The sequence below is a fragment of the Zootoca vivipara genome, chromosome 12 (genome assembly GCF_965207765.1).
Source record: "Zootoca vivipara chromosome 12, rZooViv2.hap1.1, whole genome shotgun sequence".
NCBI classification, from domain to species: Eukaryota; Metazoa; Chordata; class Lepidosauria; order Squamata; family Lacertidae; genus Zootoca; species Zootoca vivipara.
In genome coordinates this window covers 41961029-42031342 of record NC_142595.1, presented here as the reverse complement: position 1 = coordinate 42031342, position 70314 = coordinate 41961029, and the positions used below count along the sequence as shown (strand labels likewise).

General features: G+C 42.3%; 5 protein-coding genes across 5 annotated transcripts in view; all 5 read right to left on the bottom strand.

Moving 5' to 3' along the window:
- Nucleotides 1-15835: 15835 nt before the first annotated feature.
- Nucleotides 15836-20115, bottom strand: LOC118095618 (vomeronasal type-2 receptor 26-like). The gene is made up of 4 exons (XM_088655324.1): nt 19261-20115; nt 18520-18747; nt 17576-17702; nt 15836-16737 (listed from the first exon to the last, which is right to left on the bottom strand). Exons 1-4 carry the CDS (start codon nt 20095-20097, stop codon nt 15836-15838), a joined length of 2094 nt encoding a protein of 697 aa, XP_088511450.1. The 5' UTR covers nt 20098-20115.
- Nucleotides 20116-26482: 6367 nt separating this feature from the next.
- LOC118095619 (vomeronasal type-2 receptor 26-like) lies at nt 26483-32352 on the bottom strand. The gene is made up of 4 exons (XM_060281279.2): nt 31498-32352; nt 29895-30122; nt 28193-28319; nt 26483-27384 (listed from the first exon to the last, which is right to left on the bottom strand). The coding sequence occupies exons 1-4, from the start codon at nt 32332-32334 to the stop codon at nt 26483-26485; spliced, it is 2094 nt and encodes a 697-aa protein (XP_060137262.2). The 5' UTR covers nt 32335-32352.
- Nucleotides 32353-46312: 13960 nt separating this feature from the next.
- On the bottom strand, nt 46313-51174 carry LOC148684029 (vomeronasal type-2 receptor 26-like). Its single transcript, XM_088654949.1, has 4 exons — nt 50320-51174; nt 49161-49388; nt 48524-48650; nt 46313-47214 (listed from the first exon to the last, which is right to left on the bottom strand). The coding sequence occupies exons 1-4, from the start codon at nt 51154-51156 to the stop codon at nt 46313-46315; spliced, it is 2094 nt and encodes a 697-aa protein (XP_088511075.1). The 5' UTR covers nt 51157-51174.
- Nucleotides 51175-57541: 6367 nt separating this feature from the next.
- LOC132592971 (vomeronasal type-2 receptor 26-like) lies at nt 57542-64063 on the bottom strand. Its single transcript, XM_088654950.1, has 4 exons — nt 63209-64063; nt 62516-62743; nt 60283-60409; nt 57542-58443 (listed from the first exon to the last, which is right to left on the bottom strand). Exons 1-4 carry the CDS (start codon nt 64043-64045, stop codon nt 57542-57544), a joined length of 2094 nt encoding a protein of 697 aa, XP_088511076.1. The 5' UTR covers nt 64046-64063.
- A 5651-nt stretch (nt 64064-69714) lies between these two features.
- LOC118095621 (olfactory receptor 4K3-like) overlaps nt 69715-70314 on the bottom strand; it is a 960-nt gene continuing 360 nt past the window's right edge. The window contains exon 1 of the mRNA XM_035136868.1: nt 69715-70314. This exon is cut by the window's right edge and continues 360 nt beyond it. Coding sequence (XP_034992759.1) covers nt 69715-70314 — 600 coding nt within the window.

Below are 70314 nucleotides of genomic sequence, written 5' to 3'. Positions count from 1 at the left end.
GGAGTGTCGTAATTCTTACACAAGCTCTTCAGGCAGCGCTGGTGGGGGTTCCTCAGTCAATGTTGCTGGAGAGGAGATGAAGCCACCATGGAAAACAATGCCACCAATGAGGAACTCTCCTGGCTGATGATACGTGTGAAGTGGATGGTGTGGATCTTGGAGCCTGCATTTTGCTATGTGAGCCTCACATACATTGTAAGAAATCAGTTCCAGCAGCAGGAACAGTAAAACCACCATTCTCAATTCAAAGGTAACTGATTGTTTTATGCAGAAACTATGATTTTTCTTGGCAACACTAGAATAGGTTTCTCCAAGATAAAAATTATCTCCTGAGAGAATACAATACAGGAGTATCCAAAAGCAGTCTTGCTGATCCCAGTCCCTATTTAAATAATTCTGGTTAAGTTGTAGTATCCTTTGTGTTATGTTGCCAGTGGCCAGAGCAAATACACAGGGATTTTTGAGGAGCAGCAGATTAATTATAGCCCTGTTAATAACTAAGCAGGAGTGTAGTTATTCATCTAGCGCTCAGGATTCCCTGTGGAATTGCAGAAGAAAAATGCTAGACTAAATATTCGGAACTGTTATTTTAATTTCCCTTTCATTAGATAATAATGCACCAGTGGAGTATGGGTGAAATGAGAACTTAGAAGCTCATAATAGAAGACTTTGTAGTCAATGGAGACTCTAAAATGTGGCCAGCATCTTGGAAGTTGGCTGAGTGAACCTGGATTCACACCAGCCATGTGACATGAGTGCAATGGCCGCTCATTGCTGTTCTGAGGGATGGCAGTTGTGTCCCCTTGCTCTCAGCCTCCGTCCCCAGTGGCCTGGGAATGCACGTTTGCCCACACCCCTAGGGGTAAATGCCACTCTAATTCTGGAGAGGTTGAGTTGGTGCCCCCTGCCCTCCTGTATGGCTCCTGTTATAGAGCCTTGTGAAAAATCTTTCTTGATTCTGTCAGCCTCTATGTGCTAGAACCTTAGGGAGAGAGAGGATTCTTGAAATCTCTCAGACCCCACACTTCATCCACACCTAGGTGAGGGTGGTCAGGATTCCCAAAATTGCTGAGCCTGATGTTTCAGCCTTTTGGTAGATTTTAATTCAGTGTCCAATTTCATTCAGCAACACTGATGTCTCTGGCTTCTTCTGCAAACTTCAGCATTTTTATTTCTTAATTATGTATTCTGATTCACTTCCACTAGGGCAGGGGTTGGGTGTGTGTGTGTGCCACTCCAGATGTTGATGGATTCCAAAAACTCCAATCCAAGCCAGTATGGAAGATGGTCAGCAATGATGAGGGCTGTAGTCAAGCAATATCTGGAGGGCTATAGGCTTCCCATCCCTGCTTTAGGGTGATTGAAAGCAGATAACAAGATATTATATATATATATATATATATATATATATATATATATATATATATATATATATATATATACTGTAAGCAGTCCATAGTGGCTGGGGAACTCCAGCCAGATGGGTGGTGTATAAATAATAAAATTATTACTATCCTTATTATTATTAGAATCATAGAATCATTGAATCGTAGAGTTGGAAGAGACCACAAGGGCCATCCAGTCCAACCCTCTGCTGAGCAGGAAACACCATCAAAGCATTCTTGACATATGCCTGTCAAGCCTCTGCTTAAAGATATCCAAAGAAGGAGACTCCACCACACTCCTTGGTAGCAAATTCCACTGCCAAACAGCTCTTACTGTCAGGAAGTTCTTCCTAATGTTTAGGTCCAATCTTCTTTCTTGAAACAGGTAGGTAGCCGTGTTGGTCTGAGTCGAAGCAAAAGATTCCTTCAGTAGCATGCACACGAAAGCTCATACCAAAATATAAACTTAGTTGGTCTTTAAGGTGCTACTGAAGGAATTTTTTTATTTTTCTTTCTTGAAGTTTGAATCCATTGCTCTGTGTCTGCTTCTCTGGAGCAGCAGAAAACAACCTTTCTCCCTCCTCTACATGACACCCTTTTATATATTTGAACATGGCTATCATATCACCCCTTAACCTTCTCTTCTCTAGGCTAAACATACCCAGCTCCCTAAGCCGTTCCTCATAAGGCATCATTTCCAGGCCTTTGACCATTTTCGTTGCCCTCTTCTGGACACGTTCCAGCTTGTCAGTATCCTTCTTGAACTGTGGTGCCCAGAACTGGACACAGTACTCCAGGTGAGGTCTGACCAGAGCAGAATATTATTATTACGAGCCCTACTTTTTCCATTCCTGTCTCTACTTGGATATCTGGATGTTCTTCAAGGGGAGCATAATCTTACACATACTCATTAATAAGCATTGTTAGCTTGCTGTAAATTAATATAGATTATCTACTCACAAATATTTGTTTTAAGGTTTAATGGGGCTTACTCCCAGATAAGTGAGTACCAGTTGGCAACCTAGGCTTTGATTTAGGGTTGAAATTTGGGGAAAGCAGTGGTTTTGTGCCATTAAGAGCTGTATAGAAGGAATAAATTGAGAGGTTAAGCTTGGCATCTAGAAAGCTGAGGTCCATTATGGACATACACATGCAACCTGCAGTCTCTCTGTCCTTTTTGATTCTACTTTCAATCTCATTAAGCTCTGCTTTAGTTGCATTCTCTATTCAGCATCATTATATCTAATCACTTTTATCTGCTCATCAAACATTTGCTGAAGTATGCCAACAGTCAGCAGAATGTCCAAAAATATACTTGCCATACTGTGTTTTTTAATAAGATTTTAAAAATCACCTTTATTAAATTTCATAAAACTTGACAATATAAAATCATAAAATCATAGTGTTATGTATAAATCTTGTTATACCATATATACTTATTCCCAGTCATGAAAAGAAAGAAAGTTACCTTCCAAGTCATTTCACACCGCTTACCTTATAAATACATTTTGAATTTGCGTTGCTTTCATTTGTTGTATCTGTCTTTGATTTTTGTTTTTATTTTGTTATTGTTTTCCAAATTTTTATTTTCCTCATGACTATCTAATTTAAACAGATAATCAACTCTGTTTTTATGCCAATTTTTTAAAAATATTCCTCTACAACTCCCCATTCCAATTTGGATTTCTGTTTAGAGGTGTTTCGAATTGCTGCCGTCATTCTCTCTAGATTCATGAATTCAATCATTTTTAATTGCCATTCTTGAATTGTGGGTAGATCTTTCTTCCTCCATTTCTGAGCAATCAATAGTCTTGCTGCTACACACGCATACAAGAATATGTTTCTCTTATTATCCGGTATATTATCTGGAATGATGCTCAGTAGTAGATACTCTGGTTTTTTTTCCAAAAGTCACCCTCAACATTTTTTTCATTTCTTCATAAATTTCATCCCACAATTTATGTATTTTTCCACAGCTCCACCAACAATGAAAATAATTTCCTCCTTTTTCACCACATTTCCAACAATTGTCTAAATCATTTTTATATATTTTGGCTAATTTATTCGGGGTCAGGTGCCATCTATAAACGAGTTTCAAGATGTTTTCTTTTATATTTGTGCTAGCCGTAAATCGCATCGAAACTTTCCATATACTCTCCCATTGTGCCGTGTAAATCGGTCTCCCTAGATCTTGAGCCCACTTTGTCATTACCTCTTTAACTACTTCATCTTTTAGCTCCCACTCTAACAGAAATTTGTATATTTTTGATAATGATTTCTCCTTATTTTCTATTAATAATTCTTGTAATTTTGACTTTCCAATTGTAAATCCTATTTTTTTATGTTCCTGGAAAAGGCTTTGTATCTGCATATATTGCAACCAGCTGTTGCAATATTTTTTAATTTCTTCATATGGTTTTAACTTCCATTGTCCATCCTCGCTCACCAAAATATCTTGATACGTCAACCATTTTCCTTTTTTCCACCTTCTCCCTAGGGCCGTCATCTCGAAAGGCGAGGCCCACCACGGTACCTTTGGTTCCACTAAATTTTTAAATTCCTGCCAGATCTTAAATATTGATTTTTTAATCACGTGGTTGCTAAACTGTTTATTTTTCCCTTTCTCTGTTTCTAATAAGTATGTATGCCAACCCCCTACATTTCTAAATCCTTCCACCTCTAATAGCTCTTCATCCTCTAATGTCAGCCAATCTTTGAGCCAGCACATACACGATGATGCGTAATAAAGCCTCAGATCTGGGACCCCCCACCCCCCTCTTTCTTTTACATCTGTGAGTAGTTTGTACTGGATCCTTGGTTTCTTGTCCAACCATATAAACTTACTTAAATCTCTCCTCCATTCCTCAAAAATCTTCCTTTTCCCCAATATGGGTAACATTTGGTACAAAAATAGGATTCTTGGTAGAATCGCCACCTTTATTGTTGCTATCCTGCCTGAGAAGGAGAGATTTAAGCCCCTCCATCTCTCCAAATCTTTCTTTATTTCCCTCCATAATTTTCCATAATTGTTTTCATATAAATCTATATTATTAATACTAATTGTAATACCTAAATATTTAAATTTGTTCACAATTTCCCAATTTGAAATTTGTTGCAATTTGCTCTTATCCATCTGTCCCATATTTTTCAACATCATTTTTGTCTTTTTTTCATTAATCTTTAATCCTGATATTCCTTCAAAAGAATTTAATATCTCCTCTAATTTTTTAATTGAATCCCTTGGTTCTTCTATCATTACAATCATATCATCAGCAAAAGCTTTTATCTTAAATTTTTTATCTTTTACTCTATTTCCTTCAATTTTCTCCTCTTTTTTGATATTCACCAATAAAAATTCTATTGATAATATGAATAACAAAGGGGATAAGGGGCAGCCCTGTCTTGTTCCCCTCTTTATTGCAAAATCCTCTAATACTTCTCCATTTAGAATCAATTTAGCCGTTTGATTATTATATATTGAATTAATTCCTCTCATAAATTTATCTTCGATTCCAATTGCTTTTAATGATCTTTTCATAAATTTCCAGGATAGAGAGTCAAAGGCTTTTTCTATATCCAGAAAAACAAAGGCTGCCTTTTTCCCCGGAGACCAATCCAAATATTCCAATAGATCCAGTACAACTCTCACATTCTTTGCCATTTTTCTTTCCGGTAGGAATCCTTGCTGATCTTGCCCTATAATCCTAATTAATATTTTTTTCAATCTAGTCGCTAAAATGTCCGTAAAAATTTTATAATTGACATTAAGTAACGAAATTGGCCTAAAATCCCCTACATGTCTTTCATCTTGCTCTCCTTTCGGGATTAATACTACATATCCTTCTTGCCATGACCTAGGTATGGTTCCCTTCTCTAAAATATCATTCATCACTTTTTGCAAAATTTCTCCTAATTCTTCTCTAAATACTTTATAATGCCGGCTCGACAAACCATCTGTCCCTGGTGACTTCCCCACTTTTAATTTGCTTATGGCTTCATATATCTCTTGTTTTGACACTGGTTTGTTTAGCATTTCTCTCTCCTCTTCTGTTATTTTATCTTTCCTCCTTTTTGAGAAATATTCCTCTAATTTCCCATTATCTATTATCTTTTCCTCATATAAATTCTTGTAATAATGATTAAAGCATTTCTGTATTTCCCCTTGCCTTCTCAATTTTTTCCCTTTATATTTTATTTCCGTAATTAATCTCTCTTTTTGTTTTTCCCTTAATTTCCATGCTAATAATTTTCCTACTTTGTCTCCCCACTCAAATGTTTTTTGTTTAATCCATCTTATTTTATTCTCAATTTCTTGTCCTACCAATGTGGATAATTCCTTTTGTAATACCTTCACTCTCATTCTCAAATTCTCATTTTTTGGGTTATCTGCCAATTCCCTTTTCTTTTCTTTAATTTCCCTTTGTAATTTTTCCATATTTCTTTCCCTTTCTTTTTTTACTCTACTTTTTTGTTGTATATACAATCCCCTTATAAAGGCTTTACCCGCATCCCATGCTGTCTTTAGCTCTACTTCTTCCGATATATTTTTCTCATAAAATTCCTTTAATAATTTTTTAACTTTCTTTATGAAATCTTCATCATTTAATATCCTTTCATCCATTCTCCACCTAGTGTTTTTTATATCTTTCCCTTTAATTTTCACCATTGTTGGATTGTGGTCTGTAATTGATTTGGCCAGAATTTCGGTTTTCCCCGTCATCTGTACCAATTTAGGTGAGAGCCATATCGTATCAATTCTGGAGGCTGATTTTTTTGCCCCCGAATAATAAGTAATTTTTTTCTCATTTGGATTTTCTTTTCTCCATACATCTTCTAAGTTGTAATTATGTACTAAATTTCAAAAAACTTCTGGCAATCTTCCCCCGTTCCCCCTCCCCCTCCCCGTTCTATCCACTTCCCTTTGCATGACACCATTAAAGTCTCCTAAGAGTACTATTTCTTCATCTGCTATATAATCCCCCATTTTCTTTCCCAGTTTCTTTAAAAATTCCTTTTTGCATCCATTAGGTGCATAAATATTTACAATACATACATTTCCTTTTGGTAAGTACAGACGCACCCCAACCATTCTCCCCTCTTCGTCCTGGAATAACTTCTCTGCCTTAATCCTTTGTTTGACATAAATTATTACTCCCTTTTTCTTCTTTTTGTTTGATGATATGAATTCATTTCCTATTCTCTTATTTATCAAAACCCTTTCATGATTTTGTGATACATGAGTTTCCTGGAAGCATACAACGTCCCAGTTACCTTTTTTAATTATATGTTCTATTTTATTTCTTTTTAATTTGTCGTTTAAACCATTCACTTTCCAAGATATAATATTTAAATCCATTGCTTTATTTAAATTCCGTTCCAATTAAATGATAATAAAATAGGGAGAAAATTTACAAAATTCAAAACCAAGATTAAAGAATTAAAGAAGGGGGGGGTGAAAGTAAACCAAATATATAATGTTTTCAAAATCTAAATTTTCCACCCCTCCACTTGAGAGCTCTGGTTGACAAGAGTGTGTCTGTACTTCTCGCTACCTCAACCCCTTCCAGGGAGAATGCAGGGATATTTTATTACAATTTCCTTATCTTATATTCTCCTCTTATTATTTTTCAAGAGGGAAGGAAGAAAGAAGAGGGGAGGAAGAAGAAACAAGAAAAGAAGATTTTTATCCAAAAGGAGAAAGGTCCCCCCTCCCCCTGTAAAAAAAAAAAAGAAAGGGAAAGAGAATCAGTCTCCCTATAAACAAGAAAATTATTTTATGTACAACAGTCTTCAGGAGCTTCCACCAGCTTGCAGGTCTTCATCTTCCTTGTCTTCCTCCAATTCTTTAAACAGTTCCTTTTTGTTTCTGTTGCAAAATCTTTCCGCCTCCTCCACCGATCTATAGGTCCTTTTCCTGCCTTTGAAAGTAAAAGTCAGTCCTTCAGGATACTCCCATATGTACCATATTCCATTTTTACTTAGGGCCTCTGTCACTGCTTTGTAGCCTTGCCTCTTAAGCCTAAATCTCCTCAGTATTTCTTTAAAAATGGCTACTGTTCTTCCTTCTATCGTCAGATTCTCATCCTTCTTCTTCTGTAAAAATTTTATCTTTGAGGAGCATTGAGTTCAAAAATATCATCACATCTCCCGGTCCCTTGAAGTTTTTTGTTCTGTCCGTTCTTACTCTATAAATCTTGTCTATGTCAAGCATCAAGTCCTCTTCTCTCACTTGCAACCATGTTGCCAATCCTTTAATCATTTTTTCTTCTATTTGCTCTCTTGCCGACTCCGGAACGCCTCTCATCCTTAAAACCAGCTCCTTCTGTTTCATCTCAAGGAGAGCAATCTGGTCCTCAAGTTCCTCTTGCTTCTTTTTCAGTCTTTGTGTCGTTTCATCTTCTTTCTCCTTTACTGTTCTCAAGTCTTTATTCCTTGCAACTATCTTTTTTATTGCTTCCTCTTGCTTTCCTATTTTCACATTTATATCTTTCACCGCTTTATCTAGTTCTTTATTTTTATTATGCAGCTCTTTCATCTGCCCAGTCAACTCTGCTATCATTTTGGTGTTTTCACCCACTTTAATTTCAACTGAGTCCACTTTAGTTTCAACTGAGTCCAATTTTTCGTTTAAAGTTTTATTCATTTCTATTATCAGTTCTTTTATGTCTGCCAGAGACTCGCTTTCATTTGAGTTTGGGTTTGACATTGATTGCCTTCTTGCTTGGTTCCCTGTCATTGCAGTGGAACTAGCTGAGTTCTCCTTGTATTTTCTTATGGGCATTTTATTTTCTCTGTTTTTTGAGGATAGATACTGTTATGTACTGAGCTGAATCCTAGAACAATAGGATTCAGAAACAGCGGGAGCTACCCAATCCAACTCCAGGTGGAAGTGAATCCGCAACCTGATTGGCCTGCTGGAGCAGCAAATCAGGCTGCAGGCAGAAGTCAATCCACAATATAATTGGCCCACAGGTGTAGCCCTGAAGTAGCCAATCACGCGAGGCCCATTGTGTAAATAATGTATATAAGCAGATGGATTTGGGAAAAGAGCCATTTCTTCTTCTCCTCTTCTCCTTGATGACTATGAGCTGAATAAAGAGCATGAAATTCACTCTCGACTCCGAGTACATTTCACTGGCGACGAAGGTGGGATCCTGCTGAGCTGACCGCCACCACGCACTGCACCGCAGCACCGCCACCTGCTGCACCGCTGCATCGCACCGTGCATCCAGGCTTCAGCTCCAGGACCCAAGGAACCCAGAATGGCAACCGACAGCAGCTTCTCGCCATTCAAACCAGCATCAGGAGACTGGGAAGGGTACGCTGCCCGTTTCAACTTCCTCCTGCAAGCGAAAGAAGTCACCAACGATGCCATGAAGAGGGCGACATTCTTCAGCGTCTGTGGAGAGGAGACGTTTGAAATCGCCCGGGCTCTCCTTGCACCTAGAGATGTCGCTACCGTCTCGTACAAAACAATAATGGAACGGCTGAAGGAGCACTTCTCACCGCAGCCCTCGGTGGTAGCTTGCCGAAATGCCTTCTACGCAAAGCGGCAAGCCCCGGGGGAAACCATAACTGGGTTTGTGACCTCCCTCCGCCAAGCCGCCCGGCTGTGCAACTTCTCAGAGTTGGAGAACATGCTTCGTGACCGCCTCGTCGGTGGCCTGAGGGACGAGATGTTGCAACGACGCCTCTACGCCAAAAAAGACCTCACGTTCCAGATTGCTCTGGAGGAAGCCCTGGCAACCGAAGCCGCCGAGAGGTCAACGCAAGAGGCACGACCGGCCCCGCCATCCCAACCGAGGGTCTACCACGAAGACCTCACCGACGAATCCGAATCTGACAGGGAGGAAGTACACCGAGTACAGCGGCGCACTCAAGCAGCACACACACCACAGCAGCCTCGACGAGAAGGAGGGAACTGTGCAAGCTGCGGGGAGAACCACGAGAGGAGGACCTGTCGTTTCCGCAACGCAGAGTGCAGGCAGTGCAGAAAATTGGGACACATCGCCCGGGTGTGTCGGGCTCGACTCACCCGTCGACAAGCATCAGATGACCGACCCAGGAGCCCCAGGTCACACGGCACCATGCGCCAAGGCAACTCGACGGAGATCACGGACTACCAGGTATTCCAGTTGCCCCATCCCAGCACAGAGAAAATTTATATAGAGGTACAGATAGAGGGAGCCCCATGCCGCATGGAGCTGGACACGGGTTCAACTCTATCCATAATCTCGGCCCGAACATTAAGGGAACTGTGCCCTAATGGGGGTCCCAAACTAAGGCCGGCCCCATTCACCCTCCGGGACTTCCAGAAACGTAAGGTCCCTACAATGGGGGTGGGGACCTTCAGGGTGCAATATCGAGGGCGAAAGCAACAATTGGACTTGCTGGTAGTTAAGGGCCCCTACGTTAGCTTACTGGGACTGGCATGGTTTGGACCTCTGGGGCTAGCCGTTACCGGGGTGAACCGCACTAGCTTACAAGTGGACGTGGACGCCATATGCAAAGAGTTTCCAGGGGTTTTTGATGGGGCATTGGGACGATATACAGGACCCCCCATTGCCCTACAGCTAGACCCCGCTGTACGACCCATCAGGCACAAGGCCCGCCGGGTCCCGTTCGCCCTGAAACCCCGCATAGACGAGGAATTGGACCGACTCGTGGAGCAAGGAGTGCTGGAGCCGGTGCCCAACGCCCCCTGGGAAACTCCAATTGTCACACCCGTCAAGCCTAACGGTTCGGTCCGCATCTGTGCAGACTACAAATGCACCATAAACAAGGCTCTCACGGCCCATGCATACCCAGTGCCAGTGGTCAGCCATGTCCTCGCCACCCTGGCTGGGTCAAAAATCTTTGGCAAACTGGACTTGGCCCAAGCGTATCAACAGTTGCCTGTGGACGAAGCCACAGCAGAGGCTCAGACGATTGTGACGCACAGAGGGGCATTCAGAGTAAAGCGGCTGCAATTTGGCGTTAGCGTGGCACCAGGCATATTCCAGAATCTAATGGACTCTCTCCTTAAAGGGATTCCTGGCGTCACCCCCTTCTTCGATGATGTACTGATCGCCGGGCCCACACCAGAGGAATTTGAGGACCGCCTCCGCTCCGTCCTGCACCGTTTCCAGACGGCGGGCCTCAAGGTGAAGCGGGAAAAGTGTTTACTGGGAGTGCCGCAGGTGGACTTTCTGGGATTTAAGGTGGACGCAGAAGGGGTCCATCCAACTGGTGACAAGGTACGGGCCATTTGTGAGGCCCCAGCGCCCAAGAGCAAGCCCGAACTTCAGTCATTCTTGGGACTATTGAACTTTTACCATGCCTTTCTTCCGCATAAGGCAGCGGTAGCGGAGCCCCTACACAGACTCCTAGATAAAAGGGCCCCTTGGGTGTGGGGCCAGCGACAAAGGGCCGCATTCCAGGCAGTCAAGGACTTGCTCGTCTCGAACTCGGTCTTGGCACACTTCGACGAGAGGCTGCCAGTGGTGCTGGCATGCGACGCCTCTCCATATGGCATCGGCGCTGTCCTGGGACACCAACTCCCGGATGGAAGAGAGGTGCCGGTGGCATACTTCTCCCAGACGCTTGCTGCAGCCGAACGAAACTACTCACAGATTGACAAGGAGGGTCTGGCAATCGTGAAGGGCGTAAAAAAATTCCATGATTTCTTGTACGGGCGGCCCTTTACCATAGTGACTGACCACAAGCCGTTGCTTGGCCTGTTTGCCCCCGAGAAGCAGACCCCCCAAGTGTTGTCTCCACGTGTCCTCAGGTGGTCAATTTTCCTTGCCGGCTACCAGTATGCACTAATCCACCACCCTGGGAAGGCGATGGGCCACGCAGATGCCCTCAGCAGGCTACCACTACCAGAAACAGGCCCCGACCCAGCGCCTGCGCAAGAGGTTATGACCCTGGAGCTGCTTCCCGACCGACCCATTCAGGCACAAGAAGTTGCGCACCATTCCACAAAAGATAGGGTCATCTCCCGGGTCCTGGACTGGGTGTGGCGAGGATGGCCCAGCAGCAGCCCCGGGCCAGAATTCGCTGGCTACACAAACCGCAAACATGAACTGTCGGCCCACAAGGGGTGCCTGTTATGGGGAAGCAGGGTTGTTGTTCCCCAGCCCCTCCGCAAAAGGGTCCTCACAGCCCTACACGAGACACACCCAGGGGTAGTGAGGATGAAGGCCCTTGCCAGGAGTTATGTGTGGTGGCCGGGGATTGACAGAGAGATAGAGGCCTGGGTCCAACACTGCCAGACCTGCCAAGAATCCCGCCCGGATCCCCCAAGGGCCCCAGTCCAGCCCTGGGAGTCCGCCCGACATCCATGGTCACGCTTGCACGTGGACTTCGCTGGACCCTTCCAGGGAAAAACATTCTTCATAGTGGTGGATTCCTACACCAAATGGCTGGAGGTCGCACTGGTACCGTCCACTTCTACGGCGGCAGCCATCCGGGTACTACGTAAGCTTTTTGCAACCCACGGGCTCCCTGACACCCTCGTCTCGGACAATGGAACCGCATTCACGTCAGAGGAGTTCCAGACCTTCACAGCGCAGAACGCCATCCGCCACATCCGCTCAGCACCATTCCACCCTGCCACCAATGGCCAAGCGGAGCGCATGGTGCGGACCACCAAGGACAGCCTCCGCCGCATGACACAAGGGGACTGGGAATACCGCCTTGCCGCATTTCTTCTAGCACAGCACAGCACCCCAAGCACAACGACGGGCCGGAGCCCAGCTGAACTACTAATGGGCCGGCGCCTTACAACTAGACTGGACCGACTTCACCCCGACAGAGCTCAGGATGAGGTAGTGGTGGGGAAAGGCAGGAACCCCCGGACATTTGTGGCCCAGGACGCAGTGTACGCAAAGAATTTTGGGGCAGGCCCAGCATGGGTACCCGCCACAGTCACCAAGGTGACCGGTCCCGTGTCGTACGAGGTACTAACGGAAGGGGGGCAATGTTGGCGCCGCCACTGCGACCAGCTACGGCGACGATTCCCAGGAGGAACCCGGGAGGAGAGCGGGACAGAGGGGTCCCAAGGGGACAGCAGGGCAGTGAGGCCTGTAGAGCGAGAGGGGTGGGCAGGGGAAGCAGAAGCAGAAGCAGTAGGCACAGAGGGGCGCCCCGAGGCTGGAAGGACACCGGAACCAGAGCCACAACCTAGTGGTTCAGTGGCGCCAGACCAGACAGCCCCGGCACAGCCAGCAGCCTCGGAACACGAGCCAGAACCAGAACCCCTGACCAAGGAACACCCCAGGCCACAACGCACACGGAGGCGGCCAGCAGACCTTGGGGACTACGAATGCAACTTCCCGGGCAGGACTGGAACTTAGAGGGGAGGGGTGTTATGTACTGAGCTGAATCCTAGAACAATAGGATTCAGAAACAGCGGGAGCTACCCAATCCAACTCCAGGTGGAAGTGAATCCGCAACCTGATTGGCCTGCTGGAGCAGCCAATCAGGCGGCGGGCAGAAGTGAATCTGCTACCTGATTGGCCTGTAGGAGCAGCAAATCAGGCTGCAGGCAGAAGTCAATCCACAATATAATTGGCCCACAGGTGTAGCCCTGAAGTAGCCAATCACACGAGGCCCATTGTGTAAATAATGTATATAAGCAGATGGTTTTGGGAAAAGAGCCATTTCTTCTTCTCCTCTTCTCCTTGATGACTATGAGCTGAATAAAGAGCATGAAATTCACTCTCGACTCCGAGTACATTTCAGATACTCAGGGTCCTAATTTTCCCCTTTCCTTTCCCTTTCTGGGAGTATCCTTCTGTGTGTTCAGTCTTTCATCACTCTTTCCTTATAACAGTCATGTCAAGAAAAAAAAGAAAGAAGTAGAAAAGGAGGGGGGTTGCTTTTGTAGGCTTTAAAAGTCTGTTAAGTTTGGATGTCTTGGCAGATTACCAGCTTGCAGCTTTCTTCCCTTTGTCACGTAGATACAGCAGCTGCAGCTGCTGTGTCTTTGATCTCCTTTCTCTCCTCGTCGCCTCCTCCTCCTCCCTTTTTTCCCCTCCTCCTCCTTCTCCTTGTCCTTCGTGCCAGAAAAGAACCTTTCAAAATGGCTTTTCAAACCTCCTGATCTCCATCTTGTAATGAGGGATAATGATCAATTGTTCAATTAAATTCTATATTTACTCTTGCGCCCGGTTTTTCCGTCTCTTTCAGTCTCTCTGGCTTCCCCCGGCGTGTTAAAAAGTGACCCGTTATTCAGCAAACAGCTCTTGTTCTGTCAGAGGGATCTTTCACAATTAAACAGCGATGCGTTTTGTGACTCCTTCGACTTAACCTCCCGCCCGCGGTCTTAAATTTAAAGTCTTTATATCAGATTTGTAACACTCACGGTCGGTGTATCGTTACGATGTTTCTTGTCGAAGAGCTCTGATGCTTGCTGGGAACGGAGTTTCTCGGGCGCCGATGCAGCAGACACTATGTAGCTTTTGGCGTTCGGCTCCTCTCCGCGACTTTCACCATTAGAAGGTGCCGCCGCTGAGTTATGCCAAAGTCACGCCGCTTTTCTCAACTTCAGTGAGGGACCCGTACCCTCACCTTTCTTTTAGAGGGGTTTTTAGGCGCCAACCCCCTCCAAAACGTACTTTGTCTGCTTTTAGAGCTCCAAGATTGCCGGAGCTCTTCTCTCCGCGATCCGTTCCCTAGCGCACCATTACCGGAAGTCATACTTGCCATACTGGATGTTTCTGACCTGATTAAGAATTCAGTCTCATTACATGTCACCATAAGATCTTCACAGTATCATCTCTTATCAAATTACACACATTCCATTCCCAAGGAGAATATATGAAGTGGCAAAGATACTTGTGTATTTTGGTAGCTCACACCAAATGTAAATTTCCATTGTCACTTGGAGAAAACACTTTCAGTTCTTCCAGTTGTACATTATAACCATCTCAGAGATAATTCAGAAATGGAAGCCCACCAGGGTTATTATGTGGTTTGGGGGCAAAATGTTGATTCCGTCACTCATAAGTTGATTAACCCTTTTCGGATTCCCAGGAGCAGGTTCTGGTTTCACAACATCACTAGAGATGGGACACTTCATCTCAAGCTCATGGGTTCAAGCTCCACATTGGGCAAAGGATTCCTGCTTTCCAGGCCATTAGACTATAAAACCTCTGGGGTATTTTCCAACTCTACAGTTCTGTGATTCTTGGAGTCCCAACATAGAAATTGGCTTTTTCAGAGCATCAGATGTTAACTCCCTGTGTACAAATTTCTCCAGAGTGTATTTGATAGGAAAGATTTATGTCTTGCTCTATTAGCTCTCTATATCTTTCCCACACCCTCATTAATGATCTGCTAATTATGTCATTATAAAATCCTTTATATACCTTTCCATTCCCATACCAAAGATATGTGTGCCACCCATATCTATTATAATGACCTATCAGATCTGAAGCCTCCTCCTTTTCCAGTTTTATCCAGTCCCTGATGCATACTAGACATGCAGCCGCATAGTACAATTTAAGGTCTGGGAGGGCAAAGCCTCCTCTTTCTTTTATATCTGTAAGTATTTTTATGTTTAATCATTGGCCTTTTGCCCTCCCAGACAAACTTAGAAATTTCTCTTTGCTATCTTTTGAAGCCATCATCTTTAACCATTATTGGGAGTGTCTGGAACAAAGAGAGCATTTTTGGTAGCACATTCATTTTAATCACCGCAATTCTTCCTAGTAGGGAAAGGTTCATTCTGCTCCATAGTTCTAAATTTCTTTTTATCTCTAACCACACTTTTTCATAATTATCTTTATGTACATTTATATTGTTTGTTGTTAGCCAAATTCCTAAACATTTGACTTATTATGGATTTCTATTTCAATGATTTCCTCTAATTCTTTTTTTCTCTTCTTCTTTTAAATTTTTTACTAATAATTTAGTTTTATTTTTGTTTAATTTAAATCCTGCTACCTCCCCAAAATTTTGCATTTTTCCTATTACCTTAGGGAGAGATTTCTTTGGATCTTCTACTGTAATTACTGAATTATCAGCAAATGCTTTAAGTTTAAATTCATTTTTTGCCAGTTTTTCTTCCTATTATCTCTTCATCTGATCTTATATTCCTTTCAAGTACTCCCAGAACCAAAATGAACAACAGAGGTGATAACGGACATACTTGCCTAGTTCCTTTTTGTATTTTACATTCATTCGTTATCACCTGATTTACAATTAATTTCGCTTTCTGTTCTGAATATGTTGCTTGCATTCCTTTTAAAAATTTATCTCCATGCTACAAGAGAATAATGTATGTGTAGAGGTATGATGGTTTTCTTCAAAGGAAATAAGTCAATTTTACAAATAAATTTTCAATTATGGAAATTTGGAGCGTAGAAAGATTTATATGAGGCAGCAACTGAACATGTATTTCCAAATATGCCATCATACAGAGAAAAAACGAAAATACAGCAAAGGACAGGTTTATTATTTCTTTAATTTTTCCTCCTTATTAGCTGTTCCCGATTGTTCAGCTCAGGCCTCAGAAGGATTATATAACATTTGGGGGCAAAGATGCAGCCCAGCAACCCACCACTGGAGGCTAAGATGGAGAAGATCTCCACAGCGACCATATATTTTCCCTTGGTGCTCAGGTAGGAAGGAATAAAAGACAACCAGACACTGCAGAAGACCAACATGCTGAAGGTGATGAACTTGGCTTCGTTGAAACTGTCTGGTAGCTTCTTGGCGAGGAAAGCCACAGCAAAACATACAGTGGCCAGGCAGCTTATGTAGATGAGGACACAATAAAACATGGCCACAGACCCCTCATTACATTCTAGTATAATTTCTTCTGTCACTGAGTGCATATCCACATCTGGGTATGGGGGAGAGGTTGCCAGCCACACAGTACATATCCCTGCTTGAACCATGGAGCAGGAAATGAGAATAGAGTGGCCTAGTCCTTTCCCCACCCATTTCCTCATCCTGGATTCTGGTTTTGTAGCCATGAAGGCCAAAACCACAGTTAAAGTTTTTGCCAGGACACAAGAAACAGCGGTTGAGAAGATTATGCCAAAAGCTGTTTGTCGGAGGAGGCAGGTCACCTTCTCTGGTCGGCCAATAAACAGCAATGCACAAAGGAAGCAGAGCAGGAGAGAGATGAGGAGAGTGTAGGTGAGGTTTCGGTTGTTTGCAATGACAATGGGTGTGTTGTGGTGTTTCATAAATGTACCAAGTACCAGAGCTGTGATCAGGGAAAGGGAAAGAGAGAAACAGGCTAAACTGATGCCCAATGGTTCTTCATAAGACAAGAAGCTGATATCCTTGGGCAGACATGCATCCTGATTCTTGCTTGGATAGTCTTTGTCCGGACATTGATAACAGTCATTCATATCTGGGGAGAAATAAAGAAATTAGCTCATATCATGTCAACTTGCTGAACTGTTTACTTTCTGTCTGAGAAGAAAAGAGCTCTCTTTAAATCAAAACACATATCTAGTACTGTCTGGGCCCCTGCAATGTGGTATTACTGAATTTAATTGGTTCAGAGATATGTGGCCCTGTAAGTGCCACAGCCAGGGCCATTGACATCTGAATGTTTATTCACACTAGCCTGGGTGTAGCCTGTGTAAGTCACAAGGGGTGGCAAGGCCCCATCTAGTTATGATTTGAACCACATACCGTCCAGTTACTCTCAATGCATAAAAAGGTAAAGGGACCCCTGACCATTAGGTCCAGTCGAGACCGACTCTGTGGTTGCACGCTCATCTCGCATTATTGGCTGAGGGAGCCGGCATACAGCTTCCAGGCCAGCATGACAAAGCCACTTCTGGTGAACCAGAGCAGCACATGGAAACACCGTTCACCTTCCCGCTGTAGCGGTTCCTATTTATCTACTTGCATTTTGACGTGCTTTCGAACTGCTAGGTTGGCAGGAGCTGGGACCGAGCAACGGGAGCTCACCCCGTCACCGGGATACGAACCTCTGACCTTCTGATCAGCAAGCCCTAGGCATGGTGGTTTAACCCACAGTGCCACCTGGGTCCCCTACTCTCAATGCATAGTCACTCTCATTTGATTAGCATATTTAGACTATCTGAAGGCAATGATCACAAAGAGGCAGGATCACACACAGTAGATTATCTATTTTGACATGTACTCAGCTGTCCTTACAACACCTTTCAATTATTAGTGCTGAGACTGGAGCTATTTAATCTATTAATTTATCCTACCATCCTGGTTTGCAATCTTCCCCTCTGCACATGGGATGCAATCGTAGCAGCAAGGTGGCTGTCCCTCCTTCACTTTCTTGCTGGATCCTGGAAGACATCTCTCAGTACATACAGAAAGAGGCTGAGTCTATTCCATAAATGAAATAGCAGAAGGGTCATCAGGAGAATAATGAGTATGGAAATCTTCATGTTCTTGGGCCCTTCTCTATGTTACTAAGCTGAGCCAGCAATTTGTGAAAAAGCTATATTTTTTCAGTAGTAGTAATTTTGGAGTAACATAAATTCTGGACAAATACATAAATTGAAATGAAGCTATCGAAGACCTATGATACCCCTTGGAATGCTGCAACACAAATCTCAGCACGTTAAGAAAATACATACTTTTGAATACATCTTTTGAGATAACTCTTTTTTAAAGATGTGTGTATCCACTCCTAATACTAATTCACTTGCTCTTCACACCTTTCCTCTCAGCTCTCTTCTTCACTTTCTCAATCTTCACCACTTCTCTTGCTTCCACCTCTTCCACTTGTGGCCTTAGAAGAATAGTGGTCTCCTGCCCCTGCTGCTGTCTGTTCTCACTTTCTTCCTCTGGTATTAATATACCTCCTTTCCTCAACCACCTGATTTCTCCACTTTACTTGGAAGAAAGACGAAATCCTGGGGCTTACCTATGCATCCTCTTTAGCTCGATTAAAAATCAGTTTTTTGTAAATGTAATTTGTAATAAAATATTAATAAATATAATGAAATAAAATATTTGCCTTTACTTCTTGAGTCATTTTTTTGCTGTAAGCTTTTGGCTCCTAATCTGGTACTTGGATGCATTGGTCATGTTCTACACAGTAACTTGCACTTTAAAAGACAGTAAATAGACATGCAGGTGAATGATCACCATTTGCAAGATTGAATCTCTTTGGAATTATCTAATAATGCGGTCCTACCTGATTAAACCAACTGTGCCATGTTATGGCATCTTCATCAATGATGAATAATTGATCTGGAGGAGACTGTGGATCTATCCTCCCAATGCTCACTCTGTGCAAACTTTGGTTGGGGAATATAATCCAATTGACAATATCCAAGCTAGAGGCTGCCTCTCCATTCTGATTGATGAAGACCACATCTCCGGCTGTATTGTTAAATGATATATTTCTCAGAAAGTGATGGAGCTAGATTGAAAACAGAAATGGCATTTGTTTGGAAAAGACTGCAGTTCGAATACAGGACTGAGGTATCTTTTTCCTGTGGGCAGGACTTAGAGCAAGTGGTGGGTGGTGATTAAGTCAGCTGTTAGTGGAGTCAGGTCCAAGGATGGAGAGACCACCAGTTTTCTCTCTTCCACATCTCTTTCTCCCTTTCCCCCCTTTTACAACCTTTCTTTCTATCCCCTGCCCCCTACTTCTTTTCCTCTCTCCCTGTGTCCCAGGAGACACAACAGGAGACCACAGGCTCTGAGGGAGCATTTGGTGTATATGGGATAGAGAGAATGCTGAACATCTCTCTTGACCATTACCACTGCTTCTTATCTCTTAATGCAGTGGCATCTCAGTGGCATCCAAAGTTCTCTCATAGAAGTGCTTTTTCGTTTCTGAGATGAATGAGCAAGCTGACAACATTTTCTAAATCCATACTTTTCGAGAGAATAACAGGTTTCTTCCATTTGAGGATGTTCAGCCTATTACCTGCCAAAACTGTTGATCCAGATTCTTCCCTCTCCCTCCGTACACCATTCCTCTGTGTCTGAGTCTGGATGTGAACATGGCATGTAAAGCATGGGCCATGGCGTAGACAGCATTATGGATGCTGTAACTGTGGCCTGTCATGCTCATTTCAAAAAATGATCCAGGAAGGCTCTCCAGCTTCTCTTCTCCGGTGCAAATATTCCCCTCCACCTTTTCTGAAGTCATATATGGGAATACACATCCAAAGGCCTGTTGCCAGAAGTCCTTGATAAAACCATCCCCATCTGTGCTGGAAGGGTTTCTGTGCAGAACATACTGATGAAATCCTGGTGGGTTTCTGAAGTGAATTTCAAAGGATATAGCACCATTGAATATTCCTGAATCCCAGTTCTTTTGAATGACAAATGAAGTGAACTCAACATGGGCTGTTGTTATCCATACTTTACTTTTTATATTGTATGTCATGGCATCAAGTTCTGATAGGTATGGAAGCCATCTAAAAGTTGCCATGGAATAAGATTCTCCATAGGCAACTACTGCATTAGCTGTGCTGCTAAAAATTTGATGGTTTATACTTTCCCCCTGTTGTAGAATGCCATTAATTTCAGAAATAAAACTTAAATTGGGTATTCTTTCTAGGAATGCAAAGCAGACACCACTCTTGGTAAATATTGGGGAAATAGTTTGCACAAATCTTTCTCCGTTGTCATTGTCCATTGCAATGACTCCAATCCATGTCCACTTGAAATGCAGAAGCAAAGAGAGAATTCCCTCATACTGAAGGGCTTCTGGGGCTGCCAACTGGTAGAAGGGAAGCCCTGGGCTTTTCTCATTCATCACTGGAGCAGAGCCATAAATGAGCTAAAAAGAAAATGGGGGAAGAGAAGAGACAAAGTAGAATTCTTTCAAAGTATTCATATACATTATGATGTGTTGAACTGTGTTAGTCAAATATGTCCTTTTGCCAATGTTCCGGTTTGTGTGCCTCTCTCTCAGTTCTATGAAAGACAAACATGCAGATGGGTGGGAACTGGGATTATCTACCATTTCTGGTTTTTAAACCTTTGATTTGTTGACTAGAGAGGGGACTGTGTCTGTTTTATATTATTTTTTGAATCTTCTTAAGACTTTGATAACTGGAGATGGGCATTGAGTCTACTTCACTTAAAAACAAACAATCATTTTTTATGTCATTGCAAAATTTGGCAGACTCTTGTACAATGGATAAAACTGAATGGGGGAACATACCATTCCCCAAACAGCAGATTACCTAGACATTATCTGGCTTTGTCAGAATTGCAACTTGGGTCAGATACACAGTTCTTCTCTGCAGCTTCGTCTTTTTTCTTCATGATGCACATGCCCCATCACACAGCAAAGCTGATTCTTCTCAAACATTATTTATGAACATTTATTTCATTTGTGAATCAGCTGCTAACTACTCTTACTGTTCTTCTGCAGAACTGAATTTTAATTTGCCATAACTTCTCTGTGTCTTTAATTATGTCGGGTGTGCTAAAAAGGAATAGTTATTGTACTGGCTCCTGCCTGTCAGCTTTTTTAGCTGTAAGCAATTCCCCCACTTCCCCAGCAGGTTATTTGACATGCCCTCCTCACTAAATCTTCCACTGGCACCTAAATTCTTACTGCTTTTATCCTGTAAGCAATTCCCCCTTTTCCTCAGCAGCTCAATTCAGATACCCTCCTAATTAAGCAGAAACTGATGCATAAGCAAAAACTGCCGGTGAGAGAGAAGCCCACTCTCCCATCAGTGGCCTTTGGTATATAAGTGATCTAAATGTGTGTCTAAGACAGGGGAGAGTTACATACAGTATTTTGTTCAGGTATTGCAACCTTCCCCTTTCTTCAGGTTTGTCTGTCTGTCTGTCTGTTTGCTTATATTACAATTATGTACCACCTTTATTTATCAAGGGTCTCAAGGTGGTGTACATGGTTCTCCTTCCAATTTCATCTTCACCCTGAACTGATGCTGAGGAACCTTCCTCTTTCTCTATGGAAAATAATAGAGGTATTGTACATAGGTGTCCTACCTGCGGAATCTTAAAGATATCCAAAACGGTTGCCACATAAAAGGAGATTTCAGAATCAAGTCCACCAATGACCCCAGTCAAATTATTTTCAACATCACATATATAATTAGGGACAAATTTCTTCACCATGGATAAAAGCAGCAGTGTGGCAAGATATGTGCTCCTTGCATTGATATAGCTGTCATATAAGTGGAAGCCCAAGGTGGTATTGGGTAAGATGTGAGGGTCTTCGTTGATCTCCTTGACTGCAAATGCCAAGGCCACGATGTGCTGGTAACCCTTAGGCACCACCCTAGAATGAGAGTTGAAAACGGTATCAGCAGGAACTTCAAAAGATTTATCCTTTTACACACCAACACAGTAGGTAATCCTATTTAGTTCAGTAGGGTTAAGTCTAAGTCTGTTCTACTATTGAATAGCTCTTATCTATAGGTTCTCTCTGATATTTAGTTGAAACCTTCTATCTTGTAACTTGAGGAAGCTAATGTGTGTCCTAACCTCTGGAACAAAAGAAAACAAGCATGTTCCATCTTCCTGGTGACAGCCCTTGAGATATTTGAAAATGGCCATCATACCTCCCCTCAGTTTCATCATAGCTAAACATAGCAAACTCCCTCAACCAGTCCGTATAAGGCTTGGTTTCCAGACCATCTTTGTTGCCCTCCTCTGCGCATGTTCCAACTTGCCAATATCCTTCTTGAATTGTGGTGATCAGAACTGGACCCAATACTTCAGGTGACCAAGGCAGAATAGAGCAGTACTATTACTTCCTTTGATCAGGACACTATACTTCTGCTGATGCAGACCCCTTGAACCTTTCCACGTGTACTACTGGGAAGCCAAGTGTCCCTCATTTTAGATTTGTGCATTTGTCCCTATTGAAATTCAAGTTGTTACTTTTGCTCCACTTTTCCAAACTTTTAAGAAAAATAATATCTAGAGCACGGGTTGCAAATGTGGGGCTCATGGGAGATCTTTCCTTATATATGTCTGAGGTCTTTTTCTGACACTTACAAAGTCTTTGGTCTCTCTGGTCTCCCTCTGCAGTGACCCCGTTTTCATGAGTCAGTGATGGTCATTGGAATTCACTAAAATCTATATTTTATAATACAGTAAGTACCTTTCAGTGCTGAAACAAACCTTAGCCTAAAATCAAAAAATGAAGCCATAAGAACATATCAGCTTCACAACAGGTTTTTAAAAATTCATTCTTGCTAACTTTCTAGTAGTTTAGATAAAGTCTATCAAAATGGGCTGTTCCAAAGGGCTCTCCCAGAAACACAAACATGGATATATTTCAATACATTTATATTCATTTCTCTATCCAGACATGGGAATTTCTCCTGTATTCTCTTAATTCACAAGAGATTCCTTCCTCTCTTTTTTTCCTTGCACCAGCGTAAGTTTTATTCAAATCTAAAGTGGATTTCCCCAGCTAAAAGGGGAAACGTTTGCAGCCTCAGCCATTATTCTGAAGCTGCAACTCTAGGTTTGATCATTCCTTTGATGTAATGAATGAGTGGCTTAGTTCTTACACAAGCTCTTCAGGCAGCGCTGGTGGGGGTTCCTCAGTCAATGTTGCTGGAGAGGTGAAGAAGCCCCCATGGGAAACAATGCCACCAATGAGAAACTCTCCTGGCTGATGATACATGTGAAGTGGACGGTGTGGATCTTGGAGCCAGCATTTCGCTAGGTGAGCCTCACATACATTGTAAGAAATCAGTTCCAGCAGCAAGAACAGTAAAACCACCATCCTTAATCCAAGGGCAACTGTTTGTTTTATGCAGAAAGTATGATTTTTCTTGGCAATACTAGAATAGGTTTATCTAAGATAAAGATCATCTCCTTTAAATTGTAGATTAATTTCCTGAGACGACACAATCCGGGAGTATCCAGAATCAGACTTGCTGATCCCAGACCCTATTTAAATTATTCAGGATAAGTTGTAGTATCCTTTGTGTTATGTTGCCAGTGGCCAGAGAAAATACACAGGGATTTTTGAGGAATAGCAGATTAATTATAGCCCTGTTAATAACGAAGCAAGCGTGTAGTTATTCATCTAGTGCTCGGGATTCCCTATGGAATTGCAGAAGAAAAATGCTGAAGAAAATATTCAGAACTGTTATTTTAATTTCCCTTCCATTAGACCAGCGGTGCATGGGTGAAATGAGAACTTAGAAGCTCATAATAGGAGACCTTGTAGTCAATGGAGACTCCAAAATGTAGCATGGTGTAGCCAGCATCCTGGAAGTTGGCTGAGTGAACCTGGATTCACACCAGCCATGTGACATGAGTGCAATGGCCGCTCATTGCTGTTCTGGGGGATGGCAGTTGTGTCCCCTTGCTCTCAGCCTCCTTCCCCAGTGGCCTGGGAATGCATGTTTGCTCACACGCCTAGGGGTAAATGCCCCTCTAATTCTGAAAAGGTTGAGTTGGTGCCCCCTGCCCTTCTGTATGGCTCCTTTTACAGAGCCTTGTGAAAAATCTCTCTTGATTCCTTCAGCCTCTGTGAGCTAGCACCTTAGGGAGAGAGAGGATTCTTGAAATCTCTCAGACCCCACACTTCATCCAAACCCAGGTGAGGGTGGTCAGGATTCCCAGAATTGCTGAGCCTGATGTTTCAGCCTTTTGTTCATAGCTGCCAAGTTTTCCCTTTTCTCGCGAGGAAGCCTATTCAGCATAAGGGAAAATCCCTTTAAAAAAGGGATAACTTGGCAGCTATGCTTTTGGTAGATTTTAATTCAGTGTCCAACTTCATTCAGCAACGCTGATGTCTCTGGCTTCTTCTGCAAACTTCAGCATTTTTATTTCTTAATTATGTATTCTGATTCACTTCCACTAGGGCAGGGGTTGGGTGTGTGTGTGTGCCACTCCAGATGTTGATGGATTCCAAAAACTCCAATCCAAGCCAGTATGGAAAATGGTCAGCAATGATGAGGGCTGTAGTCAAGCAATATCTGGAGGGCTATAGGCTTCCCATCCCTACTTCCTGTCTCTACTTGAATATTTGGATGTTCTTCAAGGGGAGAATAATCCTACCATATACACACTCATTAATAAGCATTTTAGCTTGCTGTAAATTGATATAGATATCTACTCATAAATATTTGTTTTAAGGTTTAATGGGGCTTACTCCCAGATAAGTGAGTACCAGTTGGCAACCTAGGCTTTGGTTTAGGGTTGAAATTGGGAGAAAGCATTGGCTTTGTGCCATTAAGAGCTGTATAGAAGGAATAATTCGGAGGTTAAGCTTGGCATCTAGAAAGCTGAGGTCTATTATGGACATATACATGCAACGTGCAGTCTCTCTGTCCTCTTTGATTCTGCTTTCTATCTCATTAAGCTCTGCTTTAGTTGCATTCTCTATTCAGCATCGTTAGATCTAATGACTTTTATCTGCTCATCAAACATTTGCTGAACATGTCCCATCTTCACCATAAGATCTTCACAGCATCATCTCTTATCAAGGAGGAAATATGAAGTGGCAAAGTTACTTGTTCATGGCAGCTCACACCAAATATAAATTTCCATGTAAATTTCCATTGTCACGTGGAGAAAACGCTTTCAGTTCTCTCAGTTGTACATTATAACCATCTCAGAGATAATTAAGAAATGGAAGCCCACCAGGGTTATTATGTGGTTTGGGGGCAAAATGTTGATTCCCTCACTCATAAGTTGATTAACCCTGTTAGGATTCCCAGGAGCAGCTTCTGGTTTCACAACGCTAGTAGAGATGGGACTCTTCATTTCAAGCTCATGGGTTCAAGCTCCACATTGGGCAAAGGATTCCTGCTTTCCAGGCCATTGGACTATAAAACCTCTGGGGTATTTTCCAACTCTACAATTCTGTGATTCTTGGAGTCTCAACATAGAAATTGGCTTTTTCAGAGCATCAGATGTTAACCCCCGTTTACAAATTTCTCCAGAGTGGATTTGATAGGAAAGATTTATATCTTGCTCTATTAGATCTCTATATCTTTCCCACACCCTCATTAATGATCTCCTAATTATGTGATTATTAAAAAAATCCTTTACATACCTTTCCTTTCCCATACCAAAGATATGCATGCCACCCATATCTATTATAATGACCTTCCAGATCTTAAGCTTCCTCTTTTTCCAATTTTATCCAAGTCCCTGATCCATACTAGACATGCAGCCTCATAGTACAATTTAAGGTCTGGGAGGGTGAAACCTCCTCTTTCTTTTATATCTGTAAGTATTTTATGTTTAATCCTTGGCCTTTTGCCCTCCCAGACAAACTTGGAAATTTCTCTTTGCCATTTTTTGAGGCCATCATCCTTACCCATTATTGGGACTGTCTGGAAAAGAGAGAGCATTTTTTGGTAGCACATTCATTTTAATCACCGCAATTCTTCCTAGTAGCGAAAGTTCATTCTGCTCCATGTTTCTAAATTTCCTTTTATCTCTAACCACACTTTTTCATAATTATCTTCATCTTTATACACATTTATATTGTTTGTTGTTAGCCAAATTCCTAAGCATTTCACTTTTTTATGGATTTCTATTTCAATGCTTTCCTCTAATTCTTCTTCTTCTTCTTCTTCTTCTTCTTCTTCTTCTTCTTCTTCTTCTTCTTCTTCTTCTTCTTCTTCTTCTTCTCTCTCTCTCTCTTACTAATAATTTAGTTTTATTTTTGTTTAATTTCAATCCTGCTAACTACCCAAATATTTGATTTTTTTCTATTACCTTAGGGAGAGATTTCTTTGGATCTTCTACCAAAAATACTGTATCATCAGCAAATGTTTTAAGTTTAAATTCATTTTTACCAGTTTTTATACCTATTATCTCTTCATCTGATCTTATATTCCTTGCAAGTACTCCCAGAACCAAAATGAACAACAGTGGTGATAACGGACATCCTTGCCAAGTTCCTTTTTGTATTTTACATTCATTCGTTATCACCTGATTTAAAATTAATTTCACTTTCTGTTCTGAATATGTTGCTTGTATTCCTTTTAAAAATTTATCTCCATTTGATGGTTTTCTTCAAAGGAAATAAGTGGATTCTATAAAGGAATTTTCAATTATGGAAATTTGGAGCATAGAAAGATTTATATAAGGCAGCAACTGAACATGCATTTCAAAATATTCCACTGTACACACAGAGAAAAACAAAAAATACAGCAAAGGACAGGTTTCTTATTTCTTTAATTTTTCTTCCTTATTAGCTGTTCCCTATTGTTCAGCTCAGGCCTCAGAAGGATTATATAACATTTGGGGGAAAAGATGCAAACCAGCAACCCAACACCGGAGGCTAAGATGGAGAAGATCTCCACAGCTACCATATATTTTCCTTTGGTGCTGAGGTAGGAAGGAATAAAGGACAGCCAAACACTGCAGAAGACCAACATGCTGAAAGTGATAAACTTGGCTTCATTGAAACTGTCTGGTAACTTCCTGGCAAGGAAAGCCACAGCAAAACTTACAGTTGCCAGGAAGCTCATGTAGATGAGGACACAGTAAAACATGGCCACAGACCCCTCATTACATTCTAGTATGATTTCTTCTGTCACTGAGTGCATGTCCACATCTGGGTATGGGGGAGAGGTTGCCAGCCACACAGTACATATCCCTGCTTGAACTATGGAGCAGGAAAGGAGAATGGAGTGACCTAGTCCTTTCCCCACCCATTTCCTCATCCTGGATTCTGGTTTGGTAGCCATGAAGGCCAAAACCACAGTTAAAGTTTTTGCCAGGACACAAGAAACAGCAGTTGAGAAGATGATACCAAAAGCTGTTTGTCGAAGGAGGCAGGTCACCTTCTCTGGTCGCCCAATGAAGAGCAATGCACAAAGGAAGCAGAGCAGAAGAGAGATGAGGAGAGCGTAGGTGAGGTTTCGGTTGTTTGCAATGACAATGGGTGTATCGTGGTGTTTTATAAATATACCAAGTACCAGAGCTGTGATCAAGGAAAGGGAAAGCGAGAAACAGGCTAAACTGATGCCCAATGGTTCTTCATAAGACAAGAAGCTGATATCCTTGGGTAGACATGCATCCCGGTTCTTGCTTGGATAGTGTTTGTCTGGGCATTTCTTACAGTCATTCATATCTGGAAAAAATAATGATTTGGACCTTAGTTCCTTTCACACCAGCTTTGTGAAAGGTTTATTTTCTGTCTGAGAAGAAAAGAGCTCAGCTCAAATAAAATGTAAGTGCAGTACTCTCTCATGTCGTTGAGAGCGATGTGGTTCTATAAGTGACACAGCTTGGGCCATTCCTCCTCATGATATTTGAATGTATCATTGCACTAGCTTTAGTGCAGCTTTTGTAAGTCAGAAGGCGTGACAAGAGCCCCTCTGGATGTTATTAGAACCATATACCATCTGCCTTTTCTCAAAGCATGGTTATTCTTATTTGACTAAGATATTCCACCTTATTCTCTAAATATTGACCCTGCATACCCCCATTGTACACTGAGAGCAAGCTCTGAGGGCCTTTGGTCAGTTCTCCCATTGCGAGAAGTGAGGTTACAGGGAACTAAGCACAGGGCCTTCTTGGTAGTGGCACCCACCTTGGGGAATGTACCCCCATCAGATGTCAAGGAAATAAACAACAACCTGATTTTTAGAAGACCCCTGAAGGCAGCCCTATATAGCGAAGCTATACTGTGAAGTTATACTGTGGTTGATGTTTTAATTTATTGGAAGCTTCTCAGAATAGTTGGGGAAAGTCAGTCAGATGGGAAGCATATGAATTATTATTAATACTACTACTACCACCAATAGCTAAAGGACAATGACCAGCAAGAGGCAGGGACACACACACACAATAGCTTATCTCTTTTTCTGAAACTTAACCTCAGCCATCCTTACATCTTTCAATCAAATGGATCCATTTAATCGAATCCTGTTCCTTACCATCCTGGTTTGCAATCTTCCCCTCTGGACATGGGATGCAATCATAGCAGCAAGGTGGCTGTCCCTCCTTCACTTTCTTGCTTGATCCTGGAAGACATCGCTCAGTACAGACAGAAGGAGGCTGAGTCTAATCCATAAATGGAAGAGCAGAAGAATCATCAAGAGACTAATGAGTTCAGAATATTTCGTATTCTTAGGCTCCACTCTATGTTTCTAAACTGACACAGAATGCCTATACCAAGAACAATTGCTACTTTTCTTTATAGTAGTAGTAATGTTTGACATGATGTGATATCTCCTCTATTGTTCTGGGATGTGCAGGCACACTTTGAAGTTACTCTAGTGTCCCTGTTAATCTTGTAATCTTGTTATAATTGTTACTTCTTTGTATGTTGTCCACTAGGTATACATCCCTAGAATTGATTTGGTGTTGGTGGCTACACCTATTCTTGGGCCCATCAGATGCTGTCTGGGGAAGAGTTCCTTATAGTTCCGAATACGGGGTTTTTGAGGAATGTGTTCTTCATGAGTTCTCATACAAATATATAATAAAAATTCTGGACAAATAGGTCAACATGATCATGCAAAAATCCACTGAATAGCTAACTGGTCTTTCAGATGTACAGCCTCTAGTGCAGGGGAAATGTATGCCAAGGCTGTGATTGGCTGAAAGAAAACATGCCCTCCTGTATCCAGGCCTTTTCATAGAAAAACCGGTATTTGACTTGGGCCTAATAACCCACATTCAGATGAAGATTGTGTGATGCAAAAACCAAATGTTTATGGATGAAGCGTGTGGTGGGGTCTGTGAAGGGTTGGGATTAGGGTGAGACAATCTAGCTTTCGCTATTTTGGTTTGCAATCAGATTACCCAGGGTGAGTTTACACTGTCAGCCTTGCTTAAGTGCTTTTTATAGTAAAAGGGTTCTTCTGTTTTGTAAACCCCCTTAATGAAATATTTTCTTTTTTTCCTTTTTCCAACAGAGGGCTCCCTTAAGATGTCTTCTAAAAGTTGTGTAGGTCTCTTATCTCCTTGACATCTGGAGGGAGGGTGTTCCACACACTTCTAGGGATTTGCATGGTGAATTGGCTTGTTTATTTATAAAATGCTTTATCCAAACCTTTAAGCCTGGGATTCCCAGTGTGGTACCATGGCAACCTCATAAAACTCATTGGTCCATGTCCAGGCCCTCTCCACTACCATTTTCAATGATTTTTGTTAATGTAATGATTATTGCATTTAAACTGAAGATGGTGCTGAAGTGACTGGAAAGTGGCATCTAGTGGCATCCTAGCTTTTTTCCAGAGTGTTTCTGGATCCCACATGGGGCACATAGGGAAGAAAGAGGGGGCAGACAAGCTAGAGGCATAAGGTACATAGAAGCCAGGGCTGGCCCTAGGGCAAGGCTGGGTGGTGTGGGGTGCCGCACGGTGCCCAATATGCTTAAGACGGCCCTGATAGAAGCAGTGGTGGGGCTTACCTGCCCCCCCCCCCAATATTTGATTCCAGTTGGTGAACCTGCTTTGGCCATCCTCTAATCAGTAACTTGCAGTTCAAAATAAAAAAATTCTTCGACTCAGACCAACACGGCTACCTACCTGTAACTTGCAGTTCAAAAGACAGTGATTAGACAGGCAGGTGGATAATTATTGCTTAAGCTATATTGAATCTCTTCGGAATCAGATAACAATGTGGTCCTACCTGGTTAAACCAACTGTGCCATGTTATGGCATTTTCATCAAGGGTTAATTTTTGGTCTGGAGGAGCTTGTGGATCTACCCTCCCAACTCTCACTCTGTGCAAACTTTGGTTTGTGAATATGATCCAATTGACAATATCCAAGCTTGATGCTGCCTCTCCATTCTGGTTGATGAAGACCACATCTCCAGCCGTATTGTTAAATGAGATACTTCTCAGAAAGTGATGGAGCTAGATTGAAAACAGAAAAGACAGGTGTTTAGAAAAGGCTACAGTCTAATACAAGGCTGAGCAACCTTTTTTCCTGTGTGCAGAGAATGCAGCAAAAGGTGGGTGGTGATTTAGGCAACTGAGTGGAGTCAGGTCCAAGCATGGAGAAAGCCAACCCATTTTCTTTCACAAACCTGCCTCTCTCTCTCAGTCTAACTTACAGCTCTTCTTCCCCACACTCCCTTTTCCATCTTTTCCTTTCTCCCTCTCCATGAGACTCCATGTTGTGCAGCCACCTCCTCTGAGGAAGGATTTGGTGGATATGGGCCTAGAGAGAATGCTAAACCTCTCTATTGACTATGACCACTGCTTCCTATTTGTGAATGCAGTGGCATCTCATTGGGCTGCAAAGATTCAATCCTACAAATGCTTTCTCCTCAAATACAGGGCAATATCCATGACCATCATTTCCCTTTCCTCTGGGGGTATATTGCCATTACATAGTCCAGATTTGCAAGCAGCACAATTTGTGGGGAATCATCTAGGATAACACCAAATCAATGCCTTCTCCTCTGTCAGCAGAATTAGAGATTCATTTCTGGACTCTGCCCAAATATTTGAACTCTGAGAGGAAAGACTAAGGTGACAGTATTTTGTGAACCCATGCATATTCAGCAGAATTGGGGGGGGGGGTGCCCAGTGCCATATAATATTTCCAAAATCAAACCATCAAAAGGATGTGCCAGAGGGAAGACTGTAGAGAGAGTTTTCTGGGCTATCAGCAACCGCCACCCCCTCCCGCGTTTCTCCAAGCGTCCTCCGGTGAGCATAGCTCTGTAAAAGGCATTCCCTTCTTCTCCAGCATGCTCCAGTGACATGTTTATTTACACTATATTACACAGACAAGGAATCATGGTGCTCTCTCTCTCATCCAGCTCCGAGAGAGAACAGGCAAAAGTGAAAGTACATCACATAATAGATAGAGATAGGACTATATCTGATTCTCACGCTTGCTCTCAGACAGACCGTGTCATTTGCACTAATCACAAAATGCAGTGAAATTGCTGGAAGTGTGGGAAAGAAGGCCACCTGCAGAAGAAATGCAGGAAGGGCCAGACTCCTAGGGGCTCTGGGGCAGGAGGGGCCAGTGGCAAGAATCGTGCCAAGCCTAGCTCTACCCAGGCATGTGCTTTGATCACAAAAAGCACCTCCCCAACTACCCAGAATGAAGCATCTTCGCACTAGTGCATCCCTTTCATTAAGGTAGGACATTGTCGGGGGGGGGGGGAGATAGGTCAACTGTTACGTCTTTGACTCACCTCCCCCCAATGTTGGGTACAACTCTGATTATGAGGACGCAACAGATTTTTCTCTGTTGAGGATATACAACCTTTACCTGCCAAAACTGTGGATTCGGATTCTTCCCTCTCCCTCCGTACACCATTCCTCTATGCCTGAGTCTGGATGTGGACATAGCATGTAAAGCATGGGCCATGGCGTACACAGCACTGTGGATGCTATAACTGTGGCCTGTCATGCTCATTTCAAAAAATGATCCAGGAAGGTTCTCCAGCTTCTCTTCTCCTGTGCAAATATTTCCTTCCACCTTGTCTGAAGTGATATCTGGGAATACACATCCAAAGGCCTGTTGCCAGAAGTCCCTGATAAAACCGTCCCCTTCTGTGGTGGAAGGGTTTCTGTGCACAACATACTGATGAAATCCTGGTAGGTTTCTGAAGTGAATTTCAAAGGCTATAGCGCCATGGAATATTTCTGAATCCCAGTTCCTTTGAAAGACAAATGAAGTGAAATCAACCTGGGATGTTATTATCCATACTTTACTTTTTACATTGTTGGTCAATTCATCATGTTTTGATAGGTATGGAAGCCATCTATAATTTGCCATGGAATAAGACTCTCCAGATGTCACCACTGCATTAGCTTTGCTGCTAAAAATTATATCTTTTATATTGGCTGCCTTTTCTAGCATGCCATACGTTTCAGAAATAAAAGTGAAATCGAGGATTCTTTCTATGAATGCAAAGCAGACACCACTTTCCATAAAGATTGGGGAAATAGTTTGCACAAATCTTTCTCCATTATCATTGTCTGTTACAATGACTCCAATCCACATCCACCTGAAATGTAGAAGCAAAGAGAGAATTCCCTCATACTGAAGGGCTTCTGGGGCTGCCATCTGGTAGAAGGGAAGCCCTGGGCTTTTATCATTCATCACTGGAGGCGAGCCATAAATGAGCTAAAAAGAAAATAGAGGGGGAAAAGAGACAAAGTAGAGCTCTTTCAAATATGCCCTTTGCCAATGTTTTGGGATTTGTGTGCTTCTTTCTCAGATATACAAAAGACAAACATGCGGTTGGGCTGAAAACTGGGATCATCTCCCATTTGTGGTTTTAAACCTTTGATTTGATGACTGGAGAGGGACACTGTGTCTGTTTTATTTTATTTATAAATATTGTGAACACTTTGATGACTAGAGCAGGGCATTGTCATTGTGTCTATTTTACTCTTTAGGGAAGCTTTTAATGTTTGACGGACTATTGTATTTTAATATTTTGTTGTAAGCTACCCAGAGTGGCTGGGGAAAACACAGACAGATTGGCGGGGTAGAAATAATAAATTGTTCTTCTTCTTATTATTATTTAAAAAGAAGCAATTGAATTTTATGTTATTGCAAAATTTGGCAGGATCTTATCTGACTATGTCAGAATTTAAAGCAATTTCCCATTTTGCCCAGCAACTCAATTCGGAAACATTCCTCACTAAGCAGAAATTGCTACATAACTAAAAACAGCTGGTGAGGTATCCAATCAGTGGCCTTTGGGATATCAGTGTTCTACATTTGTTTGTAATATAGGAGGGAGTGACGTGTATTTTTTCTGGTATTGCACCCTTTCCGCTTATTCAGGTTTATTTTGTTTATATTGTAATTATGTACCACCTTTATTTTCTAAGGGTTCTCCTTCCAATTTCATCTTCACCCTGAACTGATGCTGAGGATCCTGCCTCTTCCTCTATGCAAACTAATAGAAGTATTGTACATAGGTGTCCTACCTGTGGAATCTTATAGATATCCAAAACAGTAGCCACATAAAAGGAGACTTCAGAATCCAGTCCCCCAATGACCCCAGCCAGATTATTTTCAACATCACATATATAGTTGGGAACAAATTTCTCCACCATCGATAAAAGTAGCAGTGTGGCAAAGTATGTGCTCTTTGCATGGGTATAGCTGTCATATAAGTGAAAGCCCAAGGTGATATTGGGTAAGATGTGAGGGTCTTCGTTGATCTCCTTGACTGCAAATGCCAAGGTCACGATGGGCTGGTAACCCTTAGGCACCACCCTAGAATGAGAGTTGTAAACAGTATCAGAAGGAACTGATATATCCATTTACATATCAACACAGTAGTTAATCATATTGAGTTCAGTAGGGTTAACTTTCAGTCTGTTCTACTGTTGAACAGCCCTTGTAAATAGAAACAACTTCTTGATATTTAGTTGAAATCTCCTTTCTTGTAACTTGAATACCCTGATTTGGAGGAAGAGAAAACAAGCATCCTTCATCTTCCTGGAGACAGCCCTTGAGATATTTGAAACTGGCTATCATACCTCCCCTCAGTCTCATCATAGCTAAACATACCAAACTCCCTCAACCATTCTGCATAAGGCTTGGTATGCAGAACATCTTTGTTGTCCTCCTCTGCATATGGTCCAGCTTGCCAATATCCTTCTTGAATTGTGGTGATCAGAATTGGACCCAATACTCCATGTGACCAACGCAGAATAGAGCAGGGCTATTACTTCCTTTGATCAGGACACTATACTTCTGTTGATGCAGATCCCTGAACCTTTCCACATGTACTAATGGCAAGCCAAGTGCCCCTCATTTTAGATTTGTGCATTTGTCCCTATTGGAATTCATGTTGTTACTTTTGCCCCACTTTTCCAAACTTTTAAGATTAATACTATCTAGAGCAGGGGTTGCTAATGTGGGGTAATGGGAAGTTTTCCCTTACATGCCTAACGTCTTTTCCTGACTCTTACAAAGTTTCTGGTCTCTCTCGTCTCTCCCTGCAATGACTTCGCTTTCATGAGGCAGTGATGGTCAATGGAATTCACTGAATTCTATACTTCATAGTAAGTACCTTTCAGTACTGAAACAAACCTTACCCTAAGAATAAAAAATGAAACCATAAGAAACTTAAGCTTCAGAACAGGTTTTTTAAAATTCCTTCTTACTAACGCTCTAGTAGTTCAAATAAAGTCTTTCAAAATGGGCTGTTCAAAAGGGCTCTCCCAGACACACAAATATACATCCACTTCAATACATTTACCTGTATATTCATTTCCCTATCTAGAAATGGGAATTTATCTCATATTGTCTTAATTATCAAGAGATTCCTGAAATTTTTTGCACCAGCATAATTCCCATTCAAATCTAAAGTGGTTTCCCCCAGGTAAATTAGAAGAAGTTTGCAACTCTAGGTTTGATCATTCCTCCTCTCTAATAAATGAGTGACTTAGTTCTTACAAAAGCTCTTCAGGCAGCACTGGTGGGGGTTCCTCAGTGAATGTTGCTGGAGAGGAGAGGAAGTAACCATGGGAAACAATGCCACCGATGAGGAATTCTCCTGGCTGATGATACGTGTGAAGTGGACGGTGTGGATCTTGGAGCCTGCATTTTGCTAGGTGAGCCTCAGATACACAGTCAGAAATCAGTTCCAGTAGCAAGAACACGAAGAACACCATTCTCAATACAAAAGTACCTGTTTGTTCTCCATGTAATCCATGATTTCTCCGACAATATTATAATCAACTTCTCCAAGATAAGATCTGTCTCATTTGAATGGTACTTTATTTACCTGAGAGGATGCCATCTGGGAGTATGTAAGATCAGTCTTGTGTATCCCAGACCCTATTTAAATTAAAATTTAAAAAATCCTTCTTTAGCACCTTAGAGACCAACTATGTTTGTCACTGGTATGAGCTTTTGTGTGCACGCACAATTATTCTGGTTAATTTTTGTATCGTTTGTGTTCCTTTTGCACATGGCTACTGAAAGTCCACAGAGGTTTTTGAGGAGCAGTAGATTTAATTATAGCCCTGTTAATAACCAAGCTGGAATTTAGTTATTTACTCAATGCTTGGGGACCCCTGAGGAATTGCTGCAGAATATGTGTTTGTCACATATCCAGAACAGTTGTGTTTAATTTCCTTTCAGTGGATAATAAGAAGCCAATGGTGTATTGGTGAAGTTTGAAGTTCATAATAGAAGACCTTCTAAGCAATGGAGACACCAAAATATAGTACAGTGGTACCTCTACTTACGAATAACTCTACTTATGAATGTTTCTACTTATGAATGGAGCTCTGTCCGCCATATTGGATGCGGTTTAGATAGGGTTGCTTCGACTTACAATTTTTTTCTCCCAATGCATTCCTATGGGATTCGACTTACAATTTTTTTCGACTTACAAATGTGTGTTCGGAACGCATTGAATTCGTAAGTAGAGGTACCACTGTACTGTGTTTTCAGCATCTTGAAATTTGGCTGAGTGGACCTGGATTCACATCAACCATGTGGCATGAGTATAATGGCTGCTCACCACTTTTCCAGGGGGTGACAGTTGCGTTCCCTCACTCAGCCTCCTTTCCCTATGGCCTAGGCACACACATTTACTGGCCTTAGGAGGGTGTGGTGATCACCAGGGTCCCCGGATGTTTAGCGGTCTATTGATCCCTGTGCCACCACAGTACTCGCTGCCACCAACCAGGTACTCCCTGGTAATCACTGAGTCCAGTCAGGGTTTAGAAAGTGAACACAAAGCTCCAGTTTATTTCTCACACATTAACAAGCTTATGGTTTCTCAGGTAGTACTCTGTCAATACTCTTTAGTTCCTATACTGGCCTTTACCTTCCTATACCCTCAAGTTCACAATCAAATCAACCTCCACCCAGTTCCCAACCAAACTGGTCTAGGTTCTTATCCTATCCTCTCAGACCCTGACTATCTCTGACTCAGACTTGCTTTCTCTCTCACAGACTAAACCAACCCACAGACTCCACTTCTTAGTACTCTCCCTCTCTCTCTACCCTCTCTCCCAACCAACCCCCAGTGTTTTTTTTAATAACCTAGCTGACTCCGCCCACTGGGTTCTCATTGGGCAGACAGTTAACTCTTTCACTCTCATATTGGGATGACATAACTAGCATAATAGGGCCAACACCACAGAGGGGAATTCTCCTTGGCCAGTGGATCTCAAAAGGGAGGGGTCTTTCCAACCCCAAAGGCACCATAACTGGGCAACTCAGTGGTGCCTCCTGGAGGGCAGTGCCTTGCTGGCTGCGGCCATTGCCTGCTGTCTTGTCTGGCCTGGCAGTGAGGCTTAAAAGGGCAGCTCCAGGGACCCCTCGCAGCCCGGCTGGGTGAAGAGTGACACCCTCCCACCCTCCCTTATTATTTCCAATCACAATTCAGGTCAATTAATTATCATGCTTGTTGTAATAATAATAATAATAATAATAATAATAATAATAATAATAATAATAATTTTATTTGTAAAATTTGTTTGTAAAATGTATTTTCCTTTTCAGGTCATGATTGCTTTTCTCCTTAAGCATCATTCCATTTAACCACTTCATTTTTCTTTTATCTGCTGACCTTGCTATGGTTGCTAACAGTTGCCATATTCGGAGCAGGGAAGGAATTTGCCTATAGAGAAATTGGCTGCCCTTGAGGTTTTGCCTTCCTAATAGCAAAACGTCAAAACTTTTGGTGGTTAAGCCATTTGGGGGGATCGTAATCTTCAAGTATTGGGTGAAGTAGGCCATCACCCAGTACCGAACCAGTGATGTATTCTGGGTACCCCATTAACTCTACCTGCACCCAAAATTGCCTTGAGTCCTGGCTGGTTGGTCACCCCAGGTTGAGGGTTATGGAACTGTGTAAAGCCCTCACATTTGTGCCATTTTCTGCCCCTATTACCAAAATGACTTGACCTTCCACTTGTGCCTAAAGCTCTGTACAGCCTACAGCCTAGGACCTAGAAACCTGAATGATTGTCTAATGTTATTTTTAACTGTTTTAATAGGGTGAAGGATGGTTGATTAATAAATAAATATCCCTCCTGTAACCATCTGGCAATTGCAGATTCAGGGAACCTGTGGCTGTTTAAGTTAGAACACTCTCCCTGAATACAGAGAGGAAATTGTTTTTGAATAAAGGGAGCATGTTATTATGCATAACATACACTTTTTCTAAAATGTAATCTGTGCACAGCAATCAAAGTTTAATTTATAGGTTTTTTGTGTTGTTTCATATATTAAAAAATGAGATGATGTGTCCTCTTCCTCCAACCCCAACTCAGAACAGGAATTGATCCCGATGGATGCTGCTTGCATAGGAGCACCCTGAAACCAGCAGGATCAAATCCCCGCCCCCAAACCAGCTGCTAAGCAGAGGTTTCTGCAGGGAACACGGTGGTGAAATAGACCCTGGAAGCTTTTCCACCCACCACTCAATCTCTGAAAACTAGGGATCACTCTGCATATCCCACCCCATAATAGGGCAATCTGTGCTTGTCTTTCCTGAACTTGCTGCAAGTTTCATATGTTGGAGATGCGAGAAAGAAAAGGGATCATATTGTTGAAATGTTGTTTATTGGTGTAATGTGTGTGTTTATTATATGTATATTGTTTGTATATTGCCCATATATGTTTTTAAACAATAAAGGAATTCAAAGGATGAACCTGGGTTATACAATCAGGAAAAATCTGACTGTTAGCAGTACAGAACAATAAACCATAAATGAATACTCGAATATTCCATGGCCTGCAATAGTACAGTTTCATAGATCCTATCATACTGAAAGCTGTGAAACAAACTATCATTGAGAATTAAGGCAGGATACAGATTTACTGGCATGTATATTTTGACAAGAATAGCTCTGAGTCTTCTTGTCAGCACATGCTACAGGAGAATAATGTATGTGTAAACGTATGATTGTTTGCTTCAAAGCAAAATAGTCAATTTTACAAAGGAATTTTCGACTATGGAAATTTGGAGTAAAAAAAAAATTATATGAGGAAGCAACTGAACATATATTTCCAAATTTTCCACTGTACACACAGAGAGAAGCGTAAAAGGACTGGTATATTATTTCTTTAAGTTTTTTTCCTTATTAGCTGTTCCCTATTGTTCAGCTCAGGCCTCAGAATGATTATATAACATTTGGGGGGAAAGATGCAGCCCAGCAACCCAACACTGGAAGCTAAGATGGAGAAGATCTCCACAGCGACCATGTATTTTCCCTTGGTGCTCAGGTAGGAAGGAATAAAGGACAGCCAAACACTGCAGAAGACCAACATGCTGAAAGTGATGAACTTGGCTTCGTTGAAACTGTCTGGTAGCTTCCTGGCGAGGAAAGCCACAGCAAAACATACAGTTGCCAGGAAGCTCATGTAGACGAGGACACAGTAAAACAATACCACAGACCCCTCATTACATTCTAGTATGATTTCTTCAGTCACTGAGTGCATGTCCACATCTGGGTATGGGGGAGAGGTTGCCAGCCACACAGTACATATCCCTGCTTGAACTATGGAGCAGGAAAGGAGAATGGAGTGGCCTAGTCCTTTCCCCACCCATTTCCTCATCCTGGATTTTGGTTTGGTAGCCATGAAGGCCAAAACCACCGTGAAGGTTTTTGTCAGGACACAAGAAACAGTGGTTGAGGAGATGATACCAAAAGCTGGTTGCCGGAGGAGGCATGCAACCTTCTCTGGTCAGCCAATGAAGAGCAATGCACAAAGGAAACAGCAGGAGAGAGATGAGGAGAGTGTAAGTGAGCTTTCGGTTGTTTGCAATGACAATGGGTGTATCATGGTGTTTCATAAAAGTACCAGAGCTGTGATCAAGGAAAGGGAAAGAGAGAAGCAGGCTAAACTGATGCCCAAAGAGTCTTCATAAGACAAGAAGCTGATATCCTTGGGTAGGCATGCATCAAGGTTCTTGCTTGGATAGTCTTTGTCTGGACATTTCTTACAGTCATTCATATCTGGAGTAGGACCTTAGTTCCTTTCACACCAGCTTGCTGAAAGGTTTATTTTCTGTCTGATAAGAGAAGAGCTCAGCTCAAATAAAATGTATGTCCAGTACTCTCTCATGTCGTTGAGAGCGATGTTGTCCTATAAGTGACACAGCCAGGGCCATTCCTCCTCGTGATATTTGAATGTATCATCGCACTAGCTTGAGTGCAGCTTGTGTAAGTCAGAAGGAGTGACAAGGGCCCCTCTGGATATTATTTGAACCACATACCACCTGGCTGTTCTCAATGCATGGTTATTTTCATTTGATTAATATCTTCAAACTATCTCTCTAAATATTGACCCTGTATAACTCCATTGTTCAGCCTCTACATTGAGATCAAGCCCTGAGGGCCTTTTGTCAGTTTTCCCATTGCGTGAAGTGAGGTTACAGGGAACTAGGCGCAGGGCCTTCTTGGTAGTGGCACCCACCTTGGGGAATGTACCCCCATCATATGGCAAGGAAAACAACAATCTGACTTTTAAAAGACACCTGAATGCAGCCCTATATAGCGAAGCCTTTAATGTTTGAAGTTATACTGTGGTTGATGTTGGAAGCTTGGGAAAGACAGTCAGATGGGCAGCATATGAATTATTGTTATTATTACTACTACTACTACCACCAATATCTAAAGGACAATGACCACCAAGAGGCAGAGACACAAAATATCTTATGTCTTCTTTTGAAACTTAACCTCAGCCAACCTTACATCTTTCAATCAAATGGATCCATTTAATCAAATCCTGTTCCTTACCATCCTGGTTTGAAATCTTCCCCTCCGCACATGGAATGCAATCGTAGCAGTAAGGTGGCTGTCCCTCCTTCACTTTCTTGCTTGATCCTGGAAGACATCTCTCAATACAGACAGAAAGAGGCTGAGTCTAATCCATAAATGGAAGAGCAGAAGAATCATCAAGAGAATAATGAGTTCAGAATGTTTCAGGTTCTTTGGCTCCACTCTATGTTTCTAAATTGATACGGAATGCCTCTACCAAGAGCAATTGCTACTTTTCTTTTTAGTAGTAGTAATGTTTGAAGTGATGTGATATCTCCTCTATTGCTCTGGTATGTGCAGGCACACTTTGAAGTTTCTCTAGTGTCCCTGTTAATTTTGTTATAATTGTTACTTCTTAGTATGTTGTCCAGTAGGTAGACAACTCTAGAACTGATTTGGTGCTGGTAGCTACACCTATTCTTGGGCCCATCAGATGTCGTCTGGGGAAGAATTTCTTAAAGTTCCAAATAAGGGATTTTTGAGGAATAAGTTCTTTATGAGTTTTCATACAAAAAAAAAAAAAATTCTGGACAAATACATGAATTGGAATGAAGCTATCCAAGAGATTTGAGACATTGATAATTTTAAGGGGGAAATATACTTTGGAATACATATTTTGAGATAACTCTTTTTTGAAGACTGATGCATCTATTCCTAATGCTCTGTCTCTTGCTCTTCACACCTATCCTCTCAGCCTCCTTTCCTTCACGTTCTCTATCTTGACCACTTCTTCTGCTTCCACCTCTTCCACTGGCCCACTTAGAAGACTAGTGGTCTCCTGCATCTGCTGCTCTCTGTTTTAACTTTTTTCCTCCTTTTCCCAACCACTTCATTTCTCCACTTTTCTCGCAAGAAAGGCAAAGTCATGAGGCTTATCAATTAATACATGGTCTTTCACTCAGTTCAAAACCAGTATTTAATATTTATAAAGAAATCCCAATCTCTTTGGTTTATTTCACACTAGTTTTCTTTATATACTTAGGAATCTGGTTGCAGTCTTTCAGAAGGGAAAAAAGAACCTATTTAATTACTCCAACTGACCACCTATGTGCACTGCCTGATGTAAGATTGTTTCAAGGTCAACATGATCATGCAAAAATCCACTGGATAGCTAATTGGTCTTTCAGATGTACAGCCTCTAGTGCTGGGGAAATGTATGCCAAGGCCGTGATTGGCTTAAAGAAAACATGCCCTCCTGTACTCTTCATAGAAAAACTGGTATTTGACTTGGGCCTAATAACCCACATTCAGATGAAGATTGTGTGATGCACAAACCAAATTTTTATGGATGAAGCTTGTGGTGGGGTCTGTGAAGGGTTGGGATTAGGGTGAGACAACCTAGCTTTCACTGTTTTGGTTTGCAATCAGATTACTGAGGGTGAGTTTACAATGTCAGCCTTGCTTAAGTGCTTTTTATAGTAAAAGGGTTCTTCTGTTTTGTAACCTCCTTAATGAAATATTTGCCTTTGGATCTAGTGGCATCCTTACTTTTCTCCAGAATGTTTCTGGATCCCACATGGAGCCCATAGAGAAGATAGAGGGAGCAGACAAGCTAGAGGCATAAGGTACGTACATAGAAGCATTGTGGGACTTTCCTGCCCCCCCCTTCAATATTTTATTCAAGTTGGTGATCCTGCTTTGGCCATCCACTAATCAGTAACTTGCAGTTCAAAAGCCAGTGATTAGACAGGCAGGTGGATAATTGTTGCTTAAGCTATATTGAATCTCTTCTGAATTTGATAACAATGTGGCCCTACCTAGTTAAACCAACTGTGTCATGTTATGGCATCTTCATCAAGGGTTAATTTTTCGTCTGGAGGAGCTTGTGGATCTATCCTCCCAACGCTCACTCTGTGCAAACTTTGGTTTGTGAATATGATCGAATTGACAATATCCAAGCTAGAGGCTGCCTCTCCATTCTGGTTGATGAAGACCACATCTCCTGCGTTATTGTTAAATGAGATACTTCTCAGAAAGTGATGGAGCTAGATTGAAAACAGAAAAGACAGGTGTTTAGAAAAGGCTACAGTCTAATACAGGGCTGAGCAACCTTTTTTCCTGTGTGCAGAGAATGCAGCAAAAGGTGGGTGGTGATTTAGGCAACTGTGAGAGGAGTCAGGTCCAAGCATGGAGAAAGCCAACCCATTTTCTTTCACAAACATGCATCTCTCTCAGTCTTTCTTACAGCTCTTCTTTCCCACACTCCCTTTTCCATCTTTTCCTTTATTCCTCTCCATGAGACGCAGTGTTGTGCAGCCACTTGCTCTGATGAAGGATTTGGTGGATATGGGCTTAGAGAGAATGCTGAACCTCTCTATTGACTTTGACCACTTCCTATCTGTGAATCTAGTGGCATCTCTTGAGCTGCAAAGATTCTCTCCTCCAAATGCTTTCTCCTCAAATCCAGGGCAGTATCCACTCAAAATAGGACACAACCATCATTTCCCTTTCCTCTGGGGGAGTATACTGTCTTTATGTAGTCCAGATCTGCAAGCAGCACAATATGTGGGAAATCATCTAGGATAACACCAAATCAATGCCTTCTCCTCTGTCAGGAGAATCATAGATTCATTTCTGGACTCTGCCCAAATGTTTGAACTCTGAGAGGAAAGACTAAGGTGACATGCGTATTCAACAGATGGGTGGGTGGGTGCCCCATGCCATATAACATTTCCAAAATCAGACCATTGAAAGGATGTGCTAGATCGAAGACTGTAGGGAGAGTTTTCTGGGCTATCAGCAACCCCCCCCCCCCGTTTCTCCAAGCGTCCTCCGGTGAGCATAGCTCTGGAAAAGGCATCCCCAGCGTGCTCCAGTAACATGTTTATTTCCACTATATTATTTCTGATGATTAAGCTGCATGAAAATAATACCCTTCATATAAGATTCACATAGCATGGCACACTTTCTAAAGGAATTCCAGTTCAAAGAGGGGTCAGACAATGATGTTTACCAGCTCCTTTTTTATTCAACATCTATGTTAATTCTTTGATCACATGCTGTCATGAAATCGATACTCATCCCCCCGTGCTTTCCAGTGGTAGAAAAGTACCAGTTCTAATGTATGCGGATGACGCTGTTCTCCTCTCTCAAACTAAAGTTGGTTTGAAACGAGCCTTAGGGAAATTCAGCGACCAATGTAACACTGAATTGTTAACAATTAAATTTGCCAAAACTAAAATTGTTCATTTTGACCTTTCCTTCAAGAAAAACAATTAGAGTATGAAGGGAAATGCCATAGAACAAACTAAGATCTTCCATTACTTAGGCATATCCTTCTCTTATAATGCCAAATTGTCAACACACCTGACTGAATCAGCTACTTCAGCAGGAAGAAGTGCAAATGCCATCCTTAGATTATTCAGAAGGAAAGGTGTGGGCTTCCTTCCTATGGCCCTTAAAGGTTTTCAGGCAAAATCTTTAGCCCAAGTCTTGTATGGCTCACAAATCGGACTTTCTGCCAATCTCAAGACCCTTGAAACAGTACAATCAAGGGACTTCCGGTCTACCACCAGCATTGTGCGGCGGGGTTTCCCTTGAGCTCTGAGGGACCTGGCTTTGAGAGGGGGGGGAGAGCTGCGAGAGTAAGCCCCCCCCCCCGAGAAAGCCACAGATTGAGCGTTCTGGGGAGGAAGAGCTCGGCAAAGCCCCAAGAGTGACTCCTTTACTCTTTTAAGAGCCCCGGAGTGAGTGGGGTGGTAGTCACGGGAGGCATTTTCGAGCGCCATCTTCACCCTCTTGAAGTGAAGCTCCGAGCGGCAGCGGAGAGCGGTGAATTTTTCAGAAAAAAGAAAAGAAAAAAGAATTGACATTGGGCACTGTGAGTAATAAGATTGAAAACTGGCTGCTTTATTTTAAAGAATTGGCCATGGCAGGAGACTCTAAAAACAGAAGTTGGTCTCCTACATTGATTACATTGTGACACAGTAACTTGACCCCTAGCTGGAAAGGTGAAAGGAAGCAATCAATTTACCAGGAAATGGACATTTAAAATGCTTCCCTGAAGCAGGCTTGGGAGAGAGAGGTGTGAATTGAATTAAATTGCCTGCAAGACTTTTTTAAAAAGTTAAAATAAGTCCCCCAGGAAGCTGGATATAGGTGCCTGGAGGGATCAGTGAATGGATTTTTAATTTTGCTGTTATCAAGATTGGATTATTTTATTGAGAATTGGATTTGATAATTTATAAGGAGATTTTGAAGAGGTGTTTAAGACTGTGGACCAGGGGTGGGGTGGGGGAGCTTCACTGGCGGATTGTCTCGGTATCTGGCTTTCACTCAGACAAAGATGTGGGAGGCAGGGAGATGCTGGGTGCAAAAGCACTTCGTCTCTCAGTAGCCCTCCAATGCCACCATTAAGAACAGCAGTTCCTCTTGTTTTTCTTTAAGAGATTAATTAGGATTAATGCACAGATGTGTTCTGGTAATGATGTGACAATATTAAGCACTGCCAAATCGAAACAGCTACAATGTAGTACAGATTCAAATTGGAAATATGACTTTATTCGAGCTAAAAGATGGTACATGTTTTGGTGGGAGTAAATCGCTTCATTAATCCTTTGTTACATAAATGATTCAGAAAACCCCCCAAGATTGCCCAAAAAATGTTCTTTACAGCAAGTGAAGAAAAAAGGAGATGGGAGTATAGATATGGATTGTAATGATAAACAGGAAAATATTAAAGTTTGGAATAATTATATAAAAAAACTTGGAGCCTCTGCGGAGTTAATTCTTACTTTCCTCCTGATTGAGGGGAGGACGGACTGGACTTTGGTGACTTTCTGGGATTCTGGCAGGACACCAGATCATTCTTCTATGACTAATTATAATAAATAGCTTTGTTTGGATATGGAGGGGAGAATTTGGAGGCTTCCAGGGCTTTGGCAGAACGCTAGGCGATTCCCTGCTTGAAATTGGTAGTATGGAATTTTACGGATGGATCAGAAGAATTGAGAAAAAAACAGAGAGATCTTTCCAGAGTAACTCTGAGTCAACAGAGCTGTAATCAGGAATAATTAATATGGACATAATATCTGATAAAGAAATAAAGAACTATGGATGAAAATTAAAACCTCACACAGGAAGAAAGGAAAACCTCACTTACAAATTTACAATTTACTAAATGTGTTAATACAAATTGAAGTCAATTATTGTAGCTGTGGTAGAAGAGATTTTGTCGAGAGTGGGTTGCATTTGGTTTGAGCAATAACCAGGAGGCAGAATTAAAGGGAATCAGACAGCATGTGGGAGGCCACATAAACTTTATAATTGGCTATGTAATTGATTAGTATTTGAATACCGGTAGTTATTTGGTGTTGATATAATATGGTTGATATAATATATTGGAGTATCGTAATTGAAAATTAATTTTAAAAATTGAACAAAAAAAGAGAGAATTAAGGCCAGATACAGATTTGCTTACATGTATACTTTGACAAGAATTGCTCTGAGTCTTCTTGTCAGCACATGCTCCAACAGAATAATGTATGTGTAAAGGTATTATTAAAGCAAATCTGTATCTGGCCTTAATTCTCTCTTTTTTTGTTCAATTTTTAAAATTAATTTTCAATGAGAGATTTTACTTTCTTGGGCTCCTTGATCACTGCAGATGGTGACAGCAGTCACGAAATTAAAAGACACCTGCTTCTTGGGGAAAAAGCAATGACAAACCTAGACAGCATCTTAAAAGCAGAGACATCACCTTGCCGACAAAGGTCCGTATAGTTAAAACTATGGTTTTCCCAGTAGTGATGTATGGAAGTGAGAGCTGGACCATAAAGAAGGCTGATCGCCGAAGAATTGAGGCTTTTTAATTATGGTCCTGGAGGAGACTCTTGAGAGTCCCATGGACTGCAAGAAGATCAAACCTATCCATTCTTAAGGAAATCAGCCCTGAGTGCTCACTGGAAGGACAGATCGTGAAGCTGAGGCTCCAATACTTTGGCCACCTCATGAGAAGAGAAGAATCCTTGGAAAAGACCCTGATGTTGTGAAAGACTGAGGGCACTAGGAGAAGGGGACGACAGAGGACGAGATGGTTGGACAGTGTTCTCGAAGCTACGAACATGAGTTTGACCAAACTGCGGGAGGCAGTGCAAGACAGGAGTGCCTGGCGTGCTATGGTCCATGGGGTCACGAAGAGTCAGACACGACTAAATGACTAAACAACAACAACAACAAAAGGTATTATTGTTTACCTCAAAGCAAACTATGGGAATCTGGACTCTAGAAAAAAATTATATAAGGCAGCAGCTGAATTCATATTTCCAAATACTCTAATGTAAACACAGAGAAAAACACAAAATACAGCAAATGACAGGTTTATCATTTCTTTAATTTTTCTTCCTTATTAGCTGTTCCCTATTGTTCAGCTCAGGCCTCAGAATGATTATATAACATTTTGGGGCAAAGATGCAAACTAGCAGCCCACCACCAGAGGCTAAGATGGAGAAGATCTCAACAGCGACCATATATTTTCCTTTGGTGCTCAGGTAGGAAGGAATAAAGGAGAGCCAAACACTGCAGAAGACCAACATGCTGAAAGTGATGAACTTGGCTTCGTTGAAACTGTCTGGTAGCTTCCTGGCGAGGAAAGCCACAGCAAAACTTATAGTTGCCAGGAAGCTCATGTAGATGAGGACACAGTAAAACATTGTCACAGACCCCTCATTACATTCTAGTATGATTACTTCTGTCATTGAGTGCATATCCACATCTGGGTATGGGGGAGAGGTTGCCAGCCACACAGTACATATCCCTGCTTGAACTATGGAGCAGGAAAGGAGAATGGAGTGGCCTAGTCCTTTCCCCACCCATTTCCTCATCCTGGATTCTGGTATTGTAGCCATGAAGGCCAAAACCACCGTGAAGGTTTTTGCCAGGACACAGGAAACAGCAGTTGAGAAGATGATGCCAAAAGCTGTTTGTCGGAGGAGGCAGGTCACCTTCTCTGGTCGGCCAATGAAGAGCAATGCACAAAGGAAGCAGAGCAGGAGAGAGATGAGGAGAGCGTAGGTGAGGTTTCGGTTGTTTGCAATGACAATGGGTGTATCGTGGTGTTTTATAAATGTACCAAGTACCAGAGCTGTGATCAAGGAAAGGGAAAGAGAGAAGCAGGCTAAACTGATGCCCAATGGTTCTTCATAAGACAAGAAGCTGATATCCTTGGGTAGACATGCATCCCGGTTCTTGCTTGGATAGTCTTTGTCTGGGCATTTCTTACAGTCATTCATATCTTGGGGAAAATAAATATTTTAGGTCATACATTTCAGCTTGCTTAAATGTTTACTTTCTGTCTGAGAAGAAAAGAGCTCCGCTTAAATCAAAATACATGTTTAGTACTGTCTGATGCTCTGTCATATGGTCTTGTTGCAATCTAAGCTTTCTCTTTCTCATGGATATGCCAATAAACCACATTAGAGCATGAGGGAAAACGTAGTCCAAAGTGTTTAATTCTGCACAGAGGTTTCAGCTGGGAATAGCTCCTTAAAACAACTGAACATCATAAAAAGAGTTTGAAAAAGTTTTATACATTTGGCACAAATTCCACACATTCCATTAAGTTTAAATTTCCTATCCAATTGAAATGCTTTGTTTCCCTCACCCCATTTCCTCTTAAGGCACTTTTTTAGATAGATTGATAGATGATAGATAGATAGATAGATAGATAGATAGATAGATAGATAGATATAGATAATCTTTATTGTTTGTTGTCTCCTCATGATTGGTCCAAGTTACAAAAAGTTTGAGCATGTGTATTGACTCCCAGTTTAAACAAAGGAGCTTCCTCATGGTTTGCTAAAATTTTATTGCAGGATTAGATTTCACCTCAGTATTGTATTTCACTCTAGTTACCGAGAATAGTCTAACCACAGTCCGAACATGCTCAGTTTGTCAAAATCTTATATGGTATGATCCTCTGTATTTAATTACTACAGTATTCTTGAATTTAATTGGTTCAGAGCTATGTGGTCTTGTAAGTGCCACAGCCAGGGCCATTGACATCTGAATATTCATTCACACTTGCCTGGGTGCAGCCTATGTAAATCAGAAGAAGTATCTAGGCCCCCTCTAGATATGCTCAGGACACAAGGTAGAAATGTGGAAAGAGAAAGGCATGCTTGGCAAATCCACGCCATGATCAACTCCCGCCTGGAAACCAATATCCCCACTGTGGAAGGACGTGTGGATCCAGAATTGGCCTCCAGTGTCACTTACAGACTCATTGTTAAAACCGTGTTTATGGAATACAATCTTACTCGGCTACGAGTGATCGAAGCAGAAGCAGAACCAGAACCAGAACCAGAACCAGAACCAGAAGCAGAAGAAATGCTTTGAACCACATACCACCCAACTACTCTCAATGCTTTCTCATTCTCATTTGATTAGTATATTTAGACTATCTGAAAGGCAATGATCACAAAGAGACTTTATCACACACACAGTATATAATCTCTTTTGAAAAGTAAACCCAGCCGTCCTTACAACACCTTTCAATTATTAGTGTTGAGTCTGCATCTATTTAATCTATTAATTTCTCCTACCATCCTGGTTTGCAATCTTCCCCTCTGCACATGGGATGCAATCATAGCAGCAAGGTGGCTGTCCCTCCTTCACTTTCTTGCTTGATCCTGGAAGACATCTCTCAGTACAGACAGAAAGAGGCCGAGTCTATTCCGTAAACGAAAGAGCAGAAGGATCAGCAAGAGGACAAAGAGTTTGGCAATCTTCATGTTCCTGGGCCCCTCTCTATGTTACTAAGCTGGGTCAGCAATTCAGCAATTTGTAGAATGGCTATATATTTTTAGTAGTAGTAATGTTTGAAGTGATGTCATACTCCCTCTATTGTTCTGAGATGTGTAGGTGTTGTTCCCCACTTTTTAGCAAGAAAGGAAAAATCTTGGCACTTATCTATCCTCTTTTCCTCAGTTAAAAACCAGTATTTTATAATTGTTAAGAAATATTTATAAAATATTTATAAATATAATAAAATACATTTGCCTTTATTCCTTGAATGGCTTCTAGCAGTAAGCTTTTGGCTCTTAATCTGGTACTTGGATGCATTGGTCATAATCTACACAGTAACTTGCAGTTTAAAAGACAGTGAATAGACATGCAGGTGAATGCTCATTGCTTAGGCAATACTGATTTCTTTGGAATTATCAAATAATGCGGTCCTACCTGATTAAACCAACTGTGCCATGTTATGGCATCTTCATCAAGGATGAATAATTGATCTGGAGGAGCCTGCGGATCTATCCTCCCAACTCTCACTCTGTGCAAACTTTGGTTGGGGAATATAATCCAATTGACAATATCCAAGCTAGATGATGCCTCTCCATTCGGGTTGATGAAGACCACATCTCTGGCCGTATTGTTAAATGAGAGACTTCTCAGAAAGTGATGGAGCTAGATTCAATCATTCAATCTGTTTATTTCAGCTTTAAGCTCATAAACATACAAAAACAAACAAGGGGGCTCACAATTGGTTTACAATTAATAAGAATAAAATAGCTTAAAAGATATACAGAATTAGGAATAAAAATATTATAAAAAGAATTTCAGGTTACATATAGCAATCCATTACATCTCTTTATAGGACAAAACAGAAGTTAATTTTTTTTGCCAATTGTAAGGTTTCAAACGGATCTGTATCTTGCAGAAAAAAGGCAAGGTGTGAATCTGCCGGATACCCAGGCAAATTTTGGACTAATGGATTTTCCCGGACAGCACTATAGAGAGCGCATAGAAACACTATGTGCTGGAGGGTTTCAATCCAACAATTATCGCAAGAACAAAAAACAGAGACTCGGCCCTTGGGATGAAGCAAGATTGAAAACACAAAAGGCAATTGTTTGGAAAAAGCGGAAGTTCTAATACAGGAAGGGGTATCTTTTCTCCTGTGGGCAGGACCTACAGCAAGTGGTGGGTGGTGATTAAGTCAGCAGTTAGTGGAGTCAGGTCCAAGGATGGAGAGACCACCAATTTTCTCTCTCCCACATCTGTCTCTCCCTCTCCCCTTTTTTACAACCTTTCTTTCTATCCCCACCCCCCACTTCTTTTCCTCTCTCCCTCTTCATCCCAGGAGACGCAACAGGAGACCACCTGCTCTGAGGGAGGATTTGGTGTATATGGGATAGAGAGAATGCTGAACATCTCTCTTGACCATTACCACTGCTTCTTATCTGTGAATGCAGTGGCATCTCAGTGGTATCCAAACTTCTCTCATAAAAGTGCTTTTTCTTTTCTGAGATGAATGGCCAAGCTGACAACATTTTGGAAATCCATACTTTGTGAGGGAATAACAGGTCTCTTCCAATTAAGGATGTTCAGCCTTTACCTGCCAAAACTGTTGATCCAGATTCTTCCCTCTCCCTCCGTACACCATTCCTCTGTGTCTGAGTCTGAATGTGAACATGGCATGTAAAGCATGGGCCATGGCGTAGACAGCATTGTGGATGCTGTAACTGTGGCCTGTCATGCTCATTTCAAAAAGTGATCCAGGAAGGCTCTCCAGCTTCTCTTCTCCGGTGCAAATATCCCCCTCGACCTTGTGTGAAGTGATATCTGGGAATTCACATTCAAAGGCCTGTTGCCAGAAGTCCTGGATAAAACCATCCCCATCTGTGCTGGAAGGGTTTCTGTGCAGAACATACTGATGAAATCCTGGTGGGTTTCTGAAGTGAATTTCAAAGGATATAGCACCATTGAATATCCCTGAATCCCAGTTCTTTTGACTGACAAATGAAGTGAACTCAACATGGGCTGTTGTTATCCATACTTTACTTTTTATATTGTGTGTCATGTCATCATGTTCTGATAGGTATGGAAGCCATCTAAAAGTAGCCATGGAATAGGAGTCTCCATAGGCAACTATTGCATTAGCTGTGCTGCTAAAGATTTTATTGTTTATACTTGCCCCCTGTTGTAGCATGCCATTAATTGCAGAAATAAAAGTTAAATTGGGGATTCTTTCTAGGAATGCAAAGCAGACACCACTCTTGGTAAATATTGGCAAAATGGTTTGCACAAATCTTTCTCCATTGTCATTGTTCATTGCAATGACTCCAATCCATGTCCACCTGAAATGAAGAAGCAAAGAGAGAATTCCCTCATACTGAAGGGCTTCTGGGGCTGCCATCTGGTAGAAGGGAAGCCCTGGGCTTTTCTCATTCATCACTGGAGCAGAGCCATAAATGAGCTAAAAAGTAAATGGGGAAAGAAAAGAGACAAAGTGGAGTCCTTTCATATACTGTACATCATGTGGTGAACCCTGTTAGTCAAAGATGCCCTTTTACCAATGCTTCAGGGTTTGTGTGCCTCTCTCTCATTAATAAAAAGGCACACATGCAGATGGGTTGAAAACTGGGATCACCTCCCTATTCTGGTTTTTAAACCTTTGATTTGATGACTGGAGAGGGAATAGTGTCTGTTTTATATTCTTTTTAAGAATCTAGTTAAGACTTTCATGACTGGAGCAGGGCATTGTGTCTACTTCACTTAAAAACAAACAAACATTGTTTATGCCATTGCAAAATTTGGAAGGGTCGTGTACAATAGTTGAAACTGAATGGGGGAACATACCTTGCACCAAACAGCAGATTACATAGACATTATCTGGCTTTTTCAGAATTGCAACTTAGGTCAGATACACATTTCTTCTCTAGAGCTTCGTCTTTCTTGGCCAACTATCACCCAGTCTCAAATCTTCCATTCTTGGGCAAGGCGAGTGGTTGCTGAACAACTCCAGGCATGCCTGGAAGAAGCAGACCATTTGAATCCCTTGCAGTCGGGATTCTGGCCTCATCATGGGACTGAAACTGCCTTGGTCACACTGGTCGATGATCTCCGGCGGGCTAGGGACAAAGGTGAGAACTGTTTCCTAGTTCTGCTGGATCTCTCAGCGGCTTTTGACACCATCGACCATAACATCCTTCTGGACCGTCTAGAGGGGCTGGGAGCTGGGGGCACTGTCATACAATGGTTCCGCTCCTTCCTCCTGAGCCGTGTTCAGAAAGGGGGGGGGATGAGTGTTCAGACCCCTGGGCTCTCACTTGTGGGGTGCCTCAGGGTTCTGTCCTCTCCCCCATGCTTTTTAACATCTACATGCAGCCAGTGGGAGAGATCATCAGGGGGTTTGGGCTGGGTGTTCATCAGTATGCGGATGATACCCAGCTCTATCTCTCTTTTAAATCAGAACCAGTGAAGGTGGTGAAGGTCCTGTGCGAGTGTCTGGAGGCGGTTGGAGGATGGATGGCGGCTAAGAGATTGAGGTTGAATCCTGACAGAAGTACTGTTTGTGGGGGACAGGAGGCAGGCGGGTGTGGAGGACTCACAGCTGTCCATGGAGGCGCAGGTCAATTCTGTGTCCAGGGCAGCTCTTTATCAGCTCCATCTGATACGCAGGCTGAGACCCTACCAGCCCGCAGACTGGTGCATGCTCTAGTTATCTTTCGTTTGGACTACTGCAATGCGCTCTATGTGGGGATACCTTTGAAGGTGACCCGGAAACTACAACTAATCCAGAATGCGGCAGCTAGACAGGTGACTGGGAGCGGCCGCCGAGACCACATAACACCGGTCTTGAAAGACCTACATTGGCTCCCAGTACGTTTCCGAGCACAATTCAAAGTGTTGGTGCTGACCTTTAAAGCCCTAAATGGCCTCAGTCCAGCATACCTGAAGGAGCGTCTCCACCCCCATCGTTCTGCCCGGACACTGAGATCCAGCGCCAAGAGCCTTCTGACGGTTCCCTCACTGTGAGAAGCAAAGCTACAGGGAACCAGGCAGAGGGCCTTCTCGGTAGTGGCACCCACCCTGTGGAATCGCTTACCATCATAGGTCAAAGAGATAAACAACTACCTGACATTTAGAAAATATCTGAAGGCAGCCCCGTTTAGGCAAGCTTTTAATGTTTAATGGATTATTGTATTTTAATGCTCTGCTGGAAGCCGCCCAGAGTGGCTGCGGAGACCCGGCCAGATGGGCGGGGTATAAAAATATTATTATTATTATTATTATTATTATTATTATTATTATTATTATTATTATTATTATTATTGATGCACATCCCCCATCACACAGCAAAGCTGATTCTTCTCAGACATTATTTATGAAGATTTATTTCATTTGTGATTCAGCTGCTAACTACACTTGCTGCTCTCCTGCACAACTGGATTGTATCTGCAATTTGCCATAACTTCTCTGTGTCTTTAAATACATTGGGTGTGCTAAAGAGGAATAGTTATTGTACTGACGCCTACCTGTCAGTTTTTTAGCTGTAACCAATTCCCCCACTTCCCCAGCAGCTTATTTGACATGCCCTCTTCACTAAATCTTCCACGGGCACCTAAATTCTTACTGCTTTTATCTTGTAAGCAATTCCCCCTTTCCTCAGCAGCTCAATTCAGATACCCTCCTAACTAAGCAGAAACTGATGAATAAGCAAAAACTGCCAGTGAGAGAGAAGCCCACTCTCCCATCAGTGGCCTTTAGTATATAAGTGATCTAAATGTGTGTGTAAGACGGGAGAGAGTTACATATTTTTTTCAGGTATTGCAACCTTCCCCTTTCTTCAGGTTTTGCTGTCTGTCTGTTTGCTTATATTACAATTATGTACCACCTTTATTTTCCAAGGATCTCAAGGTGGTGTACATAGTTCTTGTTCCAATTTTATCTTCACCCTGAAGTGGTGATACACCCAGAACTGATGCTGAAGAACCTGCCTCTTTCTCTATGGAAACTAATAGAGGTATTGTACATAGGTGTCCTACCTGTGGAATCTTAAAGATATCCAAAACAGTTGCCACATAAAAGGAGATTTCAGAATCAAGACCTCCAATGACCCCAACCAGATTATTTTCAACATCACATATATAATTAGGGACAAATTTCTCCACCATCGATAAAAGTAGCAGTGTGGCAAGATATGTACTCCTTGCATTGATATAGCTGTCATATAAGTGGAAGCCCAAGATGATATTGGGTAAGATGTGAGGGTCTTCATTGATCTCCTTGACTGCAAATGCCAAGGCCACGATGTGCTGGTAACCCTTAGGCACCACCCTAGAATGAGAGTTGCAAATGGTATCAGCAGGAACTTCAACAGATGTATCCTTTTACACACCAACACAGTAGTTAATCATATTGATTTCAGTGGGGTTAACTCTAAATCCGTTCTACTATTGAATATCTCTTATTGACAGAAGGTTGTCTCTGAAGTTTAGTTTAAATCCCCTCTCTTGTAACTTGAAGAAGCTAATTTGTGTCTTTACCTCCAGAACAAGAGACAACATGTTTCATCTTTCTGGTGACAGCCCTTGAGATATTTGAAAATGGCTATCATAATACTTTGGCCACCTCATGACAAGAGAAGACTCCCTGGAAAAGACCCTAATGTTGGGAAAGATTGAGGGCACTAGGAGAAGGGGACAACAGAGGACGAGATGGTTGGACAGTGTTATCGAAGCTACGAACATGAGTTTGACCAAACTGCGGGAGGCAGTGGAAGGCAGGAGTGCCTGGCGTGCTCTGGTCCATGGGGTCATGAAGAGTCGGACATGACTAAACGACTAAACAACAACAACCATACCTCCCCTCAGTCTCATCATAGCTAAACATACCAAACTCCCTCAACCATTCTACATAAGGCTTGGCTTCCAGACCATCTTTGTTGCCCTCCTCTGCACATGCTTCAGCTTGCCAATATCCTTCTTGAATTGTGATGATCAGAACTGGACACAGGACTCCAAGTGACCAAGGCAGAATAGAACAGGACTATTACTTTCTTTGGTCAGGACACTATACTTCTGTTGATGCAGATCCCTTGAACCTTTTCACATGTACTACTGGCAAGCCAAGTGTCCCTCATCTTAGATTTGTGCATTTGTCCCTATTGAAATTCATGTTGTTACTTTTGTCCCAGTTTTCCAATCTTTTAAACTTAATAGTATCTAGAGCAAGGCTTGCTAATGTGGGGCTCATGGGACATCTTCCCTTACATGTCTGAGGTCTTTTTCTGACACTTACAAAGTCTCTGGTCTCTCTCTGCAGTGACCCCGTTTTCATGAGTCAGTGATGGTCATTGGAATTCACTAAATTCTATATTTCATAACACAGTAAGTACCTTTCAGTGCTAAAACAAACCTTAGCCTAAGTTCAGAAAATGAAAGCATAAGGATATTCAGCTTCAGAACAGGTTTTTAAAAATTCATTCTTACTAACACTCTAGTAGTTCAGATAAAGTCTATCAAAATTGGCTGTTCAAAGGGGCTCTCCCAGACACACAAACATGCATATATTTCAAAACATTTATATTCATTTCTCTACCAAGACATGGGAATTTCTCCTGTATTCTCTTAATTCATAAGAGATTCCTTCCATTTTTTTTGCACCAGCATAAGTCTCATTCAAATCTAAAGTGGATTTCCCCAGGTAAAAGGGTAAAAGTTTGCAGCCTCATTCATTATTCTGAAGCTGCAACTCTAGGTTTGATCATTCCTTTGATGTAATGAATGAGTGACTTAGTTCTTACACAAGCTCTTCAGGCAGCGCTGGAGGAGGTTCCTCAGTGAATGTTGCTGGAGAGGTGAAGAAGCCACCATGGGAAACGATGCCACCAATGAGGAACTCTCCTGGCTGATGATAGGTGTGAAGTGGATGGTGTGGACCTTGGAGCCAGCATTTCGCTAGGTGAGTCTGACATACATTGTAAGAAATCAGTTGCAGCAGCAAGAACACTAAAACTACCATCCTTAATCCAAGGGCAACTGCTTGTTTTATGCAGAAACTATTATTTTTCTGGCAATACTAGAATAGGTTTCTCTAAGATCAAAATTGTCTCATTTAAATGGAAGATTAATTTCCTGAGAGGACACAATCTGGGAGTATCCAAAAGCAGACTTGCTGATCCCAGACACTATTTAAATAATTCTGGTTAAGTTGTAGTATCCTTTGTGTTATGTTGCCAGTGGCCAAGAAAATACACAGGGATTTTTGAGGAGCAGCAGATTAATTATAGCCCTGTTAATAACTAAGCAGAAGTGTAGTTATTCATCTAGTGCTCGGGATTCCCTGTGGTATTGCAGAAGAAATTCGCTTTCATTAGATAATAATGGACCAGTGGTGTATGGGTGAAATGAGAACTTAGAAGCTCAAAATAGAAGACTTCGTAGCCAATGAAGACTCCAAAATGTAGCCAGCATCTTGTAAATTGGCTGAGTGAACCTGGATTCAACCAGCTATGTGACATGAGTACAGTGGCCTCTCATTGCTGTTCTGGGGATGACAGTTGTGTCCCCTTGCTCTCAGCCTCCTTCCCCAGTGGCCTGGGAATGCACGTTTGCCCACACCCCTAGGGGTAAATGCCCCTCTAATTCTGGAGAGGTTGAGTTGGTGCCCCCTGCCCTCCTGTATGGCTCCTGTTATAGAGCCTTGTGAAAAATCTCTCTTGATTCTGTCAACCTCTGTGAGCTGGCACCTTAGGGAGACAGAGGATTCTTGAAATCTCTCAGACCCCAAACTTCATCAGCACCCAGGTGAGGGTGGTCAGGATTCCCAAAATTGCTGAGCCTGATGTTTCATCCTTTTGGTAGATTTTAATTCAGTGTCCAACTTCATTCAGCAATGCTAATGTCTCTGGCTTCTTCTGCAAACTTCAGCATTTTATTTTTAAATTATGTGTTCTGCTTCACTTCCACTAGGGCAGTGGTTGGGGATGTGTGGCACTCCAGATGTTGATGGGTTCCAAAATCTCCAACCCCATCCAGTATGGAAAATGGTCAGCAATGAAGAGGGCTGTAGTCAAGCAATATCTGGAGGGTTATAGGCTTCCCATCCCTGCTCTAGGGGGATTGAAAGCAGATAGGCAGATAACAACAAATGAAATAATACAGCATATAGATATAGATATAGATATAGATATAGATATAGATATAGATATAGATATAGATATAGATATAGATATAGATATAGATATAGATATAGATATAGATATAGATATAGATATAGATATAGATATAGATATAGATATATATGCTGTATGCCGTCCATAGTGGCTGGGGAAACCTCTGGCTGAGTTTTTTTTTAATCAAGAGTGGATTGCATTTGGTTTGAGCAATAGTCTGGAGGCAGAAATTGAGGGAATCAGACCTTGAAGTATAGCACGTGGGAGGCCACATAAACTTTATAATTTGCTATGTAATTTAATGGTATTTGAATACGTATTTCTATTTGGTGTTGATATAATATGGTGTATATTGGACTTTTGTCATTGAAAATTAATAAAAAATTATTGAACAAAAAAAGAGAGAATTAAGGCCAGATCCAAATTTGCTTACATGTATATTTTGACAAGAATTGCTCTGAGTCTTCTTGTCCACAAATGTTACAACAGAATAATGTATGTGTAAATGTTTGATTGTTTTCCTTAAAGCAAATAAGTCAATTTTACAAATGAATTTTCTACTATGGGAATTTGGAATCTAGAAAAAATTACATAAAATTATATACTGTACAGACAAAGAAAAGAACAAAATACAGCAAAGGGCAGGTTTATTATTTCTTTAATTTCTCTTCCTTATTAGCTGTTCCCTATTGTTCAGCTCAGGCCTCAAAATGATTATGTAACATTTGGGGGCAAAGATGCAGCCCAGCAACCCAACACCAGAGGCTAAGATGGAGAAGATCTCCACAGCTACCATATATTTCCCCTTGGTGCTCAGGTAGGAAGGAATAAAGGACAGCCAAACACTGCAGAAGACCAATATGCTGAAAGTGATGAACTTGGCTTCGTTGAAACTGTCTGGTAGCTTCCTGGCGAGGAAAGCCACAGCAAAACTTACAATTGCCAGGCAGCTCATGTAGATGAGGACACAGTAAAACATGGCCACACTCCCCTCATTACATTCTAGTATGATTTCTTCTGTCGTTGAGTGCATGTCCACATCTGGGTATGGGGGAGAGGTTGCCAGCCACACAGTGCATATCCCTGCTTGAACTATGGAGCAGGAAAGGAGAATGGCATGGCCTAGTCCTTTCCCCACCCATTTTCTCATCCTGGTTTCTGGTTTTGTGGCCATGAAGGCCAAAACCACCGTGAAGGTTTTTGCCAGAACACAAGAAACAGCGGTTGAGAAGATGATGCCAAAAGCTGGTTGCCGGAGGAGGCAGGTCACCTTCTCTGGTCGGCCAATGAAGAGCAATGCACAAAGGAAGCAGAGCAGGAGAGAGATGAGGAGAGCGTAGGTGAGGTTTCGGTTATTTGCAATGACAATGGGTGTAACGTGGTGTTTTATAAATATACCAAGTACCAGAGCTGTGATCAAGGAAAGGGAAAGAGAGAAACAGGATAAACTGATGCCCAAAGGTTCTTCATAAGACAAGAAGCTGATATCCTTGGGTAGACATGCATCCCGGTTCTTGCTCGGATAGTCTTTGTCCGGGCATTTATAACAGTCATTCATATCTGGGGGGGGGGGGATAAATAAATTAGCTCATATCATGTCAACTTGCTGAACTTTTTACTTTCTGTCTGAGAAGAAAAGAGCTCTCTTTAAATCAAAACACATATCTAGTACTGTCTGGGCCTCTGCAAAGTGGTATTACTGAATTTAATTGGTTCAGAGATATGTGGTCTTGTAAGTGTTAAAGCCAGAGCCATTGACATCTGAATATTTATTCACACTAGCCTGGATGCAGCCTGTGTAAGTCAGAAGGAGTGGGAAGGCCCCATCTAGATATGATTGAACCACATACCATCCAATTACTCTCAATGCCCAGTCACTCTCATTTGATTAGCATATTTAGAGTATCTGAAAGGCAATGATCACATAGAGGCAGGATCAGACACAGTAGATTATCTATTTTGTAATGTACTCAGCCGTACAGTGGTGCCTCGCTAGACGAATGCCCTGCTAGACGAAAATTCCACTTAACGAAAGGATTTTCTGATCGGAGGTTGCCTCGCTATACGACGAGATTTTCTATGGCCACCGCTTCATCTTGCGAAGCGTGGCCATAAAGTCCTCTGATCAGAAAATCAGGGCATTCATCTAGTGAAAGGAGAACCAGCTGTAGCAAGGAAAGAAGGCAAAGGAAGCTCAGCTGAGAGGCGCTGGCAGCTGTCACCGCCTCTCAGCTGATCTCCCTTTGCCTTCTTTCCCTGCTGCAGCTGGTTCCCCTTTGTGTTCCGCTGGTTTCTGCCCTGGCAGAGACCAGCAGAACACAAAGAGGAACTAGCGGGGGAGCAACTTGTTGTCTGCCCGCTTGCCTTCGCCGAGGCGGCGCTTTCTTGGCGAAGGCAAGGGAGCAGGCTAGGTAGATGTCCCCCGCTTGCCTTCGCCGAAAAAGCCGGGCGCCTTCTCAAGCCCCCTACGATCCCCGCTGTGTGACAGGCGGGATGTGGGGGAAGCGCAGGAAAGATCCTGTGCTTCCCCCACATCCTGCCTGTCACACAGTGGGGATTCTAGGGGGCTTCTCAAGGCAGGCAAGCAAGGGGTTTCTCAAAGGAGGCAGGCAAGACGCGGCGGCGGGGGAAGACCTTCCTCCGGCGCCGCGTCTTTCCGCGAAAAGCCGGCACTGAACGCAACTTCGGAGGTGTCCGAAGTTGCGTTCAGTGCCTGGGGAGGCAGGCAAGATATGGCGGCGGGGGAAGGTCTTCCCCACCACCGCGTCTTGCCGCGCACAGCTGGCATGGAGCGCGGTTTCGGAGACCTCCGAAGCCGCGCTCCATGTCGGGGGAGGCAGGCAAGACGTGGCAACGGGGCAACGTCTCCCCCCGCCACTGTGTCTTGCCGCGGACAGCCGGCATGGAGCGCGGCTTCGGAGGTCTCCGAAACCGCGCTCCATGTCGGGGGAGGCACACAAGTCTTGCCACGCACAGCCGGCATGGGGCTTGGTAGAGGTGGGGGAAAGGCATAGGATCGTTCCTTCGCCTTCCCCCCACCCCGCCCGACAGAGGCGGATCCGATGAAGCTTCTGAAGCTTTGTCCGATCCGGCTCTGTCGTTGGCAGCAGCAGCGCTTGCTCTCTTGGCTCGGGGAAGCGCCTGCCTGCCTTCCCCGAGCCAAGAGAACAAGCGCCGCCGCCGCCACCACCACCAGTTCCCCCCTGAGCCCATAGGAATGCATTAATTGACTTTTAATGCATTCCTATCGGAAACGGTGCCTCGCTAGACAAAATTTTCGTAGGACGAATTGAGTCCTGGAATGAATTAATTTCGTCTAGCGAGGCACCACTGTACTTACAACAGCTTTCAATTATTAGCACTGAGACTGGATCTATTTAATCTATTTATTTCTCCTACCATCCTGGTTTGCAATCTTCCCCTCTGCACATGGGATGCAATCGTAGCAGCAAGGTGGCTGTCCCTCCTTCACTTTCTTGCTGGATCCTGGAAGACATCTCTCAGTACAGACAGAAAGAGGCTGAGTCTATTCCATAAATGAAATAGCGGAAGAGTCATCAGGAGAATAATGACTATGGAAATTTTCATGTTCTTGGGCCCTTCTCTATGTTACTAAGCTGAGCCAGCATTTCAGCAATATGTGAAAAGGCTATATTTTTTCAGTAGTTTAATTTTTTGAAGTAATATGATAATCCCTCTATTGTTCTAGGATTTCATTGTTGTGCTTATCTGTTCTGCATAGATTGCCCTGCCAATTAATGTACACCCTGAAGTTACTCTAATGTCCCTATTCAGTTTGTCATAATGCAGAGATGGGCAACCTTTTGAGCTTGGTGTGTCAAAATTCACCAAAAAAAAACAAGCATAACTCGGGTGGTGTGTCACTTTGAGAAAAAAACCCATAATTTTGCGATATTTATAGTTTAAATAACAAAAATATATAATTGTAATATATAACTGTATTTATCCACACTATACTGGCAGAGCTACCTGGATGCTCGGATAATTTCTATATAGAGTGGCTTCTTTCCGACGCTAACCCTAATGTGTCAGCGAAGGTTGCCAAATTCTGTGCTAGAGCCATAAAAATTCGGTCCAATCTAATTAGCAGTGTCCAAATATCCTCAGAACATCTTCAGGACTAGCTAAAGAGGATCCAGTGATATTAACTGCTGTATTCTACCTCCCTAAGTAGTAATACTCCTTTTAATTAGTTTTCTTTTAACTAATTGTTAAAACTTATACTTATTGTCTATTTTTAGATATTCTTGTTTTCTTTTATTGTTTTTATGTATTGCATATTTATGTGTGCTGGTCAAGAACCGTAATAATAATTCAACAACAACAACTGTATTTAATAAACCAAAAACTAATTATTTAACCAAATCAAACCTTATCACAAAGTGCCCAGAGTTGTTGAGCTTTTTGGGGGGAGCTGCTGACCAAAGTTTTGGAGGCTTTTTTTGGGGGGGGGGTGTGCAAAAGTTGCTTTGCTTTTGGGATGTGCCCCAAAGCTGCTGTGCTTTTTGGGGGGGGAGAGAACAGAAATAAATGACGAATAATACCTTCGCTGGAACTAACACGCAGCACCGACATAGTCTGCCAAAGTGCCAGAAAGAAACAGCACAGAAAGTTTTTAAAAACCAATCTGGTTACCAGCAACAACAACAGAAAGGGACCCGGGTTTTCACAGTGGAGACAAGCTCTAGCGGAGACAAGCTGTAGGAGGAGCAGGAGAAAAATGGGGGGGGGGGACAACAACAGCGCAAATTGCCCAATGGGGCGCGTGCCACCAGTGAGGGCTCTGCGTGTCACGTCTGACACGCGTGTCATAGGTTCGCCATCACTGTCATAATGGCTACTTTTGAGTATGTTGTGTACAATTGATTTTGTTGCTGGTGGCTACACCTGTTCTTGGACCCATCAGATGCTGTTTAAGGATGAGTTTAAATAAGGGATTTCTGAGGAATGCAATCTTGGTGATTTCCAAAGCAACATAAATTCTGGACAAATACATAAATTGAAATTAAGCTATCAAAGACCTGTGATACTCCTTGAAATGTTGCAACACAAATCTCAGCATGGTAAGATACTTTTGAATACATCTTTTGAGATAACTCTTTTTTAAAGACTGATGTATCCATTCCTAATACTCAATCGCTTGCTCTTCACACTTTTTCTCTCAGCTCCCTCCTTCACTCTCTCAATCTTCACCACTTCTCTTGCTTCCACCTCTTCCACTTGTGGCCTTAGAAGAATAGTGGTCTCCTCCACCTTCTGCTGTCTGTTCTCACTTTCTTCCTCTGGTATTAATATGCCTCCTTTCCCCAACCACCTGATTTCTCCACTTTTCTTGGAAGAAAGGCAAAATCCTGGGGCATACCTATTTATGCATCCTCTTTAACTCGATGGAAAATCAGTATTTTGTAAATGTACTTTGTAATAAAATATTAATAAATATAATAAAATATTTACCTTTGCTTCTTGAGTCATTTTTGCTGTAAGCTTTTGGCTCTTAATCTGGTACTTGTATGCATTGGTCATGTTCTACACAGTAACTTGCAGATTAAAAGACAGTGAATAGACATGCAAGATTGAATCTCTTTGGAATTATCTAACAATGCAACTCTACCTGATTAAACCAACTGTGCCATGTTATGGCATCTTCATCAAGGATGAATGATTGGTCTGGAGAAGCCTGTGGATCTATCCTCCCAATGCTCACTCTGTGGAAACTTTGGTTGGGGAATATAATCCAATTGACAATATTCAAGCTAGATGCTGCCTCTCCATTCTGATTGATGAAGACCACATCTCCAGCCGTATTGTTAAACGAAATACTTCTCAGAAAGCGATGAAGCTAGATTGAAAACAGAAAACGCACTTGTTTGGAAAAGACTGCAGTTGCAATACAGGGCTAAGGTATCTGTTTCCTGTGGGCAGGACCTACAGCAAGTGGTGGGTGGTGATTAAGTCAACAGTGAGTGGAGTCAGGTCCAAGGATGGAGAGACCACCAATTTTCTCTCTCCCACATCTCTCTCCCTCTCCACTTTTTAACAACCTTTCTTTCTATCTATCCTCACCCCCACTTCTTTTCCTCTCTCCCTCTTCATCCCAGGAGACACAACAGGAAACCACCTGCTCTGAGGGAGGATTGGGTTTATATGGGATAGAGAGAATACTGAACATCTCTCTTGACCATTACCGCTGCTTCTTATCTGTGAATGCCATGGCATCTCAGTGGTATCCAAACTTCATTTTGGAAATCCATACTTTGTGAGAGAATAACAGGCCTCTTCCAATTGAGGATGTTTAGTCTATTACCTGCCAAAACTCTTGATTCTGATTCTTCTTTCTCCCTCCGTACGCCATTTCTCTGTGCCTGAGTCTGGATGTAGACATGGCATGTAAAGCATGGGCCATGGCGTAGACAGCATTGTGGATGCTGTAACTGTGGCCTGTCATGCTCATTTCAAAAAATGATCCAGGAAGGCTCTCCAGCTTCTCTTTTCCAGTGCAAATATTCCCCTCCACCTTTTCTGAAGTGATATCTGAGAATACACATCCAAAGGCCTGTTCCCAGAAGTCCTTGATAAAACCATCCCCATCTGTGCTGGATGGGTTTCTGTGCAGAACATACTGATGAAATCCTGGTGGGTTTCTGAAGTGAATTTCAAAGGATATAGCACCATTGAATATCCCTGAATCCCACTTCCTTTGATAGACAAATGAGGTGAACTCAACATTGGCTGTTATTATCCATACTTTACTTTTTATATTGTATGTCATGTCATCAAGTTCTGATAGGTATGGAAGCCATCTAAAAGTTGTCATGGAATAAGATTCTCCATAGGCAACTATTACATTAGCTGTGCTGCTAAAAATTTTATGGTTTATAATTGCCCCCTGTTTTACTATGTCATTCATTTCAGAAATAAAACTACAATAGGGGATTCTTTCTATGAATGCAATGCAGACACCACTCTTGGTAAATACTGGCAAAATGGTTTGCACAAATCTTTCTCCATTGTCACTGCCTGTTGCAAAGACTCCAATCCATGTCCACCTGAAATGCAGAAGCAAAGAGAGAATTCCCTCATACTGAAGGGCTTCTGGGGCTGCCATCTGGTAGAAGGGAAGCCCTGGGCTTTTATCATTCATCACTGGAGCAGAGCCATAAATGAGCTGAAACGTAAACGGAGGAAAAGAAGAGACAGAGTTCTTTCAAATTATTTATATACATTATGTGGTGAGGTTCTTGTAGGATGGATAAAACTTATTGTAGGAGCATACTTCGGCCCAAAGAGAGGATTAACTACCTCTGCCTTTGGCATTTTTTCGCTATGTCAGAATTGCAACTTGGGTTCTATACACATTTCTTCTGTGGAACTTCTTTTGTCTTCATGAGGCACATACCCTAGCACGCAAACTGTCTCTTCTTTTTCAAGACTTCTCAACTTCATTTATGAACATCCATTTCACTTGTGAGTCAGCTACTCAGTACTATTACTGTTCCTCTGCAGAACTGGATTGTATCTTCAATTTGCCACAGCTCCACAGTGTGTTTATTTTGAAAGCCCTTTAATCCTAAACCTTCACATATTAGGTGTGGTGTTGGGATGAGGAAGAATTACTGTATGGGGTTAATATCCTGTAATCAATTACCCCTTTCCCCCAGCAATTCAATTCAGATACCCTCCTCGCTAAGCAGGAAATGCTGCTTAAGCAAAAACGGCTGATGAGGGAGAAGCCCACTGATATCACTGGGATATCAGTACCTTTGATGTGTGTGTAAGATAGAGAGAGACCTTTTTCTAGTTTTGCGCCCTTTCGTATACCTTGTTCGGGTTATTGGATCAACCATTTTTCCATCCCATGTAAGGTAACTGGAAACCAATATTTTTATTAATATAAATTAGGGGGGGGAAGTGGCTGGCTCAATGAAAACTCTCTCTTCACCTGCTACCTGCTTTGGGGAAGAGAGTCCTTGCTGGGTGGGAAAGATACAAACTAATAGAGGTATTGTACATAAGTGTCCTACCTGTGGAATCTTATATGTATCCAAAATAGTTGCCACACAAAAGGATATTTCAGCATCCAGTCCCCCAATGACCCCAGTCAGATTATTTTCAACATCACATATATAGTTAGGGACAAATTTCTCCACCACGGATAAATGTAGCAGTGTGGCAAGATATGTGCTCCTTTCATTGGAATAGCTGTCATATAAGTGAAAGCCCAATGTGATATTAGGTAAGATGTGAGGGTCTTTGTTGATCTCATTGACTGCAAATGCCAAAGTCAAGATGTGCTGGTAACCCTTAGGCACCACCCTAGAATGAGAGTTGCAGGGACTTCAACAGATACAGTATATCCTTTTACATATGATCTGATTTTACAGTAGTTAATCATATCGAGTTTAGTTGTCAGGCATCAGGGAATCGGCTCCCCCTCCCTTCGGCAGTAGATAAGCAAAACAAATGAAAATGAGTCTTCTTACCAGTTAGAGACTTTAATGATCACAGTGAGAGAACAAAAAATCAATTTTCTAGGAATGGCGATGCTCCCAATTAAGGGTTCCACCTGCTTCCTCCCTAGTCACTACTGTGTTTTGTATCTGAGCTCATAATCTCTGTGTTCTCTGTTCTCTGTTCTGCCACCTTATCAGCTCTTCTTGTCCTTGGGCTGGGTGGAGAAATGCTTCCCAGAGAGAGTGAATCTGTTAACTCTCCCTCTCCCAGTGCTTCTACTCCTAGCTGTTACCCATCCAGTATTTCTCAGCTTCTTCCTTCTAAACTATGTACCTCTGCAAACCACTGGTCCAAATCTATCCTTTCCTCCTGCTCCTGGGAAGATTCAGGATCCTGCTCAGGAGCAGGGAGAGGCTCCCACCATTCCTCCTCAGTGCAGCCCTCCTCAGCACAGTCCATGACATCAGTGGGGTTAACTCTCAGTCCATCCTACTATTAAACAGTTCTTATCAATAGAAAGTTACTCCTGATTTTTAGTTGAAACCTCCTTTCTTGTAACTTGAATACACTGTTTTGTGTCCTAACCTCCAGAGCAAGAGAAAACAAGCATGTTCCATCTTACTGGTGATATTTGAAAATGGCTATCATACCTGCCCTCAGTCTCATCATAGCTAAACATACCAAACTCCCTTATCCATTCCTCATAAGACTTGGTTTCCGGACCATATTTGTTGCCCTCCTCCGCACATCTTCCAGCTTGTCAATATACTTCTTGAATTGTGGTGATCAGAAATAGACACAGGACTCCAGGTGACCAGGGCAGAATAGAACTATTACTTCCTTTGATCAGGACACAATACTTCTGTTGATGCAGATCCCTTGAACATTTACACATGTACTACAGGCAAGCCAAGTGTTCCTCATCTTAGATTTGTGCATTTGTCCCTATTGAAAATCATGTTGTTACTTTTGTCCCAGTTTTCCAATCTGTTAAGGCCAATAGTATCAAGACCAGGTGTTCCTAATGTGGGGCCCATAGGAACCTTTCTTTCCCTTACCCTTATAAAGGAAGTCTTTCCCTTACACTTATAAGTTTCTGTGCTCTCTCCTGCAATGAACTCATTTGCATGAGGCAGTGATGGTCATTGAAATTCACTGAATTCTATACTTCATAATATATACCTTCTAGCGCTGAAACAAACTTTAGCCAAAAATCAAAAAATGAAGCCATAAGAACATATTAGCTTCAGAGCAGGTTTTTAAAAATTCATTCTTACTAACACTCTAGTAGTTCAGATAAAGTCTATCAAACAAAATAGGCTGTTCAAAAGAGCTTTCCCAAACACACAGACATGCTTACATTTTAATACATTTATCTTTATTTTCCTATTGAGAAATGGGAGCTTCTACAGTATTCTCTTAATTCACAAAGACATTCCTATGGATTTTTACATCAGCACATGTCCCTTTGAACTGCAAAATTGTTATACCTAGGTAAAAGGGTAAAAGATTGCAGTCTCAGTCATTGCTCTGAGGCTGCAACTCTAAGTTTGATCATTTCTCCTCTGTAATAAATGAGTGGCTTAGTTCTTACAGAAGCTCTTCAGGCAGTGCTGGTGGGGGTTCCTCAGTCAATGTTGCTTCAGAGGAGATGAAGCCACCATGGAAAACAATGCCACCAATGATGAACTCTCCTGGCTGATGATAGGTGTGAAGTGGACGGTGTGGATCTTGGAGCCTGCATTTCGCTATGTGAGCCTCACATACATTGTAAGAAATCAGTTCCAGCAGCAAGAACAGTAAAACCACCATTCTCAGTTCAAAAGCAACTCTTTTGGAACCCATGATTTCTCTGGCAATATTATAATTAGCTTCTCCAAGATAAAATTGTCTCATTTGAATGGTAGTTAAGTTTCCTGAGATGATGCAATCTGGGAGTATGTAAGATCAGACTTGTGGATCCCAGACCCTATTTAAATTATTCTGGTTAATTTTAGTATCTTTTATGTTACTTTCACAAGTGGCCACTGAAAGTCCACAGGGTTTTTTTTGCGAAGCAGCAGATTTAATTATAGCCCTGTTAATAACCAAGCTGGAATTTAGTTATTTATTCAATGCTTGTGAACCCCTGTGGAATTGCAGAAGAAAATGTGTTTGCCACATATTCAAAATTGTTGTGTTTAATTCCCTTTCAGTAGATAATGAGGGACCAGTGGTGTATTGGTGAATTTTGAAGTTTGAAGTTCATAATAGAAGACCTTGTAAAAAATGGAGACTCCAAAATGTATTATGGTGTTTTCAACATCTTGGAATTTGGCTGAGTGAACCTGGATCCGTATCAACCATGTAGCATGAGTATAATGGCTGCTCACCACTTTTCCAGGGGGTGACAGTTTCGTACCCCCACTCTCAGCCTCTTTTCCCTATGGCCTAGGCCCACACATTTGCTGGCCTTTGGAGGGGAATTCTCCTTGGCTAGTGGATCTCAAAAGGGAGGAGTCTTTCCAACCCAAAAGGTACCATAAATGGGCAACTCAGTGGTGCCTCCTGGAGGGCAGCACCTTGCTGACTGTGGCTATTGGCTGCTGCCTTGTTTGGCCTGGCAGTGAGGCTTAAAAGGGCAGATGCAGGAGGCTCTCGCAGAACGGCTGGGTGAAGAGCGACACCCTCCCACCCTCCCTTTTTATTTCCATTCACAATTCAGGTCAATTAATTATCATGCTTGTAAAATGTATTTTCCTTTTCCAGTTATGATCTAACATTGCTTTTATCCCTAACCATCATTCCGTCTAACCACTTCATTTTTATTGTACCTGCTGACCTTGCTATGGTTGATAACAGTTGTGGTATTCGAAGCCGGGAAGGAATTTGCCTGTATAGAAATTGGCTGGCCTTGAGATTCTGCCTTCCTAATAGCAAAATGTCTAAACTTTTGGTGGTTAAGCCATTTGATGGAATCTTAGTCTTCAAGTATTGGGGGAAGTAGGGCATTACCCAGTACCGAACCAGCGATGTATTCTGGGTACCCCATTAGCTCTGGGTAAAGGTAAAGGTAACTCTGACCATTAGGTCCAGTCGCGGATGACTCTGGGGCTGTGGCAATTATCTCACTTTCCTGGCTGAGGGAGCCGGCGTATGTCATGTGGCCAGCATGAGTAAGACACTTCTGGCGAACCAGAGCAGCACAAACGGAAACACTGTTTACCTTCCCGCTGGAGCGGTACTTATTTATCTACTTGCACTTCAACGTGCTTTCGAACTGCTAGGTTGGCAGGAGCAGGGACCAAGCAATGGGAGCTCACCCTGTTGCGGGGATTCGAACTGCTGACCTTCTGATTGGCAAGCCCTAGGCTCTGTGGTTTAACCCACAGCACCACCCACGTCCCTCCATTAGCTCTATCTGCACCCAAAATTGCCTTGAGTCCTGGCTGGTTGGTCACACCAGGTTGAGGGTGATGGAACTGTGCAAAGCCCTCATATTTCTGCCACTTTCTGCCCCCATTTCCAAAATGACTTGACCTTCCTAAAGCTCTGCACAGCCTGGGTCCCAGAAACCTGAAAGATTGCCTAATGTTGTTTTATACTGCTTTAAATAGTGTGAATGATGGGTGATTAATAAATAAATATCCCTGCTGTAACCAACTGGCAATTGCAGCTACAGGGAACCTGTGCATATTTAGACAGAAAACTCTCCCTGAATATGGAGAGGCAATTTGAATAAAGGGAGCATGATATTATAGCATAACATACACTTTTTCTAAAAATGCAATCTGTGCACAGCAATCAAAGTTTAATTTGTAATATTTTTGTGTTATTTCATATATTAAAAATGAGTTGATGTGTCCCCTTCCTCCACCCCCAAATGAGAACAGGAATTGAAACTTGATGGGTGGTGCTTGCATAGGAGCATCCTGAAACCAGCAGGATCAAACCCTCTCCTAACCAGCTGCTGAGCAGAGGTTTCTGCAGAGAACGTGGTGGTGAAATAAACCCTGGCAGCCTTTCCACCCACCACTCAACCCCTGAAAACCCCGGATCACTCTGTGTATCCCACCCCATAATGGGACGATCTGTGCTTGTCTTCACTCGACTTGGCCCAAGCTTTGCATGATCCAGTTGGCCTTCATCCAAACTGTTGATAATTCCTTGTTATAGCAAAGTCTATTGTTCAAGAATGTGCAATATTTTAGCTCCATTGGATGAGCCTGGGTTATAGAATCAGGAGACGGGAAAAATTTCTCCTTTTAAACTTTTTCCACCATGTATAAATGTATCGGAACTGCGAATTAAATAACTGACCATTTGTTATTATTCTGTGACAGCCAAAATCAGCTGCTAGAGGTGGCCGCCTCATTCTGTCTAATGGTGGGGACGTCCCTGAGTAGAAACCTGCCCAGAAAGCTTTGCTGAAAGGCTTCTAATGGCAGCTTTTATCTCCTTGTTCTTCAAAGCATAGGCGGTTGGATTTAGCAAGGGGGTGACACAGGTATAGAAGACAGAAAGCACTTTATCAATCATGAAATGGGCTGATGGACGCAGGTAAATAAACAAGCAGGGCCCAAAGTACATGGTGACCACAATGAGGTGAGAGGTGCATGTGGAAACAGCCTTGGTGCTCCCTTCAGAGGGACCCCTGGAGCGGATTGTGTAGAGGATGAATCCGTATGAGATGAGCAGGCCAAGAAAAGAAACTAGTGACAAAATTCCACTGTTGGTGACCATCATGACCTCCAAGGGATTTGTGTCAATGCAAGCCAACTTGATGACCAATGGGAGGTCACAGAAGAAACTGTCTACTTTATTGGGCCCACAGAAAGGCACATTAATAATGAAACCCAATTGCACAGTGCCATGGAGGAGCCCACCAGCCCAGGAGGCAAGGAGAAGGGCCATGCAACGAGGCCGGCTCATGAGTGAGGCATAACGGAGGGGATGGGAAATGGCCACATACCGGTCAAT

Bases quoted from the DNA above. Each gene is read 5' to 3' on its own strand.
- LOC118095618 (XM_088655324.1), bottom strand. From the start codon at position 20,097: ATGAATGAGAAAAGCCCAGGGCTTCCCTTCTACCAGTTGGCAGCCCCA. The intron at 18,748-19,260 runs GTAATAGGCTGA...TTTTCAATCTAG, and splicing joins TGGATCAACAGTTTTGGCAG to CTCCATCACTTTCTGAGAAA. The intron at 16,738-17,575 runs GTAGGATAAATT...ATTTCTCCCCAG, and splicing joins GAAGATTGCAAACCAGGATG to ATATGAATGACTGTTATCAA.
- LOC118095619 (XM_060281279.2), bottom strand. From the start codon at position 32,334: ATGAATGATAAAAGCCCAGGGCTTCCCTTCTACCAGATGGCAGCCCCA. The intron at 30,123-31,497 runs GTAAAGGTTGTA...TTTTCAATCTAG, and splicing joins CGAATCCACAGTTTTGGCAG to CTCCATCACTTTCTGAGAAG. The intron at 27,385-28,192 runs GTAAGGAACAGG...TATTTTTTCCAG, and splicing joins GAAGATTGCAAACCAGGATG to ATATGAATGACTGTAAGAAA.
- LOC148684029 (XM_088654949.1), bottom strand. From the start codon at position 51,156: ATGAATGAGAAAAGCCCAGGGCTTCCCTTCTACCAGATGGCAGCCCCA. The intron at 48,651-49,160 runs GTAGGACCGCAT...TTTACGGAATAG, and splicing joins GGCACAGTTGGTTTAATCAG to ACTCGGCCTCTTTCTGTCTG. The intron at 47,215-48,523 runs GTAGGAGAAATT...ATTTTCCCCAAG, and splicing joins GAAGATTGCAAACCAGGATG to ATATGAATGACTGTAAGAAA.
- LOC132592971 (XM_088654950.1), bottom strand. From the start codon at position 64,045: ATGAATGATAAAAGCCCAGGGCTTCCCTTCTACCAGATGGCAGCCCCA. The intron at 60,410-62,515 runs GTAGAGTTGCAT...TTTATGGAATAG, and splicing joins GGCACAGTTGGTTTAATCAG to ACTCAGCCTCTTTCTGTCTG. The intron at 58,444-60,282 runs GTAGGAGAAATA...CCCCCCCCCCAG, and splicing joins GAAGATTGCAAACCAGGATG to ATATGAATGACTGTTATAAA.